The 72,089-nt window shown below is 39.4% G+C and overlaps 2 protein-coding genes across 6 annotated transcripts in view; both read right to left on the bottom strand.

The window, feature by feature from the left end:
• LOC107773554 (uncharacterized) overlaps positions 1–2,084 on the bottom strand; it is a 7,390-nt gene extending 5,306 nt beyond the window's left edge. For 2 of the 3 annotated variants that reach the window (XM_075254665.1, XM_075254660.1), the window contains exon 1: positions 1,969–2,084. In XM_075254665.1, the coding sequence (XP_075110766.1) occupies positions 1,969–1,983 (15 nt within the window). In that variant the 5' untranslated portion in view covers positions 1,984–2,084. Of the gene's footprint in view, positions 1–1,648; positions 1,788–1,968 lie in introns of those variants that run through there. The other variant, XM_075254666.1, reaches the window with a different exon arrangement.
• A 25,355-nt stretch (positions 2,085–27,439) lies between these two features.
• Positions 27,440–46,420, bottom strand: LOC107764495 (ribulose-1,5 bisphosphate carboxylase/oxygenase large subunit N-methyltransferase, chloroplastic). Of its 3 annotated transcripts, none has more exons than XM_075254638.1 (12): positions 46,285–46,420; positions 42,633–42,731; positions 42,349–42,474; positions 41,640–41,934; positions 39,911–40,029; positions 30,455–30,587; positions 29,853–29,929; positions 28,955–29,152; positions 28,488–28,677; positions 28,219–28,400; positions 27,961–28,061; positions 27,440–27,882 (listed from the first exon to the last, which is right to left on the bottom strand). In XM_075254638.1, the coding sequence occupies exons 1-12, from the start codon at positions 46,297–46,299 to the stop codon at positions 27,747–27,749; spliced, it is 1,671 nt and encodes a 556-aa protein (XP_075110739.1). In that variant the 5' UTR covers positions 46,300–46,420; the 3' UTR covers positions 27,440–27,746. The 3 variants fall into 3 exon arrangements, with proteins under 3 accessions (XP_075110739.1, XP_075110744.1, XP_075110745.1); XM_075254643.1 differs by lacking the exon at positions 46,285–46,420 and adding an exon at positions 45,965–46,276; XM_075254644.1 differs by lacking the exon at positions 46,285–46,420 and having other exon boundaries at positions 41,640–41,970.
• Positions 46,421–72,089: the final 25,669 nt, after the last annotated feature.

Genomic DNA, 72,089 nt, shown 5'->3' with positions numbered 1-72,089 from the left:
TGACTGTCTCCACTTCCTTCCTCACTTTATCCTCCCTCCACCCCTACAACCCTACCCTTCTCCCCACCCCTTAACCCTCTCTTCCCATACCACCCGCATCCCCTTCCCCTTCACCATCCCCATCTTTATTCCCACTCTACGGTACCAAATCCCCAACTCTGCTATCATTTTCACTTCCTACCAAAACTTGTTTTGAGAACATTTTTGTACTCACCAAATTCATTCATTCTGTAATTTCAAAACTTAATATTTAACTTATGACACATGCAAGCATTATGTTGTCATAGTGGAAACAAATATAGACAAATGAATATTATGGTTACTAAACAAGGCGTAGGTTCTTATTTTCAAGTTCTAATTAAGCTTTTCATGTTCGACAGTTTGCCACTTTTTAATTGTCTTATGTTGGAATATTATTTATTGACTGTTAGCTTTTTCACATTCGTAAGTTTTCGGTTACATTAATTTCGAGCTATTGATCAATGTTTTGATCTTGCTTAGGACTAGGCTTCCTAATCGATGCACTACCCAAGTGCCAAACTACACTATTTTTGTATTATCGTAATATAGGGCTTGAAAATGCAACCGAAAAGGTCCAATACTTGGGCTTAGATCCCTATTCTTAAGCTAGTGCACCCTGCTATGCTCTGGTTCTTGAAATTGGATGACAGAAAATTTTGGAAATCAAACTGGTGGAATGACAATCCTATACACACCATGATCAGCAACAATATGAGCTGCCCAACCACTGGCAGACAGACATATTGAGAAGCGCTTCACCTTATGTTCAACTAGAATATCTCTAGAAGTTGCTTTTCCACTGAATTACTTGATATATTTCTCATTTGAATCAAATCAGAAACTTCGATAGCAGTAGTTAAATGCACAAATCCAGTCCATAAACAAAAATGGAGTGCCTGGATAACTCCTTGGAGTATTAAGAAGAAAATGCAAAACAAGAAGAAAAAGAAGTTCAATCAATGGTCAAATAGAATGTTCTAAATGAAAATAAGAAAACCAACTAGATATCCAAACAAAAGGAGAACACTAACGAGATTTCAATGTGATACGCTAATATACTATGATACAAGCAATTCAATCACTACAAATTGCTCAAAACTCTACGTTAGCAGAACAAGCAGGTGTCTTTGCAGTTTGCACAATGAATGATGAACAAACATGATGGTGGAATCCTTTTGCTGACACCATAATCATCATTAGAACTAGAAGTGTTCTGATAATTTGGAAGTGATGATGATTTAGCTTACCTTAACTTGGTTAACACAAATGTTTCATGAATTAAGCAACCCCGCCACTCCAAACCTTTAGACAATTATGAATAATGCAGTTTCTAGGCGGTTTCTGCTTTTCCTAATGTCGTTCGGTTTCTTGGTACTGATTTTCCTCAATATCACTATTAGATTCATCTCTATCTACCATCCTATAAGTGGGGGTAAGGATGGAAAGGAGAAAGTTGGTGAACTTAAGACATGGAGTACACCAGCTGGATGTTTTGCTTTTACAACAATAATAATTTTGATAACTACAGTATTCCATCAAAGAACCACGTAGGGGTATATAGAAGAAAATTTTACAGCAGAATAGATTAAAAACATAAGAGAATAGAACTGAATAGAAGACAAATTACCTGTAAATTTTTCCATATAAAGGCTCCAAATACCTAAGAACTGTCTATAAAAACCAACAAAGGTTTTTAAGATATAATTAACACAACTATGTAGTAATTCCCAAAATCAATTCCCCTATTTTCTCGTGATTAATTGTCAACCATTACTATAGAATATAAAAAGCAATGGCTAGATAAAGTAGCCCAAAGTTACTTAAGAGAAGACGAAACAGAAAGGAAAAAGAACTGGCATAGCTATTGTCAAAAGAAAACCTCCAAAACTGCAACGGTCAAGCAGCGAACCAATACTAAAGTGAAAGAGTAGGAAAGCTGAAGTTTACCTCAGGAGTATCCATTGATAAAGGAAAATGGAAGAAACTTAACTGAAGCAACTTCAATCCAATTTTTAAGGAAATAAATGGCCAACTTTACCCCCCTTAACTATTGAAAATAGAATAACTATGCCTTTAATGTTAGGCACAAAAGGCACCCAAGTCGCCTAACACTAAGGGGTCGTTCGCGGGGACGTATTAGCAAAAAAAAAAAAATTGCAAGCGTTAGCTTTATGCATTAATAATGTCTTGTTTAGTATATTTTTTTACCTTGTGTATGATTAATACTTGTATTAGTTATATATTATAATTGTCACACCTCCTTTTTGCGCGCCCGCCCCGAAGGGTTAAATGCGCGAGGGAAGTTTTTCCAATTTAAGTGACAATATTCGAAATGGGATTATTTATTTTAATTCAGAGTCGCCACTTGGGAAAGGTTTGGTTTTTGGTGTCCCAAGTCACCGGTTTATCTTGAATCCCAAATCGAGGAAATTTTCGACTTTTCCAAATGAAGTCTGCGAACCAGAAATTCTAAGTAAGGAATTCTGTTGACCCGAGGGAAGGTGTTAGGCACCCTCGAATCCCGTGGTTCTAGCACGGTCGCTTAAATTGTTATAATGGCTAAATATATGATTTAAATACATGTTGTGACTTATGTGCTTTTATTAAGTTTAAAACCGCTTTTATTATTATCATTTATTTTTATAGAATTGCAACGTCGTGAAAATGCATCTCGAACCACGTCGCAATCAATGCACCCGTGATTGTTAACACATTTCGACTCCGTTGAGATTTGGATTCGGGTCACATCAATGTGCACCCGAGTTTAAGAATGTAATTTAATTGAGCCGCGCCTAAAGAGTCTAAACGCGTTATTATTTTTGGGGAAGGCCATGAAATTCACTAAACGGCCTGTCCTGAATTCTAAATATTTATTATGTTTAGTTGTTGAGGGCCCCGCAATTGGCATTTTTATTTGGCGAGGCTCGTCTCATTATTTTAAAAAAAAGGATATCCTGAAGCGACTACATTTCTATTACATTTGTCTCTAAAAAAATAAAAGAGAAAGATACCAAGCTTACTTGTTTAAACTACTAACATATTAAATCTCTACTATGTGTGACGAGTCCGAATTTTGCTTGATTGCCTAATATGAGGTGAGAATCATTTCATGCCTTGTCTTCAAAGGGTGAATAAGCTTTGTTAATTTGATAAGGGAGATTGCAAGCAAACCAAATAACACATACTAAATTTACATTAAACAAAACCTTAAGTTTGAATTTTAAAATTAACTTATTTAGGCTTGATAAATGAAATCGACTATTTATTAAGAAAGAGTACTATTAATTGGATTCGAGAATGCCTATTAATTTTCCTCAAAAAAAGTCATAGCATTATTTCGAAACAATGAATCTATATTGAAGCCCATATCGAACTTATATAGGGACAAGTAGTCTAACAAGAGGGTTGGCATACATTGTCACCCTGTTAACGTAACGCTGCATGAGAATTAGTTTGGGGTACACTTATCTTGAAATTAAACGGAACCAAATATAACAGATTTGACAGTTCAGAGATCTAGACCAAAATACATATGGATGCTTGTTGTGATTCTATGTTATAATGTCATAACTAAAACAAAACATAATGGTTGTATGCATTGAAACACATCTGATCTAACAAACAAATGTTATCTAATAGTTCATTTCAAATCAGAAGGTATGTTAATTCATACAGAATACTTGCAATTTGAAGTTAAACAAATACAGGCTAAACTAACATTTGACCTATTTTTGAACACAAGTATTATAAAGTAAACAGACATTCATTTCTTTATTTCTGCTTCAAACTTCAAACTTTCAACAACATATGGTTTCAGAAGTTGTGTACCTGGAAGTGTTTTACAATTGAAGAGAAAAGAGAAGTCAGCAGAGTAACAATGGCAACAAATGCAGCAGCAGTAACAGCAGGTAACCAACAGGACAAATCCCAGTGCAAGATGCAGTTAGAGCCGATGGAAAAATGGCAGAATGAAGCAAATTCCCAGTAGTATGGAATCAGAATTTAGGCAGAACAAATCCGGAAATGAACTAATGCTACAACACAACCAGTAACCTCAATCAGGACTCAGAAGAAATCAATATGGAACAGGCAAATCCAGGCCAGTGAGAATCAAGACAACGATGGAAATGCAGTTCCTGTTTTTGTGTTATGCCTCTCTCAATATGTATCTGTATGTTCTCCCTATTTCTTTCTTCTTATGAAATTTAGTGTCAACTTTTAGTCCCCTCTCTATCTGTTTCTTCTCTCAGAACTCAACTCAATATATTCAGTCTGGGTTCCCTATGTGTATCTGTGTCTCTGTGTGTGTGTGTGTGTGTGTATATGTCAAAATCTGTGTTAAACTGATGGAAGTTCTCCCTTTTATCAACCTAAAATCAGCCCTTTAACAGCCTGTTAGACAATCAGCACACCCCTCACATGTGCTATCTTCTTTTCAGTTTCCACTTACCAATTAAATAAAAACAAACCCCATGATATTCCCTGGCAGACTTACTTTTGAGTAAGGTTTATTATTTCTGAAACTAAAGCAGAGTATGGGCAGCAGAATGTAATCTGACAGCATATGCTGTCAAACTATTTTAATTCAAAAAGGAGGCCTTTATGCACATGTTGTGCACAAGTGCACATGCCCTCCAATTCTAACTGCAACTAAACAAAACCAATCCCTTTATATTTCTGATTCAAATACATCAATTGTAAGTAGTTATAGTCGATTCTCAATTTTGATTCAAACAATATTCAGCGAGACAAATCAAACTGTTACCATTCAAACAGCTAAAACTATTTGACGACATGTATCGAATCGACTATACTAATTACAACATACACAATCAAAGCCAAGGATTAGAATCAAACAGTATCAACAAGGGGTCAGATTGCACATGTCAATACAGAGGTTAACTTGGGGATTGATTACTCAAACAATTTCAATTCAGTCAATTATGCCGTTCACATACACACACATTATCAGTGAATGAGGACACATTTGATCAAATACAGAGGTCCAGGCAAGGTGTGAGAAAACAGTTGGTAAAATTCAAAACACAAATTACACAAAACATTCGGCCATACGAACAGACCTTTAAACCACACACGTACTGAATAACAAAGAGAAAACAAACTTACCTTAAAACTTTGAAAGAAGAAACAGAAAAATCAACTTGTGTTTGAACAGACCCTTCTCAAGGTTGAACGGACTTTAATCGAAGTGTTTCTCAAATGAGAAACACTTCGATTAAGGTCCATTAGACCCTAATCTCTTGGTTTAAACAGGCACGGAACAGGCACGAGGAACCCTAGGGTTCAAAAAATCAGATCTGGGATTCGTGTTTTCCTGGTCAGATTCGGACCAAACCAAGCATGGTTTGGTCACGAGGGGGGTCTGGGGACTGTCTGGTGCAAAACTGGGGTCAATCGGTGTAAGTTAGGTTCCGACTCGAATCTTCAAATGAAGATTCGAGAAGGTGGGAGGGGATTCGAAATGTGTAGTTGGTGGATTTGTGTTCCGGACGGTGAGGAGCATCTATGGTGTTAAGGATGGGGTCACCGGCGTCCATGCCGCCGGCTTTCATGGTGAAGGTATACAGGGGCGGCTAGGGTTTGGAGGTCTGAAGTCTGTGGAGGGGACGACTAGGGCCTGGGGGTTCGGATAGGGAGGGCAGGGTAAAGGTTATAGGCTTATATAGTTAGTGAGGGGTTGATTCCTAGCCGTTGGATGGGGTGAGATGAAGGGTTAGGATCCTTCAACTAACAGGGAACGGTGTCGTTTTAGACCTAAGGGGGTTGGGTCGGTCCGGGCGGAATGGATCGGGTTTGTTCATGGGTTAATGGGGAAGTGATCTTGGCCGTTGATCAATCTGAGATCAACGGCCTAGACCAAGCTAGGTCACTACGACGTCGTTTGGATGCCCTGGGTGTCAGCTGGTGTGGACCGGGTTACACATGGGGTTTTGGGTTTGAGTTTGGGACTCGAATTTAAAATGAAAATAAGCCCAACTGATTTTCAACCCAATTCTGCACTATCTTTTATTATTATTTTTTTTTATTTTATTTTAAAACAAAACCTAAGTAAATCAAATTAAAATTAAATAAACACTTAATACAATTATTTGCACACATATATTAAAATATTTAAAACAGGTAAAATCAAACAAAACAACAATCACGGACAAGGATGCATATTTATGATTTTTCTATTTAATAACCGGATTACGGTTCAAACAGCACATGACACATACATTTTTTTTTATTTTGTTTTAATAAAATAAAAATGGGCAAAAATCATAAATAATTAACAAAGTGCCATGTAAAATCCAAAAATTGTACAGCAAGGCCGATCGCTATTATTTTTGTTTCTTTTGGAGTGATTGTCGCGTAAAACAAAAATCATGTGCTTACAGCTGCCCCTCTTTGTTCGGAAACACGAAGAGTTTTCGTGCAAAGATAAAGTGAGCGGATATGAGCGATTTTTGCCTATGGACTACTCCGTGTGAAGCATGTTTTTGAAAGATTTGACCGAATCTTGCTTCAAAGATTTCCTACATATCCTGGGCTAAACAGGAATCAGGTCAATGTAGTTTGGGAAATTCTTGATAGCTGGGACCACCATGGGACTGCAAAGCTTGCTGTTACTGCTGTTGCTGTTGTCACCGTTGCTTTACTGACCGCCTTATTACAACCAAAGAAAAATTGAAACTGAACTAAATACTTATATGCATGCCAACTGCTAGTTACAAGATTCATATCTATGATTCTTTTGCGACTTGATCTTGAGTCCTAGCTGATTGTGCTTGGAGACTTCGATCCGAATCTTGATGCTTGCGAGTTGTGGCGACTTGTTTAATCTCCGGGATACTCGCTGAGACGCGACTGGCAGAGTTCTGGACCTTAATCAAATCCTGGAGCGATCCGCCTTCCATTTTCTCCGGTATCTCGGGACATCTTCTTTTGTATTTTTCTTCTTAGATTCTAAGTTGAGACTCATCTCGTGGGTCATTTCGATCCGTGTGGCTCGAGGTTAGACCTGCGGGAAAAACAAACGAACGAAATTTTCTGCCCCAGTTTCACTAGGAAATTTCGTGAATTATTCGCCAGGAAGTTCATAAAATTGATTAAAGAAGATATGAATGCTCAGTTCAGGGTTTTAAACCCTAATGCTGATTACCGGAAAAAGTTCAGTTTAGGGTTTAAAAACCCTAATGCTGACTGAAAGGAAAAAGTTCAGTTTAGGGTTTAAAACCCTAATGCTGATTACAGGAAAAAGTTCAGTTTAGGGTTTAAAACCCCAATGCTGATTAAGAGGAAAAGTTCAGTTTAGGGTTTAAAACCCTAACGCTGATTAAGAGGAAAAGTTCAGTTTAGGGTTTAAAACCCTAATGCTGACTAAAGGAAAAGTTCAGTTTAGGGTTTAAAACCCTAATGCTGACTAAAGGAAAAAGTTCAGTTTAGGGTTTAAAACCCTAATGCTGACTAAATGGAAAGAGTTCAGTTTAGGGTTTAAAACCCTAATGCTGACTAAAGGAAAAGTTCAGTTTAGGGTTTAAAACCCTAATGCTGACTAAATGGAAAAAGTTCAGTTTAGGGTTTAAAACCCTAATGCTGACTAAAGGAAAAGTTCAGTTTAGGGTTTAAAACCCTAATGCTGACTAAAGGAAAAATTCTGTTTAGGGTTTAAAACCTTAATGCTGACTGAATGGAAAAGTTCAGTTTAGGGTTTAAAACCCTAATGCTGACTGAATGGAAAAGTTCAGTTTAGGGTTTAAAACCCTAATGCTGATTAAAGGGAAAAGTTCAGTTTAGGGTTTAAAACCCTAATACTGACTGAAAGGAAAAGTTCAGTTTAGGGTTTAAAACCCTAATGCTGACTGAGTGGAAAAGTTCAGTTTAGGGTTTGAAACCCTAATGCTGACTAAAGGAAAAAGTTCAGTTTAGGGTTTAAAACCCTAATGCTGACTGGAAGGAAAAAGTTCAGTTTAGGGTTTAAAACCCTAATGCTGACTGCATGGAAAAAGTTCAGTTTAGGGTTTAAAACCCTAATGCTGACTAAATGGAAAAAGTTCAGTTTAGGGTTTAAAATCCTAATGCTGACTAAATGGAAAAAGTTCAGTTTAGGGTTTAAAACCCTAATGCTGACTGAAAGGAAAAGTTCAGTTTAGGGTTTAAAACCCTAATGCAGACTGAAAGGAAAAGTTCAGTTTAGGGTTTAAAACCCTAATGCTGATTAAAGGGAAAAATTCAGTTAAGGTTTAAAACCCTAATGCTGATTGCATGGAAAAACTCAGTTTATGGTTTAAAACCCTAATGCTGGCTGAATGGAAAAAGTTCAGTTTAGGGTTTAAAACCCTAATGCTGACTAAATGGAAAAAGTTCAGTTTAGGGTTTAAAACCCTAATGCTGACTAAAGGAAAAAGTTCAGTTTAGGGTTTCAAACCCTAATGCTGACTAAAAGGAAAAGTTCAGTTTAGGGTTTAAAACCCTAATGCTGACTGAAAGGAAAAGTTAAGTTTAGAGTTTAAAACCCTAATGCTGACTAAAGGAAAAAGGTTCAGTTTTGGTTTTAAAACCCTAATGCTGACTGCATGGAAAAACTCATTTTAGGGTTTAAATCCCTAATGCTGGCTGAATGGAAAAAGTTCAGTTTAGGGTTTAAAACCCTAATGCTGACTAAAGGAAAAAGTTCAGTTTAGGGTTTAAAACCCTAATGCTGACTGCATGGAAAAGCTCAGTTTAGGGTTTAAAACCCTAATGCTGGCTAAATGGAAAAAGTTCAGTTTAGGGTTTAAAACCCTAATGCTGATTAAAGGAAAAAGGTCAGTTTAGGGTTTAAAACCCTAATGCTGACTGCATAGAAAAGCTCAGTTTAGGGTTTAAAACCCTAATGCTGGCTGAATGGAAAAAGTTCAGTTTAGGGTTTAAAACCTTAATGCTGAATAAAGGAAAAAGTTCAGTTTAGGGTTTAAAACCCTAATGCTAACTGCATAGAAAAGCTCAGTTTAGGGTTTAAAACCCTAATGCTGGCTGAATGGAAAAAGTTCAGTTCAGGGTTTAAAACTCTAATGCTGACTAAAGGAAAAAGTTCAGTTTAGGGTTTAAAACCCTAATGCTGACTGCATGAAAAAGCTCAGTTTAGGGTTTAAAACCCTAATGCTGGCTGAATGGAAAAAGTTCAGTTTAGGGTTTAAAACCCTAATGCTGAATAAAGGAAAAAGTTCAGTTTAGGGTTTAAAACCCTAATGCTGACTGAATGGAAAAACTCAGTTTAGGGTTTAAAACCCTAATGCTGACTGCATGGAAAAGCTCAGTTTAGGGTTTAAAACCCTAATGCTGGCTGAATGGAAAAAGTTCAGTTTAGGGTTTAAAACCCTAATGCTGATTAAAGGAAAAGTTCAGTTTAGGGTTTAAAACCCTAATGCTGATTAAAGGAAAAAGTTCAGTTTAGGGTTTAAAACCCTAATGCTGACTAAAGGGAAAAGTTCAGTTTAGGGTTTAAAACCCTAATGCTGATTAAAGGAAAAAGTTCAGTTTAGGGTTTAAAACCCTAATGCTGACTAAAGGGAAAGAGTTCAGTTTAGGGTTTAAAACCCTAATGCTGACTAAAGGAAAGAGTTTAGTTTAGGGTTTAAAACCCTAATGCTGACTGAAAGGAAAAGGTTCAGTTTAGGGTTTAAAACCCTAATGCTGACTGGTTGGGGACAAAGTTCGAGAATACTAAACGACCTCTTTTTTTTTGAATTTTCTTGTTTTAGTAGAAGATAAAAGGGAGTCTCGTGGAAACTTACCTTTCGAGTGAATTCCTTATTGCCAAAATATTTCTTGTACCCATGTACCTTCTTCTTTGGGCGACACCTGCTTCTTGCACGGTTGTCTTGGATTATACCTGTTTCAACTTTTCAGACAAAGAACAATTGTTAGTTCGGAAATGACGGTCGGTTTGGTGACCTTGATCGTTCCCGTTGCTTTGTTGCGTCCTTATTTCTGTCGCGAAATCCCGCCGTTGATTGGGTTCAAATGGCGAAACTCTTTTGATTGCTCAGGCTTGTATTTCCAGATTCTGTGATGATTTGCCTCGTAAGGCTCTCTTTTTTTTCCTTTTCTCTTCTTTTTTTTTGTCCCATCTTGCTTGGAGATTCTCAACGGGGATTTTATTGGGGATACTGCGTGGGGATTTGTACAAAAGGAAGCTCTGTGGGGGGGGAATATTTACAAAGTGGATTCTTTGTGTGGACTTTTGTACAACGGGGCATGCTGGGGATTTGTTTCAAAGCGGGCTCTCTAGGATTTGTTGGGGTAAGCTTGTTCGGGAATTTTTTTACGAAGGGACTCACCGGGGATGTGATGGGGATTTGTGTCCCCATTTTTATTAACAAAGGGAAGACCCTGTGGGGATCTGTATAAGAGAAAATCTGTGTGGATTTTGCTGGAGCAGACCTTCTGGGGAATATTTACAAAGTGGATTCTTTGTGCGGATTCGTACAAAGGGAAACCCTGTGAGGGTTTGTCCGAGGCGGACTTGCTGGGGAAATTTCTCTCGTTCCTCTTTACTTCTAACGCCATCAAGCATCATGACTCATCAAGTTTGGACAGACGTACCAACGAAACGGGGGGTTTTCCTTCATGAAACGGAATTCCGTGAAACCAAACCTGCCACCTGCCCTTTCCGGTGTATCTGGAACTTGGGGTTAAACATAAAAAGGGATTTGAAGAAAAACAAAGAAAGGAGAAAACAAATTTCAGGAAAGGAGTGTCCCTTTCGGGACGAGAAAGACTTATCTGAGGAAGATAATGCTGGCTTTAAATGACATGACATGCTCTTTGGACTGGACGCCTGACCTTCAATGAACTTGCGTTTCCCCGAACCAAAACGGATCTGTGATCCCAAACCGGTGGAACTTTGCCGAGACCTCCTTGGGTGGAGTCATTCTTTCGGCCAACAGCGCCCTTTGTGGGTTTTCGCTGGCTGACCTCTCTCATTTCTCTTCCTGTCATCGCTTGATAGCACTCTTTGCGAGTTTTTACTAAACAAGCTCTCTCATTATGGTTTCTCTACTCTCGTCGCCTCGTGGTGCCCAAAGGTTTTCACCAACGAGACTCTCTCATTTTTATCTCTCCATTTAGAGTGTGTCGGTCTCCATTCGTGACTTTTATTGGCTTCCCACTATCTTTGATAATTTGATCTGAAAGCTTGTGCTTGGCAAAGAGAGGCAGACGATACTAACTTCTAGGCCGCTTGACGTGCCCCAGTTTTAATTTCAGGGTGAATGGGATTTTATTGTTGGTGTGACTGAACCTCAAGGAGAGGCTGCCTACGTATCCTTTCGGAATCAAGTCAAACGTAGTTCAGGCCTCAATCAATGTTTTTTTTTTAAAAAAAAAAATGATCGCCGAAGGGATGTGACCGGCTCAAATGGCTTGTAGAGAGAGTTGGTAGTGTTTGGGAGTAGTGGGGAATAAAACCTTCGTCATTTCAAATGTGCTAAGACCACTGGAGTATAATTCAAACGTAGTATCTCTTGACTGCATCTGCATTTACTGCTGTTTCGGGGTCATTTCCTTCGATATCACCTAGATACAATGCTCCTCTCGACAGTATTTTCCTAATAATGTATGGGCCTTTCCAGTTTGGAGCGAATTTCCCTTTTGCTTCCTGGTGATGTGGCAGAATACTCCTCAGTACCAGCTGACCTACTTCGAAATTCCTGGGTCGGACTTTCTTGTTGTAAGCACGGGCCATCCTTCGTTGGTACAACAGCCCGTGACAAACCGCGGCCATTCGCTTTTCATCGATCAAAATCAACTGCTCTAACCGGTCTTGACCCATTCGCTGTCTTCGATTTCTGCTTCAACAATGGTTCGAAGCGAAGGGATTTCTACTTCTGCTGGTATCACAGCCTCGCTCCCATAAACCAAAAGATAAGGAGTTGCTCCTACTGACGTGCGTACCGTAGTACGATATCCTAATAATGCAAATGGTAGCTGTTCATGCCACTGTCGGGAACTCTGGATCGTCTTCCTCAAAATCTTCTTGATGTTTTTATTCGCTGCTTCTACAGCACCATTGGCCTTCGGCCGATAAGGAGTAGAATTCCTATGCGTTATTTTGAATTGCTCGCATACATCTTCCATCAAGTGACTGTTCAAGTTTGCTGCGTTATCTGTAATGATAGTCGCAGGAATACCGAAACGACAGATAAGATTTGAGTGTACAAAATCCGCTACAGCTTTTTTAGTGACCGACTTGAGAGTGACAGCCTCTACCCATTTTGTGAAGTAGTATATGGCAACCAGTATAAATCTGTGTCCATTTGAAGCCTTTGGCTCGATTGGTCCAATGACGTCCATGCCCTAGGCGACAAATGGCCAAGGCGCCGACATGGGATGCAGTTCTGTGGGAGGTGCATGAATCAAATCACCGTGCACCTGACACTGATGACACTTCCGAACGAAGCTAAAGCAGTCCTTTTCCATGGTCATCCAGTAATAACCTGCTCGAAGGATTTTCTTCGCTAAGACATACCCGTTCATGTGAGGTCCGCACACACCTGCGTGTACTTCGTGCATAATCTTTCTCGCCTCCTCGGCGTCGACACATCTTAGGAGGTTGAGGTCCGGGGTCCTCTTATACAACAATTCACCGCTCAGAAAGAAACCACTTGCATGTCGCCTAATGGTCCTCTTTTGATCTCCAGTAGCATGCTCGGGGTATTCTTGCATCTTCAAGAACCTCTTGATGTCATGGTACCAAGGCTGCGTATTTGATCCCGCCTCGATTACATTGCAGTAACCGTGTCTTTCCCTGATTTGGATTTCCAAAGGATCGACGTGGGCGTTGCCCGGGTAGGGTAGCATTGAAGCTAGAGTGGCAAGTGCATCTGCCAATTCATTGTGACACCTTGGGATATACCTGAACTCTATTGATTTAAAGCGCCTGCCGAGGTCCTCCACATGCTGTCGGTAAGGGATAAGCTTGACATCCCGAGTTTCCCATTCACCTTGGACTTGCCAGATAATCAGGTCAGAATCTCCCATAATCAGTAAGTCTTCGACATCTTGATCGATCGCCATATGCATGCCCATGATACAGGCTTCATACTCAGCTGTATTGTTTGTGCAAAAGAAACGCAGTCTAGTTGTGGCGGGATAATGCTGACCGAAAGGCGAGATCAAAATTGCCCCGATCCCTACAACTTTGGCATTCACGGATCCATCAAAGAACATCTTCCAAACATGAGCGTCCTCCGAGACCACTTCTACGGTGTTTACTTCTTCATCTGGAAAGTAGGTACTCAATGGCTGATATTCCTTATCGACCGGATTTTCGTCCAAATGATCTGCTAGCGCCTGGGCTTTCATTGCCGTGTGAGTGACATAGACTATGTCGAATTCAGTAAGCAAGATTTGCCACTTGGCCAGTCTCCCGGTAGGCATCGGTTTCTGAAATATATACTTCAAAGGATCCAGCCTGCTTATGAGGAAGGTAGTGTGGGCTTGGAGATAGTGTCTCAGCTTTTGAGCGACCCACGTCAGAGTGCAACATGTTCTTTCCAGCAGAGTGTACTTGGCCTTGTAGCCGGTGAATTTCTTGCTCAAGTAGTAGATTGCTTGCTCCTTCTTACCGGTTATGTCGTGTTGCCCGAGGACACAACCGAAAGAGTTCTCCAAGATTGTCAGATACAAGAAAAGTGGTCTCCCTGGCTCTGGAGGGACCAAAACTGGGGGATTCGAAAGGTATTCTTTGACTTTATCAAAGGCTTCTTGACACTCAGTTGTCCATTTGATCGCCGCATCTTTCCTTAACAGCTTGAATATGGGCTCACACGTGCTTGTCAGCTGGGCAATAAATCGACTGATGTAGTTCAATCTGCCCAACAAACTCATCACGTCTTTCTTTGTTCTCGGGGGAGGTAAATCTCTGATAGATTTTATCTTAGTGGGATCTAGTTCGATACCTCTCCTGCTTACGATGAAGCCCAAAAGTTTGCCCGACGGAACTCCGAAAGCACATTTGGCTGGGTTCAGCTTCAAGTCATACTTCTTTAGTCTCTCGAAGAACTTCCTCAAATCTTGGATGTGATTATCCTGCGTCTTGGACTTGACTATCACGTCGTCCACATACACCTCTATTTCCTGATGCATCATGTCATGAAAAATGGCAGTCATGGCTCTCATGTAAGTAGCCCCGGCATTCTTCAGACCAAACGGCATGACCCGATAACAGTAGGTGCCCCAAGGCGTGGTGAAGGCAGTTTTCTCGGCGTCCTCTTCATCCATCAATACCTGATGATACCCAGCGTAACAATCTACGAAAGACTGTATTTCGTGTTTGGCGCAATTATCAACGAGGATGTGGATGTTGGGCAGCGGGAAATTATCTTTAGGACTTGCTCTGTTCAGATCTCGGTAATCTACACATACCCGAGTTTTCCCGTCCTTTTTCGGTACTGGAACCACATTTGCCAACCACGTCGTATACTGGACTACCCGGATCACTCCCGTTTTCAGTTGTTTGGTGATCTCCTCTTTAATCTTGTCACTGACCTCAGTTTTGAACTTTCGCTGCTTTTGTTGAACTGGAGGACAATCAGGATGAATCGGCAATTTATGAACCATTAGATCAACACCTAGTCCCGGCATGTCATCATATGACCAAGCAAACACGTCTTTAAATTCAAAAACAAGTTGAATTATCGCCTCTCGCGTTTTCTTGTCCGTGTGAATGCTTATTTTGGTCTCCCGGATTTCTTCCGGAGTTCCTAAATTAACCTGTTCAGTGTCATTCAGATTTGGCTTAGGTTTATTCTCAAAATGTTCCAACTCTCGGTTTATTTCCCTAAAAGCTTCTTCCTCATCATATTCTGGTTTTGGGTTCATTAATTCACAGTTAAATAGCTCGTTGTGATCTGGGCGTGAAGTCCGCAAGCATGTCGTATTTAAAGCCGCATTATTATAACTGAAAGGAAAGATAAAAGGAAAAATAACAAAAATCAGAACAAAAGAAAGAATGGGAAAGCAATAATGATTTTTTTTCTATTTTCTTTGGAAAGTTGGAAGACAACAATGTTTACAACTTAGGAATTCAAAACAACAATTGAAAGGAAGAAAATGTTCAAGTTATGTCCTGGAGACAACTTGTGACACAGGAAAGGTGGCAGGACAGGTCTACCCGGACTTCCGTCTAGTCGGGAATGGCGTGGCCTCCCAGTTTTGAAGTTTGGCGTTCGGCCCCACGTACAACATCTCAGCAGTGCTTGTGCCTTCATCTGTTTGAACCATGTGAGTCTCGTAGAGCATTTCTCTCATCGCCCCACATATCTCCTCGATTTCCTCAGCTGTGAAGACCTCATCGTCTTCTTCTTCGGCGTACCTTGGCCTGATGAAAGTTGCATATAAATCCGGCAATGGTCGAGGTAACTTCCAACCCTCATTTTTCCCTTTCTTTGCCCACTCTTTGTCTGCTGGAGTAGGTTTGAAACCTAGTCCAAAAGGTTTCTTGGTGACTGGCAAGGTGATGGGTTCTGTTATTCCCTGAAGGGTTCGTCCAAGCCCTTTCCCTGGCCTAAATCCGTGCCGGATCATCTCTTTGGCCACCATAACCGAGGCGTTAGACAAGAAAGGCTGGGGGCAGGGTATTCCCTCTTCGTGCTGCTCTGCCAGTACAATCTCGAAAGCTTGATAGACCGTATGTTCGCTCCCTTCTCTCGGTTCAAGATATGGGATGGATGGGTCCCGATAGATAGCATGCTCGTCTTCTCCATGGACCACGATCTCTCGGTCTTCGTACTCGAACTTCACCATTTGGTGAAGAGTGGAAGGCACGGCTCCTGCCGCATGGATCCAAGGTCTGCCGAGGAGGAAATTGTAGGATGTATCCATGTCGAGCACCTGGAAGGTTACTTCAAACTCGACTGGTCCTATGACCAACAACAGGTCTATTTCCCCCATGGTATCTCTCTTGATGCCATCGAAAGCCCTTACGCAGACATTGTTGGGTCGGATTCTTCCGGTCCCAATTTCCATTCTTTGTAGCGTGGAGAGCGGGCAAATATCAACACCTGATCCCCCATCCAACATTACCCGCTTGACATAGTAGTCCTCGCATTTAACTGTTAGATGCAAGGCCTTGTTGTGTGCCGCTCCTTCCGGGGGTAAATCGTTCTTGCTGAAAGAGATTTGGTTGACGGCGAAGAATCTTTCTGTCATCCGCTCTAGTTGTTCAACCGAGGTTTCAACTGGCACATATGCTTCATTCAGGGTCTTCAGTAAGATCTTTTGATGCTCGGCCGACCTCATCAACACTGATAGCATGGACACTTGCTCGGGGTACTTGCGCAGTTGATCTATCACTTCGTAATCCGGCATTTTCATTTGTTGGAAGAACACTTCCGCTTCTTCAACGCTTACAGGCTTCTTTGGTGGGAAGCGCCTTTGTGTGGCGTTGTTCAGCTCTTGGGTATTTGAATACCTTCCAATGAAAGTATTTTTTGGAAGTTCTCTTATAACCTCTTTACCTTTGTACATTACCAAAGTCTTCTGATAATTCCACGGTACTGTGGACGAGTTGGTCATCGGCTTTTGTGGCACGCGTCCGATAACCACTAGCTCATTCAGCCGAGGTGGTTGAATCGTCCCCCGGACCACATAGGCCCCTTTTGGCACGTACATAGGTTTTGCCTTTTTGATCCTGAAGTTCTGCGTCTTCTTAGCTCGACCTCGTGGTATGTAAAGAACTCCATCCTTTACCGGTACCACTTTCTTCTCCACCTTCTTTTCAGGCTCGCTCTTTAAAGCCTTGGGCTCCTCCCCCTTTTCTGGTTTCTGGTCTGTCTCAGGCCTTTTCCCCGTGTCGACAATGGCGATTATAGCTTTCAGAGCAGGGTCGAATTCTTTGTCTTCGCAAATCATTCCGATCAGCGGCCCATTATTGTGAGCAGGCAATGGGTTGTTAGTTACATTTGGGATCTCCTCGTCCCTTAGCACTATTTTCCCCTACTCTATCAAATTCTCGACCACTCTTTTCAACGACCAGCAGTCATTTGTATCGTGTCCCTCAGCCCCCGAATGATAGGCGCATCTGACTCCAGCTTTGTAAGAAGGTGACGTCGGGTTTTGCCTCGTTTGAGGGATTGGTTGCAAGAAACCCAACTGGACTAGCTTCGGGAACAAAGTAGAGTATGGTTCACCGATGGGTGTGAAAGTCCGCCTTCTAAGTGGTTCCTGAGGGCGGAAGTTATTCTGCGGAGGTTATGGGTTATAGTGGTTGCGGTAAGGAGGCTGATTTCTGGGAGGTGGAGCTTGGCCTCGGTTGGCTTGTTGCGGTGGATGGGCATAAGGTTGGGCATTCATGACCATATAGGGTTGATGAGCATATGCCAGATTTGAGTGGGGATAGTAGTGTTGTGGGGTTCTTTCCGGAAAATGGGGCCTGGGATTACGATATTCCCTTGCTTCCGAGGCTGCCATGGTCGTTTCTTCCTTCTTCTTCCCTCTTGCCATTCCCCCGGACCCGCTTTGGACGGCTTGGGAGGTCGCCCTTATGGCTGCTTGACTCAGAATCCTATCTGTTTTCAGACCATTTTCCACCATCTCTCCAATCTTAATTGCTTCTGCAAACGGCTTTCCCATGGCTGACATCATGTTTTGGAAATAGTCAGACTCTTGAGCCTGGAGAAAAGTAGTGACCATTTCTACCTCATCCATGGGAGGCTTCACCCTCGATGCCTGCTCACGCCACTTAATAGCATATTCTCTGAAGCTTTCTGAAGGTTTCTTCTTCAAATTCGACAGAGAATTTCGGTCTGGTGCACTGTCGATGTTATACTGGAATTGTTTCACAAAATCTCTGGCGAGATCATCCCATATATGCCATCGGGACATTTCCTGGTCCATATACCATTCCGAGGCTATCCCTACTAGACTTTCCCCAAAATATGCCATTAGCAGTTCTTCTTTTCCGCCGGCTCCTCGCAATTGGTTGCAATATTTCTTAAGATGTGCAATGGGGTCACCGTGCCCATCGTATTTCTCAAACTTTGGGGTCTTGAAACCCACTGGCAGGTGCACGTGAGGGAACATACATAGGTCGGCGTAAGAGACGCTCTTCTGTCCGCTTAAACCTTGCATATTCTTCAAACTTTGTTCAAGGCTTCTCATTCTTTTGGCCATCTCATTTTGTTCTGCAATTCTGGGGTTCTGATCCTGCCCGGGTGCAAGCTCGCACTGAGGCGGGCGAACCTAGTTGGTTCCATTGAGAACGAGGGTGCCTGGAATGTAAAAGAGGATGAGTCAAAGCTTGGCTTGTACGTAGCAGGCTGTGCCGTAATCGGGCAGGGCGGTGCAGTAAAGATGTTCATGCTTGAATCGGTGGCTGACATTCGGGGATGAGGCTCAGAAGGCGATCCAGCAGAGAAGGCTGAAGTGGCTGGGTACCCGAATGGGGTAGCGGGATAATTTATGGGGACATTAGAAGTCCCGCTTGACCGGGAGAATAACTCAGGGAATCCGGGGACGACACTTGGCGGTTCTTTTCCGTTATTCCAGTCGTCCAGCATTTCCAACATACGGAGTCTTAGGATTCTATTTTCCTCCGTAGTTGCGGATTCAGGTGTGAGGACAGCTGAGATCGAGCTCTCCTCGGAAACAGGGATTGTTTGTAACGGAATTTCTGAAGACATTTCCACACTTCCTTTTGACCTGGTGAAGTAAGTGTGAGTACTGCTTCTGGTCTTAACAACAGGTAGTTGAACACTTCTCTTTGACCTCGTGAAGTATGAGTGCGAGGTCAGACTTTCACCAAACCAACCGTCTTTCCAAAACCTGGAAATACTCAACGACAAACGCACGGTTAATTTGCAGCAAATAACAGATAGGCAATCTCACGTTTGGCATGATGCACCTATACAGTTAAGTGGATTCCTACATGTTCGCGACGAAAGCATGCGTCATTCCGGCATTCTTTTTAAGCTTCCCTTTTCTTATCATTTTTTGTTTTTTCTTTTATGTTTTTATTTTTTGCGGTAAAAATGCGACCGGATCCGATGAGGATTGCCTACGTATCACGATGCCACGTGAATCAGATCGTTACGTAGTTCAAAAACACAAATGAGCGTAAAAGAAAGCAACCTTTTTATTGTTGAAATGGTCTATTACAAACTACATTTTGCGAAAGAAAGAAGCAAACTTTGAAAATAAACCTAGACTCAAAATAGACTAAAAATCACCCTGATGGGAAAAACAGGCAGAAGATGCTAAGATACAGACTTGACTTATGAGTACATTATGGTTTTGAAAATTGGTGTCCGCAGGGCATCGTTCGGCCTCGTCGTGGTCCTAGGTGTGAGATCCCTCTCAAGTTGCTCCAGCTCATGCATAGTCTACTTGACATAACCCATCACTGCCGAGAAAACGGTAATGCTGGTCATGTTCTCACATTGTAGACATCGTCTGGTGATGGCATGGGCAATGGCCTTAATCCTATCTCTGGTTTGCTTCTTCTCTATGAGTAGGCGTTTTATCTGATCGCTATATATCTTGAATACCTGAGCATCCTGCATATGCTGATGCTTCAGTTGCCGTACTTCTAACTTTATCTGGGCCAACAAGTCGTACCAGTATCTGCTCTCAATTTGGAAATCCTTGGCCTGATTAGCTGCTTTGATCTCAAGTGTAGCCATCTCTCTCTTCATTTTAGCAACAGTTTTCTCGTGGTCGCCTTCCAATTGATTCAAGTATCGGTGATGCTTATCTGCCCTTGTATCCCACTGTGTCCTGAGCTCTGCTATGACGTTTTTAGATTTCTCTAAATCCTCTTGCCATTCCCTGACTTTTCCTTTTAGCCTTTTTATCAACTGCTCATCTGATCGACGCCTTGGCTGTTTATCCGCATCCATCCTTATTTGTTTGATCTGGGCTCTGAGCATTTTGTTTTCCTGAATCAACCTGTTCCGTTCTCCCAGATTGGTAGCAACTTGCACGTTGTGATCATATTTCAGGCTTTCCACTTGTCGCTTTAACCTGCTGATTTCGGCGCAATAGCCTCTTTCTTTTGCTAGCCAATCCCACTGCTTTTGCGATGATTCGGCGAAATTCAGGATGTGGGGTCTCTTAGCCGGCCTTTCATGCTCAAGTTCGCTTCTGTACCATGCAAGGTAACCCGGCGCCGTCTCACCTTTGGCTCGATCCCGCACGCAAGTATCTGATTTCAAATATTGACACTCACTCCAGATTTGGCGAATCTTCGCTTCTGGGAACTGTCCGTTAGGACTTATCTCAACTGCTTGAGTGCTAAGATCCTCCTCATGAGGTACTGTCTGGCATCTTCCAAGCTGTCTCAAAACTCGGCAGGGTGCGTAAGGTTGAATGCTCTAAAGCCCCATCAGTAAGAAATGAGTTTTAGCTGCCGGCATATATATGATCTCATCAACAGGCAACCATCCCAGCGTCCATTGTATTTGGCTGGCAGTAAGAGCTTGAAAGAACGAGGTCCATGCCAGGACTCCTTTGGGCAAACTGATCTCTTTGGTTCTCGTGTAAAATTCTTCTATGCAAGTCTTTTCCGGGGAACCATGGCTCAAAATCTCGGAACGATGGCAGAGGTGCTCGGTAATCCACATTTGTAGGAGCAAGTTACAACCTTCGAAGAAATTTCCCCCAGCTTTACAAGCTGTGAGAGCTCGAAAAATGTCAGATACCACCATAGGCGCGAGAGTACTGTCACTTTGCGTGAGTAAAGTGCTGACGACCCCGGATATCTTCAAATCAATGTTTCCGTCTTTCCTTGGAAATACCAGAAGGCCCAGGAACATCATCATGAAGGCTACCCGTCTGTGTTTGTCCCACTTCTGACGAATACCTTTGCTGCACAGTTTGTTGATTGGATTATTGAATCCTCCCTCATGACCGTACCTATCATAAAGCATCACCTGACTTATTTTGACACATTTTTGGTTTTGGCTATCTTAGCAAAAAGCGGGGTTGAACCCGATGGGGGTTGCCTACGTATCTCACATCCGGTGAGAATCAAACCGGCGTAGTTCGGTACATCATGAATAGATGAAATCAATTAAACCCAGAAAGCAAGAATATATTTTTTATTATTTTTGAAAAGAGGCAAAGACTAAAGAAAATATTTATTATATATATATCTTTTTTTTAAGGAAATATTTGGACTATTAGTCTGAATTTAGAAAGGAGGTACTACGAAAGAAACAACATTTTTTTTTGAATTATGAATTTCCCGTTTTTTTTTTCTTTTGCTTTTAAATAAATACCCCTTTTTATTATTTTGAAAGTGATAAAAAGAAATTTTTTTTTATATGTTTTTTTTATTTTAATAAATCAAACTAGAAGAAAAAAAAAATTTTAGGAAAATTCTGGTGAGGTTTTTACACTACTTGGACATTGGTTTTATTTTTCCAAAATAAGTAATTATCCCCCTACACTGCTATTTTCCCCTTTTTTAGAAACCGGTCAGCATGCGGAACCGAAGCAAATAGATGCGCAAAACAAATAGGATGCAGCAGGGTGGTCTTTTTATTTCAGGTTGCCTGTCCTAGACGGACCCAACCCCTGTGTTGAGCCCCCCTAAGTCAAATGCAACGTGATGCAAATAAACGTTCCTACTAGGGATCCGGCATGCAGTTTCGTTATACTAGGTTTATACCCTGGGTATTTGTTCTAGACTATGTACCCGAGCGGACAACTCGAGTCGAGGAGGGGGCTACGTACCGGGGACCCGCGAGATCGTCCGGCTTTGTAACTTGTCCGACCTCTTTCTTATTTCAGGTATTGACACTAACATAATAGGGAGTCTCGACCAACGAGCTTCTCTAAGGAGGTAAGAAGAGAAAGGTTTCGGCACAGTTTATATACAGTTCAGATAATATCAAAGCGGTAACAAACAACATTTAGCACGTTATGCAAAAACATGTAATTAAGATTAGATAATAAAGCCAAATATAACAATTATTCTAGGCTCGAATTCTTGAACCCTGAACCAGTGGTTCTGGGTCGTCAAATCCCCAGCAGAGTCGCCAGAGCTGTCACACCTCCTTTTTGCATGCCCGCCCCGAAGGGTTAAATGCGCGAGGAAAGTTTTTCCAATTTAAGTGACAATATTCGAAATGGGATTATTTATTTTAATTCAGAGTCGCCACTTGGGAAAGGTTTGGTTTTTGGTGTCCCAAGTCACCGGTTTATCTTGAATCCTAAATCGAGGAAATTTTTGACTTTTCCAAATGAAGTCTGCGAACCAGAAATTCTAAGTAAGGAATTCTGTTGACCCGAGGGAAGGTGTTAGGCACCCTCGAATCCCGTGGTTCTAGCACGGTCGCTTAAATTGTTATAATGGCTAAATATCTGATTTAAATACATGTTGTGACTTATGTGCTTTTATTAAGTTTAAAATCGCTTTTATTATTATCATTTATTTTTATAGAATTGCAACGTCGTGAAAATGCATCTCGAACCACGTCGCAATCAATGCACCCGTGATTGTTAACACATTTCGACTCCGTTGAGATTTGGATTCGGGTCACATCAATGTGCACCCGAGTTTAAGAATGTAATTTAATTGAGCCGCGCCTAAAGAGTCTAAACGCGTTATTATTTTTGGGGAAGGCCATGAAATTCACTAAACGGCCTGTCCTGAATTCTAAATATTTATTATGTTTAGTTGTTGAGGGCCCCGCAATTGGCATTTTTATTTGGCGAGGCTCGTCTCATTATTTTAAAAAAAAGGATATCCTGAAGCGACTACATTTCTATTACATTTGTCTCTAAAAAAATAAAAGAGAAAGATACCAAGCTTACTTGTTTAAACTACTAACATATTAAATCTCTACTATGTGTGACGAGTCCGAATTTTGCTTGATTGCCTAATATGAGGTGAGAATCATTTCATTCCTTGTCTTCAAAGGGTGAATAAGCTTTGTTAATTTTATAAGGGAGATTGCAAGCAAACCAAATAACACATACTAAATTTACATTAAACAGAACCTTAAGTTTGAATTTTAAAATTAACTTATTTAGGCTTGATAAATGAAATCGGCTATTTATTAAGAAAGAGTACTATTAATTGGATTCGAGAATGCCTATTAATTTTCCTCAAAAAAGTCATAGCATTATTTCGAAACAATGAATCTATATTGAAGCCCATATCGAACTTATATAGGGACAAGTAGTCTAACAAGAGGGTTGGCATACATTGTCACCCTGTTAACGTAACGCTGCATGAGAATTAGTTTGGGGTACACTTATCTTGAAATTAAACGGAACCAAATATAACAGATTTGACAGTTCAGAGATCTAGACCAAAATACATACGGATGATTGCTGTGATTCTATGTTATAATGTCATAACTAAAACAAAACATAATGGTTGTATGCATTGAAACACATCTGATCTAACAAGCAAATGCTATCTAATAGTTCATCTCAAATCAGAAGGTATGTTAATTCATACAGAATACTTGCAGTTTGAAGTTAAACAAATACATGCTAAACTAACATTTGACCTATTTTTGAACACAAGTATTATAAAGTAAACAGACATTCGTTTCTTTATTTCTGCTTCAAACTTCAAACTTTCAACAACATATGGTTTCAGAAGTTGTGTACCTGGAATGTTTTACAATTGAAGAGAAAAGAGAAGTCAGCAGAGTAACAATGGCAACAAATGCAGCAGCAGTAACAGCAGGTAACCAACAGGACAAATCCCAGTGCAAGATGCAGTTAGAGCCGATGGAAAAATGGCAGAATGAAGCAAATTCCCAGTAGTATGGAATCAGAATTTAGGCAGAACAAATCCGGAAATGAACTAATGCTACAACACAACCAGTAACCTCAATCAGGACTCAGAAGAAATCAATATGGAACAGGCAAATCCAGGCCAGTGAGAATCAAGACAACGATGGAAATGCAGTTCCTGTTTTTGTGTTATGCCTCTCTCAATATGTATCTGTATGTTCTCCCTATTTCTTTCTTCTTATGAAATTTAGTGTCAACTTTTAGTCCCCTCTCTATCTGTTTCTTCTCTCAGAACTCAGCTCAATATATTCAGTTTGGGTTCCCTATGTGTATCTGTGTCTCTGTGTGTGTGTGTATATGTCAAAATCTGTGTTAAACTGATGGAAGTTCTCCCTTTTATCAACCTAAAATCAACCCTTTAACAGCCTGTTAGACAATCAGCACACCCCTCCCATGTGCTATCTTCTTTTCAGTTTCCACTTACCAATTAAATAAAAACAAACCCCATGATATTCCCTGGCAGACTTACTTTTGAGTAAGGTTTATTATTTCTGAAACTAAAGCAGAGTATGGGCAACAGAATGTAATCTGACAGCATATGCTGTCAAACTATTTTAATTCAAAAGAAAAGGCCTTTATGCACATGTTGTGCACAAGTGCACATGCCCTCCAATTCTAACTGCAACTAAACAAAACCAATCCCTTTATATTTCTGATTCAAATACATCAATTGTAAGTAGTTATAGTCGATTCTCAATTTTGATTCAAACAATATTCAGCGAGACAAATCAAACTGTTACCATTCAAACAGCTAAAACTATTTGACGACATGTATCGAATCGACTATACTAATTACAACATACACAATCAAAGACAAGGATTAGAATCAAACAGTATCAACAAGGGGTCAGATTGCACATGTCAATACAGAGGTTAACTTGGGGATTGATTACTCAAACAATTTCAATTCAATCAATTATGTCGTTCACATACACACACATTATCAGTGAATGAGGACACATTTGATTAAATACAGAGGTCCAGGCAAGGTGTGAGAAAACAGTTGGTAAAATTCAAAACACAAATTACACAAAACATTCGGCCATACGAACAGACCTTTAAACCACACACGTACTGAATAACAAAGAGAAAGCAAACTTACCTTAAAACTTTGAAAGAAGAAACAGAAAAATCAACTTGTGTTTGAACAGACCCTTCTCAAGGTTGAACGGACTTTAATCGAAGTGTTTCTCAAATGAGAAACACTTCGATTAAGGTCCATTAGACCCTAATCTCTTGGTTTAAACAGGCACGGAACAGGCACGAGGAACCCTAGGGTTCAAAAAATCAGATCTGGGATTCGTGTTTCCCTGGTCAGATTCGGACCAAACCAAGCATGGTTTGGTCACGAGGGGGGTCTGGGGACTGTCTGGTGCGAAACTGGGGTCAATCGGTGTAAGTTAGGTTCCGACTCGAATCTTCAAATGAAGATTCGAGAAGGTGGGAGGGGATTCGAAATGTGTAGTTGGTGGATTTGGGTTCAGGACGGTGAGGAGCATCTATGGTGTTAAGGATGGGGTCACCGGCGTCCATGCCGCCGGCTTTCATGGTGAAGGTATACAGGGGCGGCTAGGGTTTGGAGGTCTGAAGTCTGTGGAGGGGACGACTAGGGCCTGGGGGTTCGGATAGGGAGGGCAGGGTAAAGGTTATAGGCTTATATAGTTAGTGAGGGGTTGATTCCTAGCCGTTGGATGGGGTGAGATGAAGGGTTAGGATCCTTCAACTAACAGGGAACGGTGTCGTTTTAGACCTAAGGGGGTTGGGTCGGTCCGGGCGGAATGGATCGGGTTTGTTCATGGGTTAATGGGGAAGTGATCTTGGCCGTTGATCAATCTGAGATCAACGGCCTAGACCAAGCTAGGTCACTACGACGTCGTTTGGATGCCCTGGGTGTCAGCTGGTGTGGACCGGGTTACACATGGGGTTTTGGGTTTGAGTTTGGGCCTCGAATTTAAAATAAAAATAAGCCCAACTGATTTTCAACCCAATTCTGCACTCTCTTTTATTATTATTATTTTTTTTATTTTAAAACAAAACCTAAGTAAATCAAATTAAAATTAAATAAACACTTAATACAATTATTTGCACACATATATTAAAATATTTAAAACAGGTAAAATCAAACAAAACAACAATCACGGACAAGGATGCATATTTATGATTTTTCTATTTAATAACCGGATTACGGTTCAAACAGCACATGACACATATATTTTTTTTTTATTTTTGTTTTAATAAAATAAAAATGGGCAAAAATCATAAATAATTAACAAAGTGCCATGTAAAATCCAAAAATTGTACAGCAAGGCCGATCGCTATTATTTTTGTTTCTTTTGGAGTGATTGTCGCGTAAAACAAAAATCACGTGCTCACAATACTCGGCATTAAAAAATAATAATATAATATAGAAGATAGAGAAAAGAATATAAAAAAGAATATTCTTTTTTGGAGTAAAAAATAGAGTAATGGTTGGAGTTAATTTACTCTATTTTGGAGTAAAGATTTGGAGTGAAAGGTTGGAGATGCCCTAACGGACTCCAAGTCCAATATAAACTTCATTTAAAAAATATCTTTTCACCTAGTCAGCCCCTAGTTTGTATCTCACTATTTCTTTTAGAGAATGGCAGGAATAATGAGAAATAGACAATACTTATAAACAATTAGCAATCAAGTCATGCTACTAAAAATAATTATAAAAAGTTATAAATAATATACCACGTTCAAAAAATCTAGGCAAAAAAAGAATTTTTAATGGGTATGATTACAATTCGTCGAAAACACATAAATAAGGCAATATACAAAATTTGAGAGAGGTTGGAAGTAATTTGAACTAGTTTGGGGTCAAAATTTGTTATTAATGATGTACAACATTCAAAAAACCTAGGCAATTTTTTTTAATGAGTATGATTCGAATTCGTCGAAAACACATAATGAGGCAATATGCAAAATTTGAGTAAGAATGTAGGGAATTTAGACTGGTTTTGAGTCACAATTCGTATTTAAAATCGAGTTTAAAAATTTCTCTATGAAATGTGTATCTCTCATTTATCTCATATGTATTCAACGGATACACATTTTATACATATGAGATACACAAATTATAAACCGGAAATACATAGTTAGATAAACATATCATCTTCTACTTCAAATTTGGTTCAAATTTCAAGAACTACTTCAAAGCTCCCCAAATAGTCACAAAATAGAATGTAACTAAAGTTCATGAGGTGGAGTTTGAGTTTAATCCAACTGCCAACAATAGAGCTAAACTACACAAAGTTCAGGCTGATCTTTTAAGGTATTTGCACTTAGAGGAGTTCTAGAGGTAAAAGGCAGGATGCAGTGGGGGACATTACTAGTGGAGGTAAAAGGCAACACTACTACTGAAAATTGAAAAACATTTTCCTACATACCAAACACACCCTAAATCTAATATAAACATTAATGCTTCTCGAGTTGAAAGGCACTAGAAGGGAGGAGTGCCTAAAAAGAACCAGTTCTGCCTCCTCTCCTAAGTTTACTTTCTTGTTAAACCTATACAAGCTAAAAGGTAGAATTACACATATATTACAATTGAAATACTTTTCTCATAAACATACCACGATTCCAAATAGAGGCGATGAGAAAACTAAGAATCACTGAGATGATAGCCTGAAAATTGTGAGAGGATTACAAAATTTCTACTGGCTCTGTTGCCTAAGAACAAGACAAGAACTTAAATTTAACCAGCTAGTAGGAAGAAAAGATGGTTATAAACCACTTGCCTAGATTTCTTGTTAGAGAAAACTATTATCATTGTTTCATTGGTACGACAGAAAAGGCTAATTCAGTCGGACCTTTGGTACGGAAACTAGAATGGACATATAACAAAACTCTTTGAAGCCCACACCTCATATACTTAGCACACACTGTCCCTTCCCGTAATGAAACTACAATCTATATCTTTGCAGTTCGCTTTCTACCAACTCACAACCTGCCTGGCACGAAGCAACAACGGAGTAGAAAATCCTCCTCTGTAAATATTTGAAATCCAGTGCAAGCTTTGTATCCCAACTTGTGGTCTCCCTGAAATGTAAAAATAAACTATTGCTTAGGTCGATGGAATTCATTTCTCTAGAATGACATGCTCATCATGTCTGTTACCTGTCATCAAGTTGAGCATCTCCTAGTGCATCCGTCATATCTTGGAACATAGAACAAAGGTCTCTAAGTATTTCGAGTTCAATTTCCAACTTCTCTGGTGTCTGTAAAGAGTATATGTATGTCAGGTGAAGCATATTCATGGACAATATATATTTGACATTAGCTAGAGGAAAAAGAAATTGTAAAAATTGAGAAGAAAGTAAGACAGGGGATACAGGGTAAAGAAAAGTGGTAACATAGAAACTTATGAGGGATTACAAGGTTGAATGTTTGCAAAAAAGGATTCCGAGATCTACGCATATGATCCAGTAGAGAAGGCGGTAAACCATAACGGAAGATGCCAAGATTCTTTGAGAACCAGGTTCCACGAATCATATGGGAGGTCCAATCAGATGTAGGGCCAGTGTCCGCAAAACCTTCATTACTTTCAACATCAATATCTGCCACACAAACAGGCCCTTGTTCAATACTCACCAACGAATTTATTGTACTTGGGTACGAAGAGATTTCACCGTAGAGAAATTTACCTAGAGGAATCACATCGTAGTAGTTGTCTAGTTGTGGGAGAAAGCCATAGAAGGTCAGTAAATGAGAACTACTGAAGTTTCCATAGCCAAGAAAACATTGCTCTCCTGCATTGCACGGTCTTGACAAAGGAAATTTAATAGAATTTGTCGTGAAATCTACTTTTCCATAGTGCACTATGTGCGGACAACTCTGAAGGAAAGAGAAATGACAAAATCCAGAAAGACGTCAAAAATTATGTGAAGAAACTGATTTTCAATGGTGTTTTGATACTCTTTGAAACTCTCAACACAACAAGATATTCCAACTTATTGATATTTAAACTTTTGGGGACATGGATGGTATGTCACAAGAGCTTAAATCAGCAAGCAAAGGTACAGCTCCATATACATCAAGTAATTTCACAAGATTAGACTTCACAGTTACCATATAAGGGAGGAATAAAGATTGTCGGGAGGAATACACTTACCGAGTGATTAAGAAACCCTGCAATCGGAACCAAGCAGGTCCTTAGTTTTCCGTCATTAAACATAATTTTCATGCTATTAGAGTACCAAAGTTCACAAGCCCATAAGAACTGCTCCCAGGTGTACAGCTCTGGAGGAAATACATCCAGATGATCATTGCATAGGGCTGGAAATAATTCATCATACTGTGTACGCAAGTGCTGCAAGAACATTATTCAATTCATGCTGGGAGAATGGGACATGGAATAAACAAAATACAAGTTCAGAAATATAGTGCTAAAATAGTGTCACCAAGTCAACTTGAATTGCTCTAGGCTCTCACGTTTTATGGTGACTTTTAAAGTAGTAGAGGAAATTAATATACAATGGCCTTTGTTAGTTAGTTAGCTGTTATGTAAATAAGCATAGTCCTACATGGAATAGGAGTAGTGTAGGTATTGTGTATTGTTATAAATAGGGGTACTTGTATTATAGTTAATACACATCAATAATATAATTTTCCGAGTTATTAATTCTCACATAAATATAGACAGAAGAACAACTTACTATCATTACCAATTGAAGGAATCTAGGGATAATTGTTGTAATCTAGAATATTAGATTACTGATTCTTTTTGTATTTTATATGATTCTGTACAATCCCAAAATCCCAGATTTTATGGGATTTAGGTGATGCTGCTTCTCAACCTGTTCTGTATATAAAGCCATATACATGACATTGAAAGATAAGAGTGAAAGAGAACCACCTTACTTATATGTTATCACAATCAAATTATCGAAAAAAGAAGCAACAAGAACACCTGACCTTTTTCTACTGATTAAGTTTATGCAAATTTTTGGGGAAACTTTAATGTTCGATCAGCATATCAACCTAAAACAAAATGGATTAAAGATTGAAACCTCTTTTGCTTGGACAATCTCTTCTAACAGCAAGGTTCCGTCTAAGGACATTATAGCTTCAATCCCAAAACTCAAACCTGTATAGTATACATGACCAAAAAAGGATGTCATATAAGCCATGAAGCTGAACAATAACACACCCCTGAAGAAGATAAGAAAAGTGCAAGCACATTAAAATAGAGGAATATGGCTTCAAATAAGGAACAACGAGATATAGAGCATATTGTACTTTGATTAATCATGTCAAACTCTTGAAGAATTTTCTTTCTTTCTATTGGGTGGGTAAATAGACTGGGTGGAAGGAGCAAAAGGTAAACTTTAAATAATAAGAGGGTGTTGGTAATCTGTACAACCAGAAGGATACATGCAATTTCAACCCAACTCTGCACCTACAACACACACATACATATACATAAACATAATTACGTGTAAACGCACACATATGTAGATTATGCACTTACGGGTTAGTGGGCTAAGGTCGATAAGTGATCACAAGACAGAGACAAGTACAGAGGAAGGATTAAACTCCATACTAAACGGGATTGCAGACCAGCAATACCTTATTCAATTCGAGAAAAAAACATCATTTCAAAGAGACAAACCTGTTTTAAATTTCTCTGGCAGTGTATCGAAGTACAACTTAAATTTGGAATCAGGATTGTGCTTCTCCTTCATGCTCCACAACAATAACATTGTTTCTGCTGACATACCCTCGACTTCTCCCAAAATGGAGTGCTGCCACATAAATAAGACGATTGTTAGCTACTCTTCTTATCAAGAATGTTAGTGGTATCAGTATAAATCAATACACTGTTATCAGCTTTCATGCCAATAAAGCACGGGAAGAAGTCATGCATGGTGTTTTGATCAACATAAGATGCAATTTCTGATGCAGGTTTGAGAGATTTTATTATACAAGAAGATGAACTATTGCAGACATTACTTTCAGAACTTTCAGATAGGATTATATCTTGATCATTTCTCGAGTTAAAGATGGAAGTTTTAAGGCAGCGCACTCATTGAGCATTAAGAATAGACAGATTTTTATTTTGAATGGATGGGATGAATACTTCAAATTTATCAAGCAAATAGTGCCTTCTAAGAGTGGCTTCCGACCATTGCCCAATTTTATGGGAATGTGGTGACTAGAATAGAGGCAAGGATTATTTAAGTTCGAGAGTATATGGTTTGAACATGCTGATTTTGCTGAAGCATTGGTGGAACTCCTATGAAGTAGAGGGTCAGCATGATGTTATTTGGTTGAAAAATTAATGCTGCTGAAGAATGATATCAAAAAATCGAACCGTGAAGTGTTTGGCAGCCTTGAAGAAAGAAAGGGTAAGGCTATGGCAAGACTAGAACAGTTGGATCATAAAAATTTGGAGATACAGGGAGAAGAAGAGAATAACAGCAAAAGGGACTCAGAGAATTTGAAGATATTGCTAAAGCTGAGGAAATTTCATGGAAATAAAGTCGAGATGCCTTTGGATAAAACGGGGAGATAAAAATACAAAATTCTTTCAAAAGCAAGACAATCCTCACAAGAGATATAACTGTATTGACAGAATTGAAACTGATGGAATATTGGTGGAAGAAGGATTCATTATTATGGAATGCTAGTAATGACAGAAAGTTCTCAGTCAAAAGCTGTTATAATTTGTTAAGGAAAAATGCTAAGTCACTAGGAACCTAATTGGCCTTGGAAAATGATATGGAGGAACAAAGCTCCCGTAAAGGTTGCATGTTTTGGTTGGACTGCTGCTTCGGAAGCTTGCCTTACCCAAAATAATCTTCAGTAGAGAGGCTTTGTTCTTTGTAGCAGATGTTATTTGTGTAAAGAAGAACCGGAGACTACTAATCACCTTCTCTTGCATTGTAGATATGCTAGAAAGTGCTGGGAGCTCTTTTCCAATTTATGTGGGATTTCGCGAACCATGCCTCGGAATGTCAGGACCTTTTGAATGGTTGCCAGCATCAGAAGACACATAAAGCACTTAAACAGATTTGGAGAACCATATCTCTGCATATTCTGGACCATTTGGCTAGAGAGGAATAAAGCTTGCTTTGATGGGTAGAAAGATCATATTTTTAGAATAAAAAATAAGTGTTTGCATAATCTATTTCTTTGGTGTAATAGCAGTATGGTAGATCGTATTGATCATTCCATGGACTTTATGGAGTTACTTAGAAAATGTTATAATTAACTGCATGGATATTCCCAGCAGTTTTGTATTTCTTTCTAGTACAATCTTGGTATGCAATTACTAAACCTTCTTTACCTTTTCAAAACAAAACAAAAAAAGTAAAAATTATCAGGGAGCATATTGTAGGTTTTTTATGAAAATCTTTTCTCGGAAAATGAAAGATGGAGACCAGTGTGGCAAGATGATGGTTTAGCCAGAGTCTCTGAAGAAGAAGGTGATTGGCTTTGAAGGCCTTTCACGAAAGAAAAGGTAGAGGCTGTTATCAAGCTCCTTGATGGAGACAAGGCCCCTGGACCTGATGGGTTCAACATGTATTTTTAAGAAACATATGATGCAGCTTTCAGGAGATTTACAATAATTCGAATCAATGTAGATTTTGAAATTTCTTGAGATTTAAGAATATTTTATATTTATTTTCATATTTATATTTTAGATGTTATATTATGTTCAAAATATTTTCAATTAGATTATCCTTATCATTACCTTAGTTTGTTTATCTTATTTTTAATTATTAATTGTTTTAAGCGGGATTGTCTGACCAATGTGAAGAGACCTCGACTAATCTAACAGGCGACTCAACCCCCCCCCCCCCCCCCAAAAAAAAAAAAACATAAGTTGTCAAAGTAATCCTGCCCATAAGCACAGGTTTCCAAGAGAATATTAAATATTATCCTTATCTTTTCATAGAAATGAAGTTCTAAATCTAGCTTGTTCAGGGTTCTCTACTTTATAAGTAGGTCACAGTGTACTTTGTTTTGACACACGAAATGCTTAATGCATTTATCTCTCTTCCTCTTATCTTTTTTTTTTTTTTGAGAAGGTAACAATTGTATATTAATATAAAGACTTCACTGAAATTGTGAAGTCACCCATAGTTACACTGTGAGTGTCCATACAAAATAAACAAAAAAAGGACACTGTACACCCAATATCTTCTTAAACTAAATCTAAGGCATCTAAAATGGATTCATGATCCTCCAAAAGCTTTCCTTTACACCAAAAATAAAAAAGAGCTACACATTTCATCTTTATCTTCTGAATATTGTTGAATTTTCCTTCAAAGCATCTTTGATTTCTCTCTTCCCACCACCATATACAAGCTGGGACAATTCTCCATCTCTCTTTGTCTCTCGAGATTGTTCCCTCTTTATTCCAGCTAGCTAGAATATCAAGGACTCTACCCAGCATTGCCCATGGAACTCCCCTTAAACTAATGAAGATCCTCCATATCTAGATAGTGTATTTGCAATGCAAAAAAAGATGGTTGATTGTCTCTGCCTGCTCCCCACATAAGTAACACCTAGAACACTGTAGGAATCCCCTTATCTTTGATTGTCTCTTCCTCTTATCTTTCCCCCATATCAGGTTGCGAGTTGGTGCATCAGACAAGGTTCCTACAAGACTATTGGAATAGAAACAATTCATTCCAAATGGACATGCAATTCTTTTTTATGAAGTAACGTGTTGTATTAAAGGCATCAAGAAGATGCAGAAAAAGTACAAATTGAAAAGCCTTGGTTAACTCTAAACACAAAAAAACCTATATAGTTGGGAGTTAACCAAAAACCAAAAATATGACTATTAAGCCATAGAAAGAGAGCTAATGAAATCTGAGAGGGGAATAACATCGTTTACAGGGGAAAGGTAATTCCAACTAAACACGTTCATCAGACACTTAGATTTCAGTAGGCTATTGGAAATTGAAATGCAATCAAAACATCTGGTGTTCCTCTCTGTCAAATACACCAAAAAATACATGTTGGGATCATTTGCTAGATCTTCTCAATGGTTTTGCCAACTTTCCACGAGCACCAGAAATAGCTTCCTTAATATTCTTAGGAGTAAACCAACTGATACCGAAAAATGCTAAAGCATATTCCATATATCTGTTGCCACTGGACAGTGCAAAAGAAGATGATTTACTAATTCCTAGTTGTTGTGGCACATGTAACATCTATTTACTAGCTGAAAGTTTCTTCTGCATAAGTTGTCCTGGGTCAAGATAGCATCTCTAAGGACAGTCCAAGAGAAGCACATTACTTTTGTAGGTAATTTTGACCTCCATATATGCTTTCATGGCCAATTCTCAATCATTCCATTTGATGCACACAATTTATTATATCCTCCCTTCACTGTATATGTACCTTGTAAAAATTACCCACTTTAGGCTATCTGAGATTTGGGGGTTTATTGTGAAGCCTTCAAGAATTTTGTATAGGTCAAAGATTTCATCAAGTTCCCAGTCCTGCATGTTTCTCCAGCAATGAGGTTCCCATATGCTCCCTGCTCTCTTCTGGGCTATTGTTGAGTTAGGTTCAATAGCCATCTGATATATGCCAGGGTGTGAGTCTTTTAGAGGTTGATTTGGGAGCCACCTATCCTTCGAGAATTTGACAGAGCTGCCATCCCTAACTTTGAATGACACCTCTTGAAATAATTCCTTTTTTAGATTGTTAATATGTTTCCATTGCCCCACTCTATGTGGAGCTCTGCTTTGCTTTGTGCTCCAACTGTCCAGCTTCCCATACTTTGTTGTGACCACCTTCTTCCATATGCTCGTGGTTTCTTGTGCATACCTCCACCACCACTTCATTAGAAGACTCTTGTTGTGCTTTTGTAAATCTCTAATACCCCGTCCACCTTGGTTCTTTGGCATAACTACTTTGGACTATTTAACCAAGTCCCTTCACTGTTACCTTCCCTTAGAAAAGATCTTCTGATTTTGTCCAGTTGCTTCTGAACTTTGCTTGGCATAGGAAAAAGAGACATGATGTAAGTTAGAATACTGTCCAGAACACTATTGATCAGTGTCAATCTCCCTCCCAAAGACAAATACTGCATTTTCCATGTTGCCAGTCTTTTCTCTACCTTCTCAGTAACTTCATTCCAAACATTAGTTGCTTTGTACTTTGCTCCCAAAAGAAGGCCTAGATATGTTGTTAGGAAAGAGCCAATGCCACAACCCATAATGCCAGCCAATTCTTCCAAACTAGGCACCACATTCACAGGGTAAATTAAACTTTTCACCATATTGATGTGCAACCTTGAGAAAGCTTCAAAAAGTAATAGTGTCAGATTCAGATATTGCACTTGTAGCTTCTCTGCCCCGCTAAATATTATAGTGTCATCTACATATAATAAATGTGATATTGTGACTGAGCCACTGAGGTAGCTGCAATATTGCCCACCTTAAACCCTTCAATCCACTACATTTGTTTCGCATTGTCAAGCATTTTGCTTAATCCTTCCATGGCTAAAATGAATAAAAAGGGAGATAAGGAATCTCCTTGTCTTCTCCCTTTTTGTGGAGAGACCAACTGGAGTTCTGTTGACTAAGAATTTAAGATGGAGTATTTAACAGTAGTGAGGCTAAATTTAATCCATTAATCCATCTCTCACCAAACCCCATTCCCTTCAACATAGAGAGTAAATATGACCGGTTGACTTTATCAAATGCTTTCTCTACGTCAAGCTTGCAGAGAATACTTGGAACCCACTCTTGAATCTCCCATCCATTAGCTCATTAGCTACAAGTGATGCATCTGTGATCTGCCTGTTCTTCATAAATGTATTTTGTTCTCTTGACACCAACTTCCCAATTATTGTCTTCAACCACTCTGCTAAGAGTTAGGCTATAATCTTGTACACACTTCCAATGAGACTTATGGGCCTAAAATCTCTGTGTTCAATTGCACCTTTCTTTTTGGAAACTAGTGTGATAAAAGAGGCATTACTGACCTCACCATGTAACAATGCTGATGAAAGTGGTTAAGAGCACCCAATATGTCAGCTTTAATTACATCCAAAGCTCCTTGATAGAAGGCCATTACGTAACCATCAGGACCTGGACTTTTGTCCCGTGCACACGAGTGAATTGCTGCCATCACCTCTTTCTCTTCAAAAGCTCTTTCTAGCCATACCTTCTCATCTTATGTTAAGCTAGCTAGATTTTCAAAGTTACTACTAGGCCTCCATACTTCATTTTTAGTGTACAAATCTTGGTGGAATCTCAGGATTTCAACTTTAATTTTCTCACTTTCTTAACTAATTTCCTCCCCACAGTATGTTTATGCAATTATTTCTTCTGTGAGAATTGGCGATTTACTGAAAAATTAGGTGTTTTTGTCTCCTTTGAGCCACAGACACCTAGAATTTCGTCTCCACGAAACCTCTTCAGCCTTTGCTATCTGTTGTAGCTCAAGCTTCAGGTGCATTGATTCCTCTTTTTCTGCTTGTGTCATAAGTCTGTTTTCAGTTGCTAGTTCCAGTAAAGCTAAATCCTCCAGTAGTTTAGTCTTCCTTGCTTCCATCTGATCAAAGGACTCCTTATTCCATCTTGTGATGTCTTTTTTCAGACTCCTCAGTTTCTGCATCAAAATGAAGTCTGGACTACCCTCAACTGCATAACTAAGCCACTAATCCTTGACCTTATCCATAGAGCCTTCAACTTGAAGCCACATATTTTCAAATTTAAAATACGAGGGGTTTGCTGCCCAATCTGCACATTCCAATAATAGAGGTTTGTGATCTGAGGCAACTCTTGGAAGCGCTAGTTGCTTGATTGCTTTAAAGTTTTCATTCCACTCGGGGGTATAAGGAACCTATCTATTCTAAAGCTTACAAAGAATCTTCACCTCTAAACCAAGTGTAATGAGCACCCTGAAGAGGCAAATCTATGATGCCCAGATCGTGTATGATATTAGTAAAGGATTTCATGGCCCTGGACCTCCTTATACAATTATATCTTTCACTCTCACACCTGCAAACATTGAAGTCACCCCCTATGACCCATTGATCATCCCATATTCCTCTGATGGCTGCAAGCTCATGCCAGAGAAACTCTCTCTGGGTTAGTACGCACGCCATACACCCTTGTGAAGCACCATCTAAAATCCTTTTGGGTGCTTTCAAACATGCATGAGATAGTGTATGAGCCTCCCCGGGTTGAGCCACTGTCTTTTATCCCAAAGAACAATGATACCACCACTTTTTACAATTGAATTGAGTTCTGCCTAGTCGACCCAAACTTGCCTAATCCAATATGGTGACCACTCTTCTATTTTTGTTTCTGGGAGACAAACTATATCTGCTTTCCATTTGTGTACCAATGATTTTATTGTGCTTTTTTTCCGCTTCATTTAGGCCCCGTACATTCAAAATTAGGACTTTGATCTTCATCCAGAAAAGGCTTTGTAGTGTCTGTCCCTTTCCCATGTCTTCTTACCATCATAGTTCATTCCTCATCTCAACCTTTCCAATTCCAGGGACTGCTTCTTCTTCCCTTTTGTCTTAATCTTGAGTGAAGATTTCTGATTCTGTTCTTGTCTTTTTGTTCCATTCGCATGACCATGGGAAAAATTTCATGTTCGAACCCCACAACATTTACCCCAAACACCTTGCATGCTTTGAGCATCGCTGACTTGGTCCATCTTGAGGTTTCAATAACTTTTGGTGCACCGATAGCTTGCGAATCAGAGTGGCCCATACCATACCATGGAAGAGAGAGAATATCACAAGAGGAAATCAGCTTCAGAGCTGCGTATTGTTTCTTGCTTCAGCAGCGGTGGTCTTGGAATAATCATATTCATTGGTTCTGCCTCGTCATCTGCATCTGATGGAGAATCGCATGCCAAGGACGGAATCTGCTGCTCTGTTATTTGCTCTTCTACATCTTCTATTTCAACTGAGAGGGTCGAATCTATTTAACCATGGGAGAGGGCTATTTCGTTTAGAGCATGGGTCGATGAGTGGTCCAATAGCCAGCCATTTTTGTCTATAGAAGATGCCCTTCTTTTCCTTGTTTGCCCTTTAAGCCTTTTGCATAATAAAATTGATCCAGTTTTCCGCCCAATTTCTTGTCCGCCTCTTTATCATGTCTGTTACTAACACTAGGGGCTAGCACACATGGCGGGTCACCCATTTTGTTTTGAGTCGCTTTTATTACGTTTGAATTAAAGTAGCTTTGATGTCTGTGCATAGCGCTACTACACAATGGGTTTTCCCCTGTCATCTTCGAGTTGCTTGAAGAAGCCACCACCAGCGCAACCTTCTGCCCTATCTCCACCGTCTTCCTTTTTCTCCACCCCTGCAATTCTGTCTGCATCTTGGATTATCTTGGTTATTTGGTCCTCTAAAATTGATACTTTATATTTCAAATCATCAATCAGCAGATCCAATTCCTTTAGGGGATCAACATTTTCTCTATGAACACGGATACGAGCCCAATAGAGATTAGATCTGTGTTTTGTATCTTCGTCTATCCCGGCAAAGCCACCACATAAGTCACCGAGGTAACAAAAAGTGTTCCTTGTCCATCCATGTAATGGAATACCAAATGCCTTCACCCATTTATGACCAGCTTCATTTTTGCCGGAGATGACCCAGTCTCCAGTGACCACCACACCAAAGATAGGTGCCTACCATTCCAATACCAATCCCCTGCTTTAATTCTGGCTGCTTCTTGTCTGGATGGGAGCTCAAAGAGGAATTTGTTGTGTGCTAAATGAGTGATTCTGAGGCTTGTCGTCACCTGCCATCTTGAAAGGAACCATTTCTGGATGACTTCAGGATTGGGGCTGGAGCGGAAAGGATCGTTGAAACAGCCAACCAAGCATTTCGCTAGAAATTGAGAGCTCTCTACAGTTGCTTTACAGGAGGTTTTTCTTTCCTCTAGCTGTGTGGGCCATTTTGTGATTGCTGCAGCAGTCAAGAAGGATCTTTTTTGCAAGTCTGCAATTTCCTTGTACTTGTAGTTAGAGGCTTCCCCCAAAAATGTAATATCTTTCCTGCTATGTCACCCCATCCCCTGTTGTAATCAACATCTGGAATGATGATTGCTTTTTCCCTGTCCCCAACCCATGTTTCGATTCTGAGATATCTGCTATGAATGTTGTAATTTTGATAAACTCTGTAGATGTATGCTTGAATCTTCCTCCCCCATATTCTGTAAAGATTTCCCTAGCCCCATGAAGCTTGCTGCATTTGTTCGCATACCCATCTCAAATTTTCTTCATCGATCTTAATCTGACTAGTGAATCTATGGCCATGCTCAATCTATACGAACCATCGGTCAAGACACTCGCATTCTTAAATAAGTTCGAAAGATTATCTCCTGCAATGAAAAAAGATTTCCCTCCCATAATAAAAAGAAAGTACACCAGAGAAAAGAATCACCGGAAAGAGAAAATTAGAAAGGAATGAATAAAGGCAGCACATTTCCCAGGTCAGAGCTCATGTCTTTCTTCTGAAACTACTTCTGGGCCTAAACTTTATGGACATGCAACTGTATCCTCCCTTCTAAGTCCTTTTACCATACAAGAATTACGATCTAGAGGATAATATCAAGTTTTCATTTATAAGCACTTCAATCAACATTAGAGTTTAAACTGGACAATGCACCACTATGTTCGGGATTTTTTCTATAGCTGGACAACAGCTAGTCTCAACTAGAAGGCATGCGAGATTTGGAACACTTCCCCTTTGGTCATTTGGTGGACAATTTGGACAGAAAGAAACAAAAGAATTTTTGAATGAAAATATCCTTGGCCTTAAACTTAGTTATATTTTCTCGTTAGGTTTTTGGTGCAACTTAGCCTATGTAGATGATGTTGATTCCTTGCTAGATATGATCCGGGAGTTGCACAATATGTAAATTTAGAGGCACTTTCTTAGTGTGGTTCTTTCCATTTATAAGATATACCCTTATCAAAAAAAAATATGACAAATGGCAAGTTACGCGAAACACCAAAATAGTACAATCTAATTGCTGAATTATTGGAGCAAGCCAAGGGAAAAGGCAAGAAGAAAGCATAAATAATTTAACCAAGCAAATGCAATAACATTGACAACATGTACCATCTGAGACGCATGCACAAGATTCTCTGAAATGACAATGGATAAAGGGATCTCCATGGCTATATCTCCAATTCTCATGTCTTGTCTTGCAACGGCTCCCCTTCCCGCTCCCTCAAAATCTGCATCATAAGATACACAAGAGTGAAAGGAAATGAAAATAGTATTTCCACCATTTTCAATCAAGAAGTTAGCTGTTGAAGGAGCTTGTTACAGTTTGTGAGGGACACAATGCCAGGAAATTAACATAGAAAGTCTCAGATTAACCAGTAATGTCTGCATAACTAGTAAGGCTAGGAAAGTATGAGACTGGAAGAGTAGGAGTTTATAGGACTGCATATGGTTGAAATAATGGGAGAAGCATGACGGTTAGGATGTTGTAGAATAACCGGAGGATGGTGCGAGTTTTTGCAATCAAAAACAGAAAAAAAAAAAAAAGAAGAGAAATGTTTTAGCAATGTTGTTAGCAGGGTATCAACATTGGTAAAATACAAATTCGAGAGGCAAAGGATGACAATTGTTGTAGGAGTCTCACCAAAAATTCCACAGGAATAGCCACCAAAGGTAAGCAGCATAAAGCATTATAGAAGCAACAATAGCTTCACCAGAAAGGAATAGAACTGACTCATACTTTCCACCCTTGATTAGATGCAAATAAAGTAATCATTATCTTGTCAGCAAGCGTGTTCTGGATTACTACTTATAAATGTCATCACTAAAAGCAAGATATCATTTTGTCTATTACAAAAGGAAACAAAAGGAGCACGTGCTAATTTGTTTTTGTTTCTTTTATTAACATTGGTGGAGCTTAGGCCAGCTTGAATGCACCTTGACTAATCCACTGAGCAGCCTGTTCAGCCCACAAGCTCATTTTGCCTAGGTAATCCTGCCCACCAAGATTGAAATGGATAGGCTCACATGAAGTGTTCCAAGTTGCTACTCCCATACCTCAACCACAACACGTGTAATTGATACCATGTGCTAATTTGTTTCACTAACATCTTTTATACAAAAAAACAGAAGGAAAAACAAGTTTATGGGCAAAAAAAAATGCTCTTGTAACAAGTTTAACTAGAAGTAGATGGCAAGAGGTTAGGACGAGTAGAGTATGGGCAAGAGGGTCTCCAGGGTGAAGAGGATGAAAGGAATAAGCAAAGAGAGCCCGGCAATGGAAGGCAGCAAGTTAGGGTGCAGAGAGGGAGAGGCAGAAAGTTAGGGGAGGGGCTGCAATAAGTAGTGGCAATGGAGGTAGATTCGCATGGGAGGCTAGGTGTGAAATTGAGTTGGTAGTACTGGGAGGGGATACAATATGACAGGGTAGGAAGAAAAAAGGTTCTAATAATAAGTGAAAATACATTCTCATCTTACAAAATAGGCTTTGTCTTAAAACGTTTACAAATAAATGAAATTAAAACAGCAGCAAATGTTCTTCCTTTATGTGCGAAGTAGTTTCTGACGTCAATGACAAATACAACTCCGAGCAAAAAAGAAGGAAAGTTACAAGAGTCTTTGGTTACACCAACCAAAAGTTCAGAACACAAAATTTCACATAAACAGGGAAGTTACAAATGTAAAGGTAACGCTGAATAGTTGTATAGTTCAGAGATTAAGCTCCAATGCATAGCCCAAAAAGGAATACGAGTTTTCTCTTTTCTTCAGCATTTTCAATCAGGTATGCCAAGAATAAACAAGTTATCTTGACTTTTAGATTAATGGTTAGATAAGAACTTACAAGATATCTCTAATTGTGACTTCACACCTTCGTCCTCACCCCATTGTTGTAAACATTTCTCTTGCTCGCAGCTAGATACAGTAACAACTTTTCTCTCCTCTTTGAAGTTCTTTGCCACCTCAGAGATCAAATTGACAGTTGCAACTCGTAATTCTTGCAATGCAGTTGCTGCAGAATGTTCTCCACCCAACTTCGCAATTGCTGTGAGAATTGAATTCAAAGCTTCCATCTCATTCCTTGGACTATTAAACTCTACCAGATCGGTGACATCTTCTCCACTAAAGTAGAGTTCCAGCTGAACCAAGGACAATTTTTATCAGTGCAGCTCAACCTGGAGATGATTATCATTATGTTGGTGGCAAATGAATGGTTCCTTCTTCTGATAAGTTGTGGCAAGCTGTGTTAATATTCAGAATTGAAATTCTAGCAGAAATCGTTTTTTTGGAAGATATACAACCGAGCTAGTAAGTAAGGAGCTCGTTAGAAAAGCAACTAATTGCACATCTTTTGCTTAAATACCAAATTGCAGGCAATTTAACTGTTCTATCAATGATAGGTTGTCCTCCAAAAATCAAAGCATTTAAGAGGAAATCTCACAAAGTATCCCTGCTACTCTTAAAAAGCTACTCGAGGAAAGAAAAAAAAAAGTGTTATTAGCAATTAAAAGTTACTCAACCACTTTTAGAAATTAGTATTGAGAAAGCAATACCTCATCTAAGTTTATGATTCTAGCTCTCTGAAGCATCAAATTTAAGGAAGACTTCAGTTCAACGGTACTTGCAGAACTCTGTATGTATACAAATTTTGCATGAGAACCCATTTCTTCCAGCAGTTTCTGTAGACAAGATTAGATGAGATACCACGCCCAGGGAACATGAGAGAAACATAAAGATCAGACTTTGACGAGTTTCTATATGGACAATGTAACAAAACTAAGGGGGGGAGGCGGAAGGAATAAGGACTATCAAAGTAATCAGATTCAAAACCTCAAACCTTCTTTTTCTTGAAGAACTTGTCATTTTCAGGAAGCTCAAGTATCAACGAGAAGTCGCCATCATTATGAGCATCATGAGGCAACTTCTGCTTCAACAACTAAAAGGAAAATAAAATGGGAAGTACTTCAGCAGTAATTACACAAAATATAAATCTATAATTTAATCGTATTAACAACTATAGAAAATATACTACGTTCATATTACAAGACATATATATCTAGCTTTTTTCTTAATTTTCATGATCAAGAAAATAGCTACATAAAATTTATACATTGACACATTCAGCCCAAGGTCGAATCTTGGGGTTTCACAGTTCAGTAATTCTTGGAAAATTCACTGAAGCATCCAATTCACTTGAAATGGTTATCTGGATGTGTTTCATTTTTCTGATATATTCAAGAATCTGATTCAGTTTTGGTGCTAAAGGTTGATGCAAAAGTCGATGCATAAACTTTACCATTCACAAATACAAAGATGAAAGTTTATCTCTCTTTCTGTCCCCAGAAAACCCTATTAGTCTTACCACTCCCTCCAACAACCAGAAACTGCTGACAACGACCAGCTCCACTCTGCCGCTTTACCCTCTATCCCTAAAAGTTATTCCGCAGCGCGTTGGTCTCCTCTCTCTCCTCTATCTAGCACTCCCTATCTCCCCTCTTAAATTTCACCCTTGAACTGCCCTCGCAAGCCAAATTTGGTATTTGACATCTTATCCGTAAATATTCAAAATAGAAAACCTAAGACATCATATTCTAATCAAAATTTTGTAACACTAGGAAAACAGGTATATATTAAAAAATTATATTCATGTTGTTTATGATCATCCAAACATAATTCGACAACAATGTTACTACAGTTTGCAGGATTGCATTCCTTTTAAATTTTACAGGCTTATAAATGATTAGCTCTGTTTTTTATTGCATTATAATTGATATTTCAACCTATTCTGCTTCCTAGGTTTTACTCTGTTTTCAAGGGTAACTTACTCACAATTGCTAAAATTTACTACAGTTTCAAGTTGTCCCAATTTCCCTGAAGTGTGGCATCATCTAGAAAGAATAAAAACAAAGATATTAAAAGGGTTGATAGAAAACGATAACTTCATTGTTATCATGTTCATCCTTGCAATGTACATATACAAGTCTTTTCCTGCATTGAATATCCTCCAAAAATAACCATACTACTCAGTAGTTTTACCAGTTAAGGGTTATGGTCTTACAGTTGTAAACTTGTAATGTGGTTGCGCCTTTGAACTTGAAACGTTGGATTCTGGTAGTTTATAGTCACGAAGTCTTGTCATTCAAATTCTTATCTGTTGGATTGTGCAACTTAGTCAGTCCTATTTGGATTGGTTGTTTTTGAATTTGTAGTAGATTACTATCAGGTTTGAAAATTTCTGTACTACAAAATTTTTAGTTTTTAGTAATGAAACCATTTGGCTACCGGAAAGCCCTTCCATCATAATTTTGTTAACAAGTTTTCTTCCTCATTCGCAAAGCTTAAACTATATTGCCTCCCGTACCTGCTTTACTTATTTCTTAACTAACATTGCCTCCTTACCTCAAACCCCTCCCCTGGTCCTCCCAGCAGACTTACAAACCCACTGGCTCGAAACCACAACCTCCGTGAGACTTAGTGGATCTACAAAAGTCTAGCTCTTTTAGTTCTATATTATAACTTGGTGACTGTCTCCACTTCCTTCCTCACTTTATCCTCCCTCCACCCCTACAACCCTACCCTTCTCCCCACCCCTTAACCCTCTCTTCCCATACCACCCGCATCCCCTTCCCCTTCACCATCCCCATCTTTATCCCCACTCTACGGTACCAAATCCCCAACTCTGCTATCATTTTCACTTCCTACCAAAACTTGTTTTGAGAACATTTTTGTACTCACCAAATTCATTCATTCTGTAATTTCAAAACTTAATATTTAACTTATGACACATGCAAGCATTATGTTGTCATAGTGGAAACAAATATAGACAAATGAATATTATGGTTACTAAACAAGGCGTAGGTTCTTATTTTCAAGTTCTAATTAAGCTTTTCATGTTCGACAGTTTGCCACTTTTTAATTGTCTTATGTTGGAATATTATTTATTGACTGTTAGCTTTTTCACATTCGTAAGTTTTCGGTTACATTAATTTCGAGCTATTGATCAATGTTTTGATCTTGCTTAGGACTAGGCTTCCTAATCGATGCACTACCCAAGTGCCAAACTACACTATTTTTGTATTATCGTAATATAGGGCTTGAAAATGCAACCGAAAAGGTCCAATACTTGGGCTTAGATCCCTATTCTTAAGCTAGTGCACCCTGCTATGCTCTGGTTCTTGAAATTGGATGACAGAAAATTTTGGAAATCAAACTGGTGGAATGACAATCCTATACACACCATGATCAGCAACAATATGAGCTGCCCAACCACTGGCAGACAGACATATTGAGAAGCGCTTCACCTTATGTTCAACTAGAATATCTCTAGAAGTTGCTTTTCCACTGAATTACTTGATATATTTCTCATTTGAATCAAATCAGAAACTTCGATAGCAGTAGTTAAATGCACAAATCCAGTCCATAAACAAAAATGGAGTGCCTGGATAACTCCTTGGAGTATTAAGAAGAAAATGCAAAACAAGAAGAAAAAGAAGTTCAATCAATGGTCAAATAGAATGTTCTAAATGAAAATAAGAAAACCAACTAGATATCCAAACAAAAGGAGAACACTAACGAGATTTCAATGTGATACGCTAATATACTATGATACAAGCAATTCAATCACTACAAATTGCTCAAAACTCTACGTTAGCAGAACAAGCAGGTGTCTTTGCAGTTTGCACAATGAATGATGAACAAACATGATGGTGGAATCCTTTTGCTGACACCATAATCATCATTAGAACTAGAAGTGTTCTGATAATTTGGAAGTGATGATGATTTAGCTTACCTTAACTTGGTTAACACAAATGTTTCATGAATTAAGCAACCCCGCCACTCCAAACCTTTAGACAATTACGAATAATGCAGTTTCTAGGCGGTTTCTGCTTTTCCTAATGTCGTTCGGTTTCTTGGTACTGATTTTCCTCAATATCACTATTAGATTCATCTCTATCTACCATCCTATAAGTGGGGGTAAGGATGGAAAGGAGAAAGTTGGTGAACTTAAGACATGGAGTACACCAGCTGGATGTTTTGCTTTTACAACAATAATAATTTTGATAACTACAGTATTCCATCAAAGAACCACGTAGGGGTATATAGAAGAAAATTTTACAGCAGAATAGATTAAAAACATAAGAGAATAGAACTGAATAGAAGACAAATTACCTGTAAATTTTTCCATATAAAGGCTCCAAATACCTAAGAACTGTCTATAAAAACCAACAAAGGTTTTTAAGATATAATTAACACAACTATGTAGTAATTCCCAAAATCAATTCCCCTATTTTCTCGTGATTAATTGTCAACCATTACTATAGAATATAAAAAGCAATGGCTAGATAAAGTAGCCCAAAGTTACTTAAGAGAAGACGAAACAGAAAGGAAAAAGAACTGGCATAGCTATTGTCAAAAGAAAACCTCCAAAACTGCAACGGTCAAGCAGCGAACCAATACTAAAGTGAAAGAGTAGGAAAGCTGAAGTTTACCTCAGGAGTATCCATTGATAAAGGAAAATGGAAGAAACTTAACTGAAGCAACTTCAATCCAATTTTTAAGGAAAAAAATGGCCAACTTTACCCCCCTTAACTATTGAAAATAGAATAACTATGCCTTTAATGTTGGCACAAAAGGCACCCAAGTCGCCAAACACTAAGGAGTCGTTTGCGGGGACGTGTTAGCAAAAAACAAAATAATGCAAGCGTTAGCTTTATGCATTAATAATGTCTTGTTCAGTATATTTTTTACCTTGTATATGATTAATACTTGTATTAGTTATATATTATACTCGGCATTATCCTATGCATAAGTAATGCATAGAAAACTATGACATTAGTAATACCAAGCTATTAATGCATGCATTAGCATGGTTAAAGATAAAATTGTCCTTAAAGTCTTTTAAAGCTAGAGAATATGGAGGGCATTTTTGTAAACAACTATTTTACTTAAAAATTATGCAATGCATTATAATTTTAATACACCACACCAAACAGTATATAAGAAATAATATCTGCATAACTAATGCTTGCATTACTAACTCGTGCATTACTAATACACCTTATTCCGCACTATTCTTATACACCCTACCAAACGAACCCTAAGGCTATTTTCAACCCACCTCCATTTAATATAGTAATTTTACTCCAACTCAACTGCAAATTTACCCATTTTCGAGGATGATCACTGTGACACTATTCATCCACTCCATCATTGTTTTCTATTGTTTAATTATTTTAATTTATTATAATATATACCTAATTATGTTTATGTAATATCTTTATAATATTAATATGTTTGCATACAAATTATATTATTTAAAATTTTTTGATATAAAATAATTTTATTTTAAATAGTTATATAAGAAAGAAATATGAATTATATGGGATGAATATGTAAAAAAGAAAAAAAGATTTTTTTACTGAAAATAAAAATAAAATTTAAATAAAAAATAATAATATAATATAGAAGATAGAGGAAAGAATATAAAAAGGAATATTCTTTTTTGGAGTAAAAAATAGAGTAATGGTTGGAGTTAATTTACTCTATTTTGGAGTAAAGATTTGGAGTGAAAGGTTGGAGATGCCCTAACGGACTCCAAGTCCAATATAAACTTCATTTAAAAAATATCTTTTCACCTAGTCAGCCCCTAGTTTGTATCTCACTATTTCTTTTAGAGAATGGCAGGAATAATGAGAAATAGACAATACTTATAAACAATTAGCAATCAAGTCATGCTACTAAAAATAATTATAAAAAGTTATAAATAATATACCACGTTCAAAAAATCTAGGCAAAAAAAGAATTTTTAATGGGTATGATTACAATTCGTCGAAAACACATAAATAAGGCAATATACAAAATTTGAGAGAGGTTGGAGGTAATTTGAACTAGTTTGGGGTCAAAATTTGTTATTAATGATGTACAACATTCAAAAAACCTAGGCAATTTTTTTTAATGAGTATGATTCGAATTCGTCGAAAACACATAATGAGGCAATATGCAAAATTTGAGTAAGAATGTAAGGAATTTAGACTGGTTTTGAGTCACAATTCGTATTTAAAATCGAGTTTAAAAATTCTCTATGAAATGTGTATCTCTCATTTATCTCATATGTAAGTATGTATTCAAGGGATACACATTTTATACATATGGGATACACAAATTATAAACCGAAAATACATAGTTAGATAAACATATCATCTTCTACTTCAAATTTGGTTCAAATTTCAAGAACTACTTCAAAGCTCCCCAAATAGTCATAAAATAGAATGTAACTAAAGTTCATGAGGTGGAGTTTGAGTTTAATCCAACTGCCAACAATAGAGCTAAACTACACAAAGTTCAGGCTGATCTTTTAAGGTATTTGCACTTAGAGGAGTTCTAGAGGTAAAAGGCAGGATGCAGTGGGGGACATTACTAGTGGAGGTAAAAGGCAACACTACTACTGTATAATTTTGTTGAAAATCTGAAGACATTACTAGTGAATTTGACGGCAACTTGGCAAGGTGGATTTGCAACTGCCTATAATATAAGAAATTAGACAATTAGATCTGAACGACGGCAGAATAATAGTTCAATCAAACCAAAAAAAATGAGAAAAGAATTACGGGAACAGATCCGGAAACATTCTGATTATCAATTGCGGTGTAATTGCTGGACATTCGGATTGGAGCAGTTGAAGATGGCAAATTGATAAAGAGGAAACTTAATGCTTTCATTATTGAATAGCGTATCAAACTAGAGAGAGAAAAAGAAAATAGTGTAACTGAATAGCGTATTTAGTGGCTTAGGGGTAGGAAGTAACCAAAATTAAATATTTTGCTATAAATATTAAAAAGTATCTATAGAATATAATTTTTTTAAATGGTATTTATTTAAAATAAATAAGGTGTTAACCTTTGCTATAGGGGGTAAAAATTCCTTAATTGAATCGTCTAGTTGGATTGCCTCTTTCTTTTTGTGTAATATGATCAATGTTCATGGTGTTGGGCCAGTTCTGCGGCCCACATTCATTCTTTTGGATTTTTTTTTGAAATCAAGCCAATTTGCAAAGGCTGGCTGTTTATAAGGATGTTTGAGATTGTGCTTTTCACTCAAGCCCATTCACGTATCTTGCTTGAATCTGTCGATACTAGCAGGCCAATAAGGCACGGATGTTATTACGAGATTTGTTAGTGCCTTAATTATTTTATTTACCAAAGATTAGTGTCTTTTGGAGTTTAGTAATGTCTGAACCTTATCAAATACATAAATAAACAAACCCAGATTTCCAACAATTAGGAAGTGATCAATAACTCATAGTATGGAAACCATTTTAACGTTTTTTTCTTTTGACAGTGTAAGAACGGTTGAACCTCTACTTCAATAATGCCTTTTCCATAATGCATGGCCTTACAATAATCTCAAATTGGGTTAGGAAACAAATCAAATACTGTAGTTTGCTTTAGGTGCGGCCATTAATAAATCATCATAACTATTGGTATGATTTCTGTGGCATAGTCATGATACATAATCCCCAATTCGAGTGCCCATTTCATGCGATTGCACTACAAATTAAAAAATAATAAGAATAAATATATTGTCAATCATGGGTGTGTTTCACATGATGCGGTTCTCATTGTGTTCAAAAACGATAAGTGCGCGACATCGTGATTTATTTAGATGAATTCCATAAACAATAAAAGCGGATTAAATAAATGATTAAAAAGTAAAAATGTACAATATGTTTTAAATATGTAATAAACCATACAATTAGGCCAAGTTATTAATAGTTGAGCGATCGTGCTAAAGCCACGGAACTCAGGAGTGACTCACACCTTCTCCCGGGTTAACAAAATTCTTTACTCGGTCTTCTGCGTTTGCGGACAGTAAAAATAGAGTCAATTTCCTCAATTTGGAATTTAAAATAAACCGTTGACTTGGGACACCATCATTATCCCATATGGCGACTCTAAACTAATTAAATAAATAATTTCATTTCGATTAATGTCACTTTAATGGAAAAAACTCCATGTTCCTCAGAAAAAATGTGGTGCGACACTGATAAAAACACAAAATTCTTCCATGCTCATGTTAAAGGAAAGAGGAAGAGATTACAAATGTCCATTATGCCCCGTTCAGCGACTTAAGGTCTCGAGTAGCTTTGTAATATGTATTATGACCCGCGTGCGTGGCCAATTTTGGTTTTTGGAATATTTGAAAAAAAATTTAAAGAAAAATTCTCATTTTGAAGCTTAAATGTAAAGAGTTGACAGGAGAGTTTTGAGCAAACGACCTCGGAATGAAATTTTGATGATGTCAATAGCTTTGTATGGTGATTTTGGACGTAGGCGTGTGTCCGAATTTGGATTTGGAAGTCCGTAGCACAATTCGACGCATTTTGGCGAAAGTTGAAAAATAGAAGATTTTTGGAAAATTCGACGGAAGGTGAAAATTTTGATAACGAGGTCGGATTTTGATTTTGAAAATTGGAACAACTCCATTATATCATTTATATTGCGTGCAAAATTTAGAGTCATTCCAGATTGATTTGATATGTTTCGGCGCAAAATATAGGAGTTGTAAGATTTGAAAACTCATAATTCGATTCGATGCGTGATTCGTAATTTCGGCATTTTTTGATGTGATTTGAGGCCTCGACTAAGTCTATAATATGTTTTGAGACTTGTTAGTGTGTTCGGACGAGGTCCCGAGGGGCTCGGGTGATTTTCGGAGTGGTTTCGGATAATTTTTAGGCCATTTTTAACCGCCGGTGTGTGTGAAATTTCTGATGCGCAGAGTTGACTTTGGAAGCTTGTATCTCGAAATCTATAAGGAATATGGAAATTATCAAAACATGAAAGTTGTATCCCGTTGATTGTAGTTTCCAGAAAGATAAACTATTCATCATTTGGACATTTGTACCGAAAGTTATGGTCGATTGACTGAAGGCTGGTACTGCAGGTTTTGGCTACAACAGTGTGCATGGGTAGAAATTTCTGCTGCACAGGTCTGACTTTGAGAGCTTATATCTCACAATCTATAAGGAATTGGGAGATTAGCAAAATATAAAAGTTGTAGTCATTGGTGTCTAGGTTCTAGAAAGTTAAACCATTCATCATTTGGACATTTGTACAGAAAATTTTGATAGATTTACTGAAGGCTGGTATATCAGTTTTTATCTGGAAATTTTAAGACAAGTCGCATTTCACAGATGCAACTTGCCTGGACAGATTATACAAAGGGAGTTTCGGCCATTTTAACATATTTGGAGCTATGGAGCTCGGATTGAAGCGATTTTTAGACGGTTTTCACCATATGAATTGGGGTAAGTGTTCTATATCCAAAAGTGATTATACTTCATGATTCCATGGTTCTTTTCATTAATTATTAGTGAATCAAATTGAAGAAATTGGAGAAATTTGTAAAACTTTTCAAAAACGACAATTTAAGATTTGGAGGTCGATTCATTATCGGAATTTGATAAAATTGGTATGGTTGAACTCGTATCGGAATGGGTGCTCAGATTTCATGAAAATTTTGTCGGGTTTCGAGAGGTGGGTCCCGCCTTGACTTTTGGTTGACTTTTTAATGTGAAAAATTTTAAGTCGACATTTTATTATTCGAAATTGTTTCTGATGAATTTTAATGAAGTTATACAATTAATTTGGATAGATTTGAGGTGTCCCGAGGTCAATTCAAGTGAGAAGACTATTTTTGAATATTGGCCCTAACTCCGTAAATATACGTACCTTGCCTAACCTTGAGTGGGGGAGTTACCCCTTAGGCATTGAGTATTATGTGCCATTTGTGAAATATGAAAAAGCCGTGTACGCGAGGTGACGAGCACGTACTGGGGCTTATATGTGCAAAACTTGTTGGTTTAAAGTCTTAAGCATTTTTACGTATTAAACTGAATAATTGTGGACATTTATTTAATCTCTATTTTTCATGCCTCAAATCCTTATTTGTCGAATTTGTTTTTATATGATAAATTGGTGTGATTGCTACTTGAATTTTTATGTAAATTCTCTGTGTTTGTTGATTCGATATTCCCTGAAATAATTATAGCATGGATTTTACTATCTGCAAATAATTAAGTAAATAAGTTTAAAAAGAGGCATTATATATTTATCAGAAATTTGTATTAAAGAAGGTGTTGTCCTACGCTAAGTTACTTTTCCATTTTTGTGGTTGTTTTTGAGGTTTTATATACGTTGTGTGGAGCCTTGGGCTAATTGCTTTGGAATTAATTGATTTTGTCGTATCTTTGGAATTGGTTGTGGCCTATGGGTAATTTGTGACATGTTGTAATATTTGGTCGCTTGATGTGCAATTTGTGACATGTTGTAATATTTGAGCACTTGATGCACAAATTGATGATATGTTGTGATATTTGAGCACTTGAGGTGCAAGTTATATTACGTTGTGATATTTACTTTTGGGACTACGAGGCGGTACCTCGGGAGCTCCCCTTGTCTTGCATATTTACTTTTGGGACTACGAGGCAGTACCTCTTGAGCTCCCTTGTCTTACATATTTACTTTTGAGAATACGAGGCGGTACCTCGGGAGCTCCTCTCTCTTGCATATTTACTTTTGGGACTACGAGGCGGTACCTCGGGAGCTCCTCATGTCTTGCATATTTACTTTTGGGACTACGAGGCGGTACCTCGGGAGCTTCCCTGTCTTGCATATTTACTTTTGGGAATACGAGGCGGTACCTCGGGAGCTCCCCTGTCGTGTATTTACTTTTTGGACTACGAGGCGGTACCTTGGGAGCGCTCCAGTTGTATTGTATTGGCTTTTCGTACGACACTCTGAGGTTTTATTTTTCTGGTTTGTACTTATTTTTGATGAATGAGTTGTTTTAAATAAAAGAAGTTACTATTATGTTTTAATTTAATAAGTTTTACATCCAAATCAGTAGCTTATCAGATGCTTTATTTTAAATTGAAATGTCATTTTCTTAACTCAAACTATTTCAAAAATAAATTCATTTCTTTGTTAATTTCTAATTTGATTTAATAAAATTTTAATCTTAGTTATTGAAAATAAATTGATCATGCAGATTTTATATATTGATATTTTGGCACGTGAGTTGTCCATGCGGTTATGATAGAAATATTGGCACGAGTTGCCGTGGAAATATGAAAGTGGGTTAAGACCCGTATTTTTACGATTATGAAATGAGGTGTCACAAGGTGACTTTTATTTGAAAGAATTATACTTAAAAATATCATTTGAAAGAATTGTATTGAAGGATATTTATTGGAAAAAATTATATCCGAAAGATATTTATTTTAAAGGAGTATATTCGAAATATATATTTTTTTGAAAGGATTATATTCTAATGATTTTTATTTGAAAAACTTATAATTGAAGATTTATACTTGGAGTACTTACATTTGAAACGTATATTTGAGAGACTTGATTAATTGATTGTATATGTGTTCCTTATTCGTTTGAGCAATATTTATGGTATTCTTGTTGCCTTGCTTTTTATATCACTGGTTGATTATTGTTGTTATCACTCCTATTGGCTTCCTATTATTTTTATGCTACATTGCGCAGGTTATTAGACTAGTGAGTGTCTTGACTGTACCTCATCACTACTCCACCGAGGTTAGTCTTGATACTTATTGGGTACCGACTGTGGTGTACTCATACTACACGTTTGCACATTTTTGTGCAGGGTCAGGTATTGGAGATATTGGGCTCGGATAGAGTTAGAGTGTGATCGCAAGGACTTAAGGTAGAGCTTCTTGGTGTCGCAGTCCCTTGGAGTCTTTCCATTTTATTGTACTGTCAACTTTTACTCGAACAATATTGCATATTCGATCCTTGAGATCAGTATATGTATTCGGTTAGAGTTCGTGACTCAGTATTATCAGTCTTGGGAGTTTGTTTGAATAATTCTGCTATTAGTTTGGACACTTGGTTTTGATTCTATTTTTTTTTTAAAAAAGATGGATTGAATTGTCATTATGATCGGCTTATTTAGTCTTAGAGACTACATGCCATCACGATGCCTGTGGCGGGATTTTGGGTCGTGACACCAGAATTCTAGACAACAATGGAAATTGGCTTGAAAATCAGGATGATATGACAAATGAGGCAATAGAATTTTTCTAGATAACCTACGCTGCTCGTCCTCTGGCATGGATGGAGATACATAGTCCTAAGCAGCTGCAACTGGCTGGGCTGGATGTGCCCCCGGTGTCTGAAGTCCCTGCACGACCTGCTTAGGTGTGCGAGCGGTGGGAGTCTGAGTGCCTCCCCCGGCCTGAGAAGTAGATGCGACTGTACTAACTGAGACCGTCTGAGCTAGGCTAGTGCATACTGATATAATCTGAGCCAAGGCCTCATGAAGACCCGAAATCACAATGGGCATAGCTGGTGCCTGCGCTGGTGCTGCTGGAGCGTCCACAACTGGGACCTGATCCTGAACTGGGGTGACTGGTGGATCTGCAGGTGCTGCCCTGGCAAAAGGGACGTTAGTATGAATAATGTACCAAGTATGTAAGGCACATAAATAAATACGTAAGAGACATGGAAAAAATATAAAGCACATGACTCAACCTGTAAGTCTGAATAACTTTGTAAATCATAAATTACTTTTAGCGTCATGCATATGCGTATGAATGTCATATCGTGCATAGGTACATGTTTCATAACATCATCAGCCTCTGAGGGCATCCCATCATATCATATCGGCCACTGTGGGCAAAATCATCATCGTATACCAGCTGATCAGGTGGTGGTGCGTATATAACACCATAACCTTTCCCATATCCCATATACATAAATATATACATACATATATGCACGTATATAATGCCGTTTGAATCATATTTCAGCCACTGTGGGCAACATCATCAACATATACCAGCTGATCAGGTGGTGGTGCGTATATAACGCCGCAACCTTTTCCCATATCCCATATACATATATTTACATATATACGCATATATAACGCCATATGGTCATGGGTCAATGCACATGTATAAATGAGTGAAATGCATGAAAAATACATAATAATCTTGATATTCCTTCCGGATAATCTTTTCCAACTGCGTATTATTCTGAGACCTATGAACAGAAGATAATAATAATTCTCATGGGAAATCAAGAATATAGACACCCCTAATATTTCTATGGATAGAGTAATTTATAGAAACTGTGTATTTGCTCGTTTCTTCAGTATAACTTGGACCATGCCAAAAGAAAGAGAGGGATAGCCTTAACATATCTGGGGTTGGAAAAATCCGTATGATATATATATATATATATATATATATATATATATTTAGAAGGATTGCACCGTGCTTCCTTAAAATCATAAAAATCTCACGTTATATCTCCGACCATTGTAAATCACGTATGCAATCTCTGGGTGTAACAGCGGATATCCTTGCGAAATGGAGCCATGATATGCAAGATGTGGTTCTTGACAGTTGGATGGAATTACCCACACATACTATTTTACAGAATGGACAAGACGCAAATGCCTACTCTTAGGCACAAGATCATTAAATGTAACTTCTACAATGCATAAAGATAAAACCTTTTTTAAAAAAAAATCCCAAACCACATTTTGTGCTTCTTCTCATTTTAGATCCCTTTTCAAAAGGTAGGGAGCCATAAAATCCAAGAAAACATTTATACCATGTAAGCTTTTTTTTTTAAAGATGCCTCTGAAAGCTGAAACTGTAAACTAAAGTATTTCAAGCTACATAGGGATTCTTAATTCCTTAATGTGACATCTAGTATAAATGACTAATGAGTCATTTTGGTTGAATGGAACATGCTGCCACGTGGGATGGGATAATTATTAAGTTTTTATCCATTTATTAATTAATCGGGTAATGTCCTGTTACCCGATAATTAACCAATTACCCGAAAAATTGAGAATTATTCTCAGCTACTAAAAATATTACTCACTTTTTACATACCTTATACACTATTCTAGCATGGTCATGTAGTACCTTGCATGTCACTACTCCATAAATACCGGGTATTTTAGCTCGGGCCGTATTTTACCCCAATATGCCAAACTTGGACGAGAAATTCATTTTCTTTGACTTGCTTCTCCTTTCACCTTTACGAATTTATTCATCACTTGTGAAATAGCATAATCCTTATAATCTCCAAATAATCTTTTACTTGGACTGATGTCAATTTTCTTAGGACAAATCCAACGTACAATACTACAGGGTGCAACATCGTCGTAACTTAATACTGCAAAGTGTGACATTACCGTAATGTAATACTACTGGGTAGAACACTGTCGTAACTTAATACTGTTGGACGTAACATCATCATAATATATTACTGCAGAAGGTGACATCATCGTAACATATTACTACAGAGCATAACATTGTCGTAATATAATACTGCGGGACGTAATATTGATGTAATATTGCGGGCCGTAATAAGCTAAGTTCGCAGATGCGGACCCTTTCTCGCAAATGTGGTCCCGCAGATGTGTTTTCTTGACCGCAGATGCGGAAGTCCTAGTAGAATCATATAAGTCGAGGGTTTGGCCATTTCTTCATAATTAGAGTTTTAAACTTCGGATTTGGGAGCTTTTTTTGGGTTTTTTCAAGGAAATCGATTAGGTAAGTGTTCTTTACCTAGAATATAACATATTCCATGATTTTATCTTCATTTTTATCACTTAATTTATATTTTGGATTGAGGAAAATGTTGGGTTTTGAAGAAAATATCTAATATGAAAAATCATGATTTGAAGGACGAAATGGTATCGGAATTTGATAAATTTTGTATGGTTGAACTCGTATCGGAATGGGTATTCAATTTTTGTAAAATTTGTCGGGTTTCGAAGTGCGGGCCTGGAGGTCGACTTTTGGACCGATTTTTGGATTTTGTTAAAGAGTGAGACTTTATGATCCGGAATAGTTTCTTATGTGTTTTATGTGTGCTTTGAAGTATTTTTGTTGGATTCGAACCGCCCGAAGGTTTTTTCACTCAATATGTGCATTTTAGAATATCGGTCTATCGTCTTTGATATAAGTATCTTGCCTAACCTTGTGTAGGGGACTTCCCCTTAGGATTTGAGTCTTCTATGTTGATTGTAGTTCGTGTATGCGAGGTGACGAGATCGTGCTCGAATTTATTTGTTGAAAATTGGCCTTTTAGGGTTCTTAGGTCTTTATATTCACTGTGTATGAATGTGTTCTTGACATGACTGGGTTTTTTATTTACTAGTTTCACCTCTACATGCTTAATTGTGACTAATTGCTTCATGATTCACACTTATTGTCTAATCGACTCTTATTTGACTTAAAGAATTTCGCCTCTCCTATTGTCATGCTATCTTTTCATAACTACTTGTCTTATTTGGAAATTATTGTTATCCCTCCTGAAATTGTTTAGTCTTAAGTGAAGCTAAAATCATCTTCCCTTAATTGAATGGTCGAATATCCTCGTAATTGTCCAACCTTATGAAGGAGTTTAGATAACCTATATCTGTGTTGACTTGCCTTTTTTTTGGGACTACTTGACTCGTGTTGATCTCCTTGTTATTGACTTGTATATTGTGGGACCATTGCTACATGTTAGTTTTCCCCTTTGCTTAACTATTTCCCTTTATGCCTAGCATTCTTTTTATAGTTATTCCTTGTGAATTGGTTCTACCGTCTCTTTGTGATTTATAGTTCTTGAGTTGATTTACTTGCCGTACCTTGTATTATTGTCGTTGTTACTGTCGTACGTGTTGTGATTATGTACGAGTTTTCTGCTATGCTGAAATTGTTATCTCTATTGGTTGCGCTGCATATTTACTTTAAGACTACAGAACGGTATTCTGAGAGATCCCCTGCATATTTACGATTTGGACTACGGGACGGTATCCCGAAAAATCCTCTACACATTTACTTTGGGACTACGGAATGGTATTCCGGAAGATCTCCCTACACTTAGGTTTGGGACTATGGGACAGTATCTTGGTAGATCCCCCTGTTCCGCTTATTTACTTTGGGACTACGAAACGGTATTCCGGGAGATCCCTCTATACATTTACGTTTGGGGCTACGGGACGGTATCCTAGGAGATCTACTATTATTATCACTTTATTCTGAGCTGTCATTTTCATTGATCCTATCCCTGTGTAACCATTATATGTGTTGTCCGTTTTTGTCCTTATGCTTACTAGCTAGTATGAACTATGTTAGAACACTTGCACAAGCATACACGTAGCTAAGTACCCTTATCGGATAGGAGGATTCTTGATATTGCTAAGTATATACGCACACCTTTGTTTATTTGCCTTCCATGTGAGAATGACTCGTTTGGGTACGTGAGTTATTAGTTTGATTATGAGGTGTGATGAGGGCATAGGATACCAAGTATAGGGTTCAAGTATTGAGATCCATATTGTATGATTATGAGACGAGGTGTCACAGGGTGGCTTATATTCGAAGGTTATTTATGTGAAAAGATTATATTGGAAAGATATTTATTTTGAAAGAACTATTTTTGAAAAATAATTATTTGAAGGAAGTATATTTCGAAACATTTTTATCACTTGAAGGATTTGACTAATTGATTGAAGTTTGCTAGCTAAGACCAAATGTGAAAGTTGCCATAGTTGCTGAGTTATGACTTGTCCTTGCTATATTTGTTATTTCGTATTTGGGTTGTATTTACTTTCACTTTTCTGTGTTCTTATTATGGTGTTCTGCTGTTACTTGCTGTTTCCTTTCCTTATTGCAATTACTGTGTTGTTAGCCATATCGTGTAGTCTTCATATAGATATCATGTTCTGTTATTTCTATATTTATATTTGTTCTGCTTATTAGACCAGTGGGTGTCTTGACTGTTCCTCGTCACTACTCTACCGAGGTTAGTCTTGGTATTTATGGGGAGCCACTGTGGTGTGTTCATACTACACTTCTGCACATTTTGTGCAGATCCAGGTATTGTTCGTTGGCAGTTGTGTGGGCCGTTGCTATGGAGACTCAAGGTAAACTTGTTGCTGCGTTCGCAGGCTTCGGAGTCACCTTCCTATTTGTATTCACATCGTTGTACTTATTTCCATACAATTGTGTTTAGAAGTTGTAGTGAAACTTTGTAGAGCTTATGACTTGTACCGCCGGTTTTGGGAAGATGTAAATTCGATAAAGATTTCTATATTGAGACTGTTAGACGTTCTTTTATGGTTGATATTTAGTAAATGTTAGGCTTACCTAGTCCCTAAGACTAGGTGCCATCACGAAACCCAACGAAGGGGAAATTGGGCCGTGACAAGTTGGTATTCATAGCCCTAGGTTCATTGGTGCTACGAGTCATAAGCGAGTTTAGTAGAGTCTTGCAGATCGTTACGGAGACATCTGTACTTATCTTCGAGAGGCTACAGAACTATTAGGACAATCTCACTTCCTTTATTCCTATCGTGTGAGCTTATTGATCTCGGAGTTTGAACTTTTATCCTTCCATTCTCTCACCGACGATGAGGACACGAGCTACGGTTACCGATGACGCTACTCCCGGAGTAGGTGTCCCTAGAGGCTGAGGTAGAGGCCGACGAGGAGTACGTGCCGCAGCTAGACCACATGCCAGAGCAGCGATTTCACGTTGGTTAGATCAAGGTGTCTTGGCGTGTTGCAGCTAGACCACATGTCAGAGCAGTGATTTCACGTTGGTTAGGCTTAAGGTGTCATGGCGACTCAGCCTATGGTTCCAGTTCATCTCATAATTAGGGCAGCAACATTTGAGGAAGGGAAATTTAGATTTGCAAGGTTCAAGGAGTATGACCCTCCTACATTCAGTGGTTAGGATTCAGAGAGCGCACAGGGTTTTATAGAGGATTGGCATCGCATTCTCCGCACTATGGGTATTGTTGAGATGCGTGGAGCTGCTTTTACTATGTTCCAGCTTAAGGGAGCAGCTTATCAGTGGTGGCAAGCTTATGAAGAAGGCAGACCAGCCGATGCAATACCACCAACTTGGGCTCAATTTTCGGAAATATTTTTGAAAGAGTTTGTTCCCCAGACTCTCCGGGATGTATGATGCACAGAGTTTGAATGGTTGCATCAGGGCACCATGACGGTGTCAGAATATGCTATCAGGTTCAGTGAGTTAGCCCGTCATGCACCTATCTTGGTTCCTACAGTTAGAGAGCGAGTCTGCAGATTCATTGAAGGGCTCGATTATGATTTTAAAATATGCATGGCTCGAGAGTTACAGACTGACTTTCCATTTCAGCAAGTAGTAGAGATTTCCAGGATGTTAGAACGTGTTCGAAGGGAGGAAAAGGGGTGCAGGAGAGAGAGTACAGGGAGGTGAGGAGGCCTCGTAGAACAAAGAGATCTGTTGATCCTTATTTTTGAGGCAGGGTGCGACATCGTAGAGGTTTCGTAGGTCCGCTAGTTCAGTTTGCGTTTCAGTCTTCACACCATGATTTAGGTGTTCATGGGTCTAAGAGTACCCCTACCGCACAATTCCCACAACCATGTCAGCATCGAGGTTGCTTTGAGTGTGGAGATACTAGCCACATGGTGAGATATTGTCCCAAACTTCGGGCAGATGCGTCACAATGGGGTATTCAGGTGAGTAGAGGGCGCCCAAGAGGGGGAGGCCCAACCCGTTGATGTATCTCATATAGTAAGCTTGAGGCCGCTATGTCAGATGATGTCATTCAGGTATGCTTTCGGTTGTTGTAGAGGAGCACCATCTGTAGTTCATTACAGTTCTGCTTATCGGGGCGAGTTCCCCTATTTGTTGCTCCACTTATGGGTGCGTTTCATGATTTGCACTCTATTTATGTGTTACCTTGCTAGGAGGTTCTATGAGTGATAGCCGTGTCTATCATCTATTTTTATTCATCATTGAGAGTTATGAGACTAGTAGTAAATTTCTATTGTCCATTATGCTAGGCTTGATGTGATTTCTGAGTATTTTTGGTTACGAGCTGTGATATGTTTTTTATGCTCCACCAGTGTGGGAGCCAACACGTATTGTGATTTTATTGATGGATTTGATCTAATGAGAGGTTCCAAATGGTTTGATGTATACCCTACTTGTGATTCAGAGTTGAGGGCGGGACCCTCGTAATTTCATATGATTTGATGTGTTGAACAGGGCTGTGTACCGCGGTGGAAGTTATATTAGTATGAGATCCTTGTGAATTGTTCATATGCCTTGGTTATTTTCTTGTTATATTGTTTTGTAGGTTAGTACTGATAGAAAATTGTGCCTATCGGGCTTGCATGATAATTCCCTTATGTGTTTCTCTTTCAATATTCACTCATTTTCGTTCTGTGCTTCTTGAGTTTTAGCTTGCCGGGTATGTTTCTAGTGGTGTTAGTTGCGACTTATTGATTCAGGTGTCTGGTTATGAGTCTTCATGCTTCTTGCATCGTTGTCAGTGTTATGGAGGGTTGAAACAGGTTCTTATTGAATAAAAGGCTAGTGGCCGGTGCAGGATTTGATTTCGGGCAGATATTGTGATCAGAAATGTCATTATAGGCCTATGTGTGGTGTGTATGTTGTGTGGTCGTACTCTGTGGGTATAGGAATAGTGGTTGCAGTTAGTTGAGACTAATACCGGATGTGGATTTAGAATCAGGTCTTTTGGAAGTGAATGGAAGGTGAGGATTTTGGCTATGAGGCTTATCGGTGTGGGTTGGAAGGCTAAATTCCAGTTGAGATGGTGTCGTCAGGCTTATGTTGATTAGGGTGACTTGGGATGACCCGCGGGTGTATGTTGGAAGTATGCATTCAGCAATTTGAGGGCTTCGAGGCGAATCTTGGCACGTTCGAGGATGAACGTTTGTTTTAAGAGGGGGAGGATATAATGACCCGGCCGGTCGTTTTGAGAAATTAAGCTCCATTTGGCAGCGTAAGGTCTGGAACAGATTCATAATATGAGTATCGACTTGCGTGCATGGTTAAATTTAGTTACCAGATGATTCAGAGTTGAATTGGAAGAAAGAATCTAGTTTTGGAAGTTTAAGCGGAGAGAATTTGACCAGAATTTGACTTTTGTGCAAACGGATCCGGAATGAGTTTTGGGTGATCTCAACAACTTCATATGATAATTTTGGACTTAGGTGTGCGTCCGAATTCTGACTTGGAGGTCCGTAGGGTAATTTGAGGCATTTCGACGAAAGTTGGAAAAGTTGAAGTTTGGAAATGGAGAAGTTTGACCCATAGTCGACTTTTGTGATATCGGGGTCGGAATATGATTTCGAGAGTTGGAGCAGCTCTGTTATGTCATTTTGGACTTGTCTGCAAACTTTGGCATCATTCCGAGTTGATTTGCTAGGCTTCGGCACGAGTTCTAGAAGTTGGAAGATTTGGAAGTTCATAAGCTCGATTCATGGCGCGATTTGCATTTCTGGCATCTTTTGATGTGATTTGAGACCTCGATCGAGTCCGTTTTAGGTTATAGAACTTATTTGTGTGTTCAGTCGGGGTCCCGGGGGCCTCGGGTGTGTTCTAGACGAGTTCCGGATGTTTTGCATGGTTTTGGAACATGTCTGATTTCTGGTGTTTTCGCACCGGTGACTTTGGAGCGCAAGTGCGGCTCTGCTTCTGCGTGAGCCCGTCCGCTTCTGTGGTCATGGAGGCCTGGGAGATTTCTCGCTTCTGCGGAGGCTGGTATGCAGGTGCGAAGGTTGCTTCTGCGTTCAAGCGATCGCACCTGCGGTGAAATCTCGTTCCTGCGATTCCCCTTTCGCTTCTGTGGTTTCGCTAATGCGGCTGTATATCCGCAGATGCGGTCACTGGCCTGAATAGGTGAGTTCATAGATGCAGACCCTTTCTCGCAAATGCTGTCCCGTAGATGCGTTTTCTTGACCGCAGATGCAGAATTCCTGGCAGAATCATATAAGTCAAGGGTTTGGCCATTTCTTCATATTTTGAGTTTTAAACTTCAGATTTGGGAGCTTCTTTTGGGGTTTTTCAAGGAAATCGATTGGGTAAGTTTTCTTCACCTAGAATCTAACATATTCCATGATTTTATCTTCATTTTTATCATTTAATTTGTGTTTTGGATTGAGGAAAATGTTGGTTTTTGAAGAAAATGTCTAAAATGAAAAATCATGATTTGAATGATGAAATGGTATCGGAATTTGACAAATTTTGTATGGTCAAACTCGTATCGGAATGGGTATTCGGTTTTTGTAAAATTTATTGGGTTCTGAGGTGCGGGCCCGGGGGTCTGTCGACTTTGAGATAAGTATCTTACCTAACCTTGTGTGTGGGACTTCCCCTTAGGATTTGAGTCTTCTATGTTGATTGTAGTTCGTGTACGCGAGGTGACGAGAGCGTGCTCGGACTTATTTGTGGAAAATTGGCCTTTTAAGGTTCTTAGGTTTTTATATGCACTGTGTATGAATGTGTTCTTGACATGACTCAGTTTCCTATTTACTAGTTTCATCTCTACATGGTTAATTGGAATTAATTGCTTCATGATTCACTCTTTTTGCCTAATCGACTCCTATTTGACTTAACTGAAGAATTTTGCCTCTCCTATTGTCATGCTATCTTTTCATAGCTGCTTGTCTTATTTGGGAATTATTATTATCCCTTGGAAATTGTTTAGTCTTAAGTGAAGCTAAGATCATCTTCCCTTAATTGAATGGTCGAATATCCTCGTAATTTTCCAACCTTAAAAAGGAGTTTAGATAACCTATATCTGTGTTGACTTGCCTTTATTTGGGATTAATTGACTCATGTTGATCTCCTTGTTATTGACTTGTATATTGTGGGATTGTTGCTACATGTTAGTTTTCCCCTTTGCTGAACTGTTTCCCTTTACGCCTAGCATTCTTTCTATAGTTATTCCTTGTGAACTGGTTCTACCGTCTCTTTGTGATTTATAGTTCTTGAGTTGATTTACTTGCTGTACCTTGTATTATTGTCGTTGTTACTATCGTACGTGTTATGATGATGTACAAGTTTTCTACCATGCTGAAATTGTTATCTCCATTGGTTGCCCTGCTTATTTACTTTGGGACTACGGAACAATATTCTGGGAGATCCCCCTGCATATTTATGATTTGGACTATGGGGCGGTATTCCAGGAGATCCTCTGCACATTTACTTTGAGATTATGGAACGGTATTCCGAGAGATCCCCCTGTGCATTTACATTTGGGACTACGGGACAATATCCCGATAGATCCCCCTATTCTGCTTATTTACTTTGGGACTACGGAACAGTATTTCGGGAGATCCCCCTGCACATTTATGTTTGGGACTACGGGACGGTATCCTGGGAGACCCCCTATTATTATCATTGTGTTCTGAGCTATTGTTTTCATTGATCCTATTCCTGTGTAACCATTATATGTGATGTCCGTTCTTGTCCTTATGCTTACTAGCTAGTATGAACTATGTTAGGACACTTGCACAAGCATACACGTGGCTAAGCACCCTTATTGGATATGAGGCTTCTTGATATTGCTAAGTATATACGCACACCCTTGTTTATTTGCCTTCCATGTGAGAATGACTCTTTTGGGCACGTGAGTTGTCAGTATGATTATGAGGTGTGATAAGGGAATAGGATGCCAAGTGTAGGGTTCAGGTATTGAGACCCATATTATATGATTATTAGATGAGGTGTCAGAGGGTGGCTTATATTCGAAGGTTATTTATGTGAAAAAATTATATTGGAAAGGTATTTATTTTGAAAGAACTATTTTTGAAAAATAATTATTTGAAGGAAGTATATTTCGAAACATTTTTATCACTTGAAGGATTTGACTAATTGATTGAAGTTTGCTAGCTAAGACCAAATGTGAAAGTTGCCGTAGTTGCTGAGTTATGACTTGTCCTTGCTATATTTGTGATTTCGTATTTGGGTTGTATTTACGTTCACTTTTCTGTGTTCTTATTACAGTGTTCCGCTGTTACTTGCTATTTTTTTTCCTCATTGCAATTACTGTGTTGTTAGCCATATCGCATAGTGTTCATATAGATATCATGTTCTGTTGTTTCTATATTTATATTTGTTCTGCTTGTTAGACTAGTGGGTGTCTTGACTGTACGTTGTCACTACTCCACCGAGGTTAGTCTTGATACTTACTGGGCACCGATGTAGTGTGCTCATACTACACTTCTGCACGTTTTTGTGTAAATCCAAGTATTGTTCGTTAGTAGCTGTATGGGCCGTTGCTATGGAGACTCAAGGTAAACCTGCTGCTGCGTTCGTAGGCTTCAGAGTCACCTTCCTATATGTATTCACACTGTTGTACTTATTTCCATACAGTTGTGTTTAGAAATTGTAGCGAAACTCTATAGAACTTATGACTTGTACCGCCGGTTTCGGGAAGATGTAAATGTATGCGGTGAAATTGGAGGGTCCAATTTCTCATTATCAAAGCACCTCAGAAGACTATCTCGAAGCTACAAGATTATGATTGAGTCTCCTCCCTCGAGGTTTGTCGGTGCTCGATCTTGGGATAGTGTCGACCATGGCCACAACAGAAACGAGGAGTTTCCAAGGCACGTGGCTAAGACTGACAAAGCCTAGAGAGCTACTCTAAACCCAAATAAGGGTGTCATATAGCTGTCCCATCCCTTTACCTTTGTAATAAATGTATTTTGTACTATGTTAGAATTCCCCTCCTACATAAAGGAGGTCCATGCCATTTTGTAAGTCCTGTTGCTTCAGTTACTCTACAAAAAATATACAAGAACATCCTCTTTGCTCTCTAACAAACTCTCTTGATATTATTGCTTTCATTTATTATCTTCATCATTGTTCTTCATTTGTCGCTTGTTATTGGCCATAAAGAGCCTCCATCGATTTTAGTATAACTGTTAGCCGTATCTCGATTACCTTCGATAGCTCCCAATCGAGCTTCGGAATTGACCCAAAGGCCCCGAATCGTCAACCCCGAGGCCTCGATAATTGACCCATCGGTTTGCTTATCACGCTTTCCTTTACTCATATGTCGTCTCTAATGACTCACATACATAGCATCAACTGCTTAACAAACTAGCATAAAAATAGATCACGTATTTTTAGAGTCCCATCAACAAATTTAATTGTCTTTACCATTTTCATGGTAAACAGTTTGGCGCCCACCGTGGGTCTAAAAATAATAGTGATTATTTTCTTGCTAGTTTCGTCACACGACGCAAGTTATCTTTCATGTTTTTTCTTGTCCAAGATCTTCGATTTCAGGTCGAAACGTTTAACTCGGTGAACGGAGGTGAAAACGACAATCTTGAGGACCACGGAAAAAATGGTGTGACTGTTCCAGGCATTGATGTGTTACCACGAAATCCTGGGGACGTACTAGACCCAATCCCCGTGGACATGGTCCCACGCGATGCTCAACACATCGACATAAGCTCGCACACCAACAAGAGTGTGCACCAAGGAGATCAACAAGAAGCTCAGAAAACCCCGACTAGGGAAAAACGGGAGGTTAGTCTTCATGTTATTTTTGAAATGTTGTAGGCACAACAGCTAGCTATTGCCCAGCTGCAAAGTCACCGGAAAACCCCTAGCACGGTAGCACTGGGGACAGCTCCCCCAACCGAACAGATACCGAAGAGATCGAGCAATAATGGGTTGATGACCGATCCCGTTATCATAAAAATGCTCAAGGACCTCACCAGAATGATCGAATAGGGCGAGAAAATGATAGAAGCCAACGAAAAGAAGGTCAAAACCTACAACTCCAGGGTCGACCAAATTCCGGGCGCACCCCCGGTCCTGAAAGGTGTGGATTCGAAGAAGTTCATACAAAGGCCTTTCCCGGAGGAAGCAGCCCCGAAACCCATTCCAAAGAAGTTTAGAATGCCAGAACTCCCAAAATACAATGGAACCTCGGATCCCAATGAGCATGTCACCGCCTACACCTGTGCAGTAAAGTGCAATGATATAAAGGATGACGAGATCGAGTCCGTCTTACTATAGAAGTTCGGGGAAACACTCTCGAAGGGGGCCATGATATGGTATCACAACCTAGCTCCTAACTTCATAGACTCATTCACCATGCTGGCAGACTCCTATATAAGGGCACATGCTCGTGCCATCAAAGTAGCAATAAGGAAATCTGACATTTTTAAGATCAAGTAGAGGGAGAGCGAAATGCTGCGAGAGTTCATATCTTGATTTCAAATGGAACGAATGGAACTGCCGCCAGTCTCCGACGACTGGGCAGTGCAGACCTTCACGTAGGGTCTAAATGAATAGAGCTTGGTGGCTTCGAAGTAGCTGAAGCAGAATATGGCCGAGTATCCCGCCGTGACCTGGTCAGACGTTCATAACCGATACCAGTCGAAGATCAGGGTCGAAAATAACCATCTAGGAGCCCCCTTGGGCTTAGTATACCCAAGCAGTCTTCTGGCGAAGGAACCGAAGCAAAACAAAGAAAGATATCAGCCATACATTAAAGATAGAAGGAACGCCCCGAGGCACAACCCACCTCGCTACAATCGAAGGATATACCGAGGACAGAACCCTAGGGGACTCATCAACAGAGCTGGATTCGATAGAAATACAGGGCCAACGGAGGCACCACGCTTATTAGAGTACAACTTCAAAGTCGATGTGTCAGACATGGTGTTCGCCATCAGCAAAATCAGAGTAGCTAGATGGCCCAGGCCTGTACAATCGGATCCATCGCAAAGGAATCATAACTTATTTTGTGAATTCCACTACACACACGGCCATAGGACTGAGGATTGTCACCAGCTCCGAGAAGAGGTAGCTCGGCTACTCAACAAAGGTCACCTCCGAGAATTCCTCAGTGACCGGGCAAAAATTCAGTTCCGGGAAAGAGAGGCAGCTAACAAGAATGAAACAAACGAGCCGCAACATGTCATCCATATGATCTTGGGAGGCATCGATGCCCTATATGAGCCCGTAATGAGAAGGACAAATATATCCATCACTAGAGAGAAGTGAACCCAGGGGTATATACCCGAGGATGCCCTCACATTCAGCGAGGAGGATACCGAGACCCAGTCTCAACCTCACAATGACGCACTGGTAATCTCTTTCTTCGTAAATACATTTCAAATAAAACGTGTACTCGTGGATCTAGGTAGCTCGGCCAATATTATCAGGTCGAGGGTAATAGAGCAGCTCTAACTACTTGACCAAATTGTGCCCGCCACTCGAATCCTCAACGGATTCAACATGGCAAGTGAAACGACAAAAGGAGAAATTACCCTCCCAGTCAACGTGGACCCAGAACACCAAATTCCATGTCATCAACGGAGACATGAGATACAACGCTTTGCTCGGGAGGCAGTGGATACACTGCGTGATAGCGGTACCATCCACCCTCCATCAAATGATGAAATTCCCTATAAAGGATGGGATAAACACCGTCTACGGGGAGCAGCATGCGACAAAGGAAATGTTCGCGGTACATGATGTAGCGCCGGCACAGTACCTCCACTACCGAAGGAGCCAAAGGATACGCAAACGATAAAGTAGCAATGACAAGTTACATTCTCGGCTATGCCTGATTAACGAAACAAAGGACCGTACCGAGTCCTCATAATAAACGACTGAGTCACACCGAGATCCGAAGCGCCGTTTGCACTAAGGTATAACCACCTCTTTTTTTATTTTATATTTAAATGCTAACCTTTGTGCAGGACCCGACCAAAGCAGTCAAAGCACTAACTCGGCCCGAAGACCTTAAGGTTTTAAAGCATCCGTTGCACTCTTTTCCTTCGACCAAGTTTTTGTCCCGAAAAGGGTTTTACCGGCGAGGTTTTTAACGAGGCAATATCCATATGCTACCTAAGGAAGACTCAACAAGATTCAAGGCTTCTTTTGCAGTCAGCCCCGAATACTGAGGGGCATTCCCCCTAAAGGCCATCCGCTCGGAAAAGCTAAGGAACGCCACTTGAGGTCCTAGTAGGAAAATGATGTACCGGGCCAAACGGTCGAACGAACCGTGTCCGTATAGCCGAGCCCCCGACAGCGAAAATATGTACACTTGTACCAAGTAATCAAAGGATACCTTTTGTCAAAGTATCTCACAATCCAAAAGAAGCTCGGAACCTCCACAAAAATGACTTATCCGCTGAAAACGTCCCAAACACTCGGGGATTGGACTCAATGATTCAACACTTGAACGTCCTCCGGGTCAGAACTCCAAACTCACAATCCCTCAACAAGGCAACAAAAAAGTCATGAAATGTCTCCAAGGTCGAAAGTGCCCCGAGCACTCGGGGACTGGCGTCAAAATCTCAAAAATCATATGACCTCAGGGTCGGAATCTCCGAGACCGTAAGCCCTCAATGAGGCAACACCAAGTCTACAAGTATTGTCTCCCAAGTCAAGAAACCCTTGACGACTCGGGGACTACCGTCAAGTTCCATCTCCATCAATTGATCAAAATCCGAGGTCGTAAGGCCACATGCGGACAACCTCGATCTTATAAGACCGATAAAAGGCAATAGAAGTATCTGTAAGACCTCAAGCAAGGCATGAACCATACTTGTACCAAGTATTCAAAACTGTAAGACCTCAAAGGCATGAAAAAAGTGTAAGACCTTACTAAAGGCATTAGCCCGATCTTAAAGTTTCGGCTATATATTGAACTTGTAAGACCCCAAAAAGGCATACCATCGATATAGATGCCGAAACTACCTCACTCAGGACTTAAAGGCTCCGACCAAACACAAATGACTCCGGTAACTAGGCTATACTAGCCAAACTAATGCTGCTCGTGGATGCCCGACCGTCGCTACAAGGCGTAAGAGCCATTGTCGCCAGCCCACACAGGCCTTCAATTACTTCGAATCTACTTCAAAAAGAACCAGTTAAACAGGCTACCCTCGATACAGGCAAATGAGCTTCGACCACGTCAGCTCTTGAATATCGGCTTCGAGATACTCAGCCTCTGAGCCAAAACCTCCAGAGGTGCTCGACCATCACCATATAACGATTCATAATCGAAGTTTTTATTAAGCGTCGAAGAATCGGGCAAACACTATTTCAAATCCTTATCGAGGGAAAATTAAAGCCAATAAAAGGTCGCTTCGACCCAATCTGTTTGAGCCATTGCCACCAGCCTACACTAAAAGGCTGCATCGGCCCAAGGCATAAGAGCCATTGTCGCCAGCCCGCACAATTCGAAAACTTGAGGGTCAAACGAGCTCGAGTCGTAACTGATTCGGAGACAGGACCGAAAACAGTTAACTAAATATGCCTAAAGGTAAAAGCGTAAGAGCCATTGTCGCCAGCTTGACGAGACTCAGGGCCGCACACATATAAAGGTCGCTTCGACCCAAGGCGTAAGATCCATCGTCGCCAACCTAATGAGCCCCAGGGCCATATCACGAATTTAAGGATTCCTACCAACTCAAAAACCAGTACACCTAGCCGAATTCAATATAGAAAGAGATACAAAGGAAATAAAGCTGCAAGGTTTTCTTTTATATACATATGCGAAAAAATGTAATCTCCATCTGCAAACATGCTTTGAAAATGCTACGCAGAAATGGAAAAATTTGCGCTCCCTAGGAGCTATGGCCCGCCGGCCTCGTCTTTGCTTTCTTCGGAATCGGACAGAAGTAACCGAGCATCACACTCGTTTGCCCTCACTCGCGCCAACTCTTCCGAGAGGACGAAACCTCTAGCATAGATCTCCTCAAGGGTCTTTCTATGGGATTTACAATGAGCGTATTCTCCAATCCTCTCTTCATGGTCGAGGATCCTTCTCAGCTCAGCTTGTGCATCGGTAACATCCTTTAAATATATCGCCATCTCCTGGTCAGCCTTTGTTTGGCTCACTACAACTTCAGCTCGAGCATCATCGATCTCAACCTTGAATTTTGAAAGCTCGGACTCAAGCTTCTTAATGATATCAACTTGAACTGAAGCGTTGTCACGAGCCATGCGAAGTTGAGCCTTGAAAGCGGGAACTTTAGCTAGGGCACCCTTCCCCTTTAAAGCATGAGCCTCCGCTGAGCTTTTAGCTCATCATGCTTATGCCCGGCCAAGCCAGCTTCGTCCTGAAGGCGCTCTAGAGCCTCCGTCTTTTTTTGCAACTTAAATAAATGAAGCGGCGGAATGCACGCTCACCCGGGACAGAAAATTACCTGCTCCTTCAAGTAGTTCTCATAGTTCAAGCTCCGGCTCGCCTCACACCTCAAGTGTACCAACTCAACTTCCTTTTCATCGCAAAGGAGCCTGAGGGATCTCTCCTCATTCAAAGATTTCCGTAGCCTGGGACAAAACTCGCAATCTTCGCTCGTCACTAGTCGAGTGGATCACCAACTTCCGAACCCAATTCGGCAAATTAGGAACATTACCCGGCACCAATGAGACCGCTGCAGGAAAAGAAAGGAAGGTACAGTTACAAAACCAACCTTCGCCATAAACGAAACTGAGAAGGCACAAAATGCACCACTTACGTGCATAGTTCTATTCCTCAGGGAATGGCATAAGCTCCATGGGGATAATGTCAGCGGTCTACACTCGGACGAAGCGGCTCATCCATTCCCGATCTCCATCTCCCTCATCATCAACAACAAAGGGCGTGGTCAACCGACATCGCAAGGTTAGCAAATCTCGATGGTGAAAGGGACGATACAACCTAACAAGATGACTGAAAGTAAATTCATGCCCTGCCTTCTCCGTAAAAAATCTCTTCATCAACACTTTTTGCTAAAACGACGAGTGGATCTACACCAAGCTAACCTGATACTTTAAATAGAAGTCGAGAAAAACCCTGTCAAGGGGACCCAGTGTGAAAGGATACGTGTACACATTCAAAATTCCTTCGACGCAGTCTGTGATGCCCTTATCCAGGGAAAATGTCTATAATACTACTTTCTCCCCCCCATCTGCAGTCTTTTCTCACTAACTCAAGGTGCTCTCCTTCTATCAAAGAAGTGATCTGCAAGTTATACTCCCGATGGTCCTGAATACCGGAGGTGGAACTCTCTGCTCCCTGCTGAGCAGACCCCAGTATAGCAGTCATGGCTATAGCAAAATTTGAAAGCAGGAAGGCTCAACGTAGAAAAGGAAGGGTAACTACTTAAGACGGTGGGATCTCCAAAAGAGCCGGCAACATCCATATATATATATATATATATATATATATATATGTGTGTGTGTGTGGAAAAAATGGCGATGACCCGCTTGCCTCAAAGCCAATTAAAAATACTAGCCGATGTCACCAAATCGCCTCGACAACTCAACAACCATATAATATATTAGGCGACGTTGTGTAAATGTTATGAAGAACGGAAATCCCCGGACCATCGCCAGTCCTGAGGTGGTACCCGACCTCAAGGACCTCCATCAGAAAAAGGTTAGGCTCCAGGAAGCCAATAACACCTTTGCCAGTCCCGAGGTGG

This window comes from Nicotiana tabacum, chromosome 1 (assembly GCF_000715075.1).
Source record: "Nicotiana tabacum cultivar K326 chromosome 1, ASM71507v2, whole genome shotgun sequence".
Lineage (NCBI taxonomy): Eukaryota > Viridiplantae > Streptophyta > Magnoliopsida > Solanales > Solanaceae > Nicotiana > Nicotiana tabacum.
This window is presented reverse-complemented; position numbering and strand designations above follow the sequence as displayed.

What these genes read in the sequence shown, in the direction of transcription:
- LOC107764495 (XM_075254638.1), bottom strand. An exon ending in GAATCATAAACTTAGATGAG is followed by an intron (nt 41,935 to 42,348) that starts GTATTGCTTTCT and finishes TCCTTGGTTCAG; the next exon opens with CTGGAACTCTACTTTAGTGG. An exon ending in CTACGATGTGATTCCTCTAG is followed by an intron (nt 28,401 to 28,487) that starts GTAAATTTCTCT and finishes TTTGTGTGGCAG; the next exon opens with ATATTGATGTTGAAAGTAAT.